Consider the following 60,948-nt stretch of genomic DNA (forward strand, 5'->3'; position numbering starts at 1 on the left):
GCACAAATACAGCTGTTCCGGAGCACCTATATATACACACAAGTGTTCGTACAAGATGAACCTGGGGGTTTTTGCCAGCTTCCTTTCCATTAATGCAGGGACTTTGTGGGTAAGCCCTTTCCAACAGTGACCCTCAGGCAGGGAGATTCTTACCAGCACCTGAAAGGCAGAATGACTAAACAGACATTTTCCTTTTTGCTGTAAGACAGTTTAGAGAAGATCAAACAACACTGCTCCCTGACATATACATTAAACAGGTTTAACAGTTTTGGGGTTTGTTTTTTTTAGATCAGATCCTGATCCTGTAACATGTTAAACACAAACACCGGCCACACTGATGTGTTCCTTCCCTGCAGTCAGCAGAGCTCTGCAGGCATGGATTTCTGCGTGCGTTCGTGTCATTAGTGGATTGTGGATGTAAAATTATAGTTCTGCATACATGACTATCCCTCTTTCACAGGATATATGGCCAGGACAGATCTACAAGTTGCAGGTTAAATTAGCCAGCATATTTGAGAAAGAGTTACAAATTTATTTACGCATTTATTTCACAATTTGGAGAGACTTTTCTAAGAATTTGGAAGTTGAAAAGTGGTATTTAATAGCACTGTGGTTGGCAAGGTTTCATATTTCTGGTATGACCTGGATCTTCCCCATCTTTTCTTAAAGAGCTCAAAAAAGTATTTCCAATGCAGTTTTGTATACGCCAGTGGAGAAAAGCACTTTATGGACAAGTAGCACAACAGAGACAGAAAAGACGCTCACAAATGCAGACAATACAGAAAACGTGAAAATTTTCTGAAAGTTCTTTCCTTTCGCTGGGCGCTAGAACTGAAAAATTACACGTACAATGAAAACTCCAAAGTCCTTTTACAGTTCTCCCAACCCAGTAAAGCTTTTGTAATGGCCCAAACCAAATAATACTGCGCTAACTTAAATGGTCCCAAATGGTTTCATTGCTCTGCATCATGAAGGGTTCGGCCAAAAATCCCCTCCAAAATTGGTTTGTTTAGAAGATCTTGGCAAAATCTAGCAACTTGATAGTTTAGAAAAGGAAAGCTGCACATTTTGGAAGTTACTCACTGCTGAGCTCGTACTACCTTTCTCGCACCCTCCCAGTCGGACGTGCCACCGGGCTCCTGCATCTCAAGCCCTTTGCCCGGGGCAATCGGTGAGCGCAGAGCAGCCACGTGCTGTTATTTTACTCATAGCAGCTGCACTGGCTAAGATATTCTGGTACAGGAGCATGCCACGGTATCAGTAAGGGAGAGGGAAAGGAAAGGTCATAGTGGGGAAAGAAAGGGACAAACACATTAGGAAAATAATACAAGACAGAGACGTAAAGTGCAAGCAGCAGTGAAGATGGGGCAGGGTAAGCGTACAGTACATGAGGGTGCTTTACTGGAGCGTAAGGCAAATTCCTGCACCTTCAATAGGCAGAATTTGAGATGTATTAGCCAAATGAATTCATAAAATCCCCATTTCCCTACTCCTTCACAAGGAAATGGGAAAACTAACCACTACATAAGAGAAACCTTAAAATAAAAGCCAACCATGAGCTCCTGGCTTTGGATACACTTACATAGCAAATAAAGGTATGATTAAGCTTAAGCTATACTCCTACTATAATCTACCTATCAAAGACCCCAACAAACAGACTTCAGTGGGGACTAAAACCACAAGTATTCAGCCACATTCTCAGAATCACATAAAATTCAGGTCAGGATGACCCTATCTAGTCCAGCCTCCTGCTTAAGGGTCTCCATCGCTCCACAGTGAAAACCCTGCTGTCACATTTTCGCTACTGCCAAACGTACATGTGAGCTAAATCAAAGCTCACGAGGGTTCACTGTTGCTTCCCGCAGTCACAGCTCTCACTGCTGTAAGGCACACCCCCTGTGCCACACATACACATGCAGGGGCTGCTTTCATGCTCTGCAGAGTTTTCCCACCTACGCCAAAATGCTGCTTGCAGGGCAAAACCATGCAACCTGGATATCCACTTCCTTCAGTACCTCCACCCTTCCCTGCAGCACCCCAAACGCTGCCCTGAGCACCCAAGATGCCCACATCTTCACTGCTCTGCCTCCTTCACTTTAACAGCCTTCTTAAGGCTGTAGGAAAGAGAAGCCCTTTTCACTATTAACTCCCTGCAAGAACGTGACATGAAAGACAACACTTTACCAAGAGGACTCAAAAACATCGATCAACCAATGCTCCAAGAGATTTTTTTGGAGTTTGTGAACTTCTCAAGAGCAAACACATACCTTACCCAGACACTGCAACTAACAGAGCCACTTATGGACCCTGGAAAGAGAGGAGCCTGATACTATTTCCACCCCCATTTTCACTAACATACAGACGCTTTATGTGAACTAGAAAGGTCATTAGCAAAAACACCTCTCACTCAGTTTACAAGAAGGGAGAGTTTATGTACCCCCTGAAATCCCCGGCTGCACGTCTCTGGATCAATGACTAGCATTACTACAGTCTCTGCTGTGGAAAAGCTAAACCCCAGCCAAAAGCTCAGGGCCCATCTCCAACATATTTGCAGAGGCCCTGTAAGGAAAATCCTTCCCGGAGGCCCCGGAATGACACTGCGGTGAAGCTCTTGCGCCAGCTCCCCATCACTCGTCCTCCTGCACCTCCGTGCCCACAGAAAAGAAGAAAACAGCAACTCTTTTGCAGTGTCACTGCTACAAAGGTGGATCACCTCTGGAGGGAATAAGTATCAGAAATGCAAGGAAGTTCACAAAAAAGGGAGGGAAAAATAAGAATCAACAACGCTTTGCTAACAGCAACACCCTACGACCGCATTCCCACTCCCGCATACTCTGTGGCTGAAGTTGGCTGATACCTTCATGCTTGGGGGCAATGTCTATATCCAGCCAGGTGTCCAAGCAAGACATACAGAGTGGGGCGTGCTTGCTCCACACCTAACATAATAAACCCTCCCAAACCCAAGGGCTGGTTCATCAAAGAGACACATGCATGTATACACAAACGCACAGATTAATACCCCCATTTTGGCATTTCCAGAGGCAAAGCTGCCCATTGGATCAGATCCAAACCCCAGCCCATGAGCTGGCGATACCTACTGTAACTTATGTCTAGGAATTAGGAATATCTTTGGTTCTCTCTCCCCCACATCTAATCTTTTTGATGTCTCTTTCTCAAAGACATATTAAGAATATTAACATCTTCTGTTAACTGATAAGCCTTGCGTTGATGTACAAGGCATTCCCAGTCTTGGGACTGCAAATATGAAAACAACTCTGCTCGCTTTCATACACTCATCACAACAACCATGCCATGGGCAGAGTTGCCGAAGCACACGCTGCCTAAAACCTGCAACACATGTGTAGGGAGAGAGGAGAAACAGATTATGAAAAACAGCAAGCGAACCTTAGCAGGAGAGGTGGTCTTTTAATAAACAAAAACCACAGAACAGCAACAAAAACAATCAAGCAAATGAAGTGTCACACTGAGAAATAGTGAGTCACGCTCCAGCACAAAGGCACATTTCTTTGCTTTCGCATGACAACATTGTAAGTGTATCTTTTTCCTTTTTGCCAGCCAGCGGCATAAAACCACTCGCAGACAGACCTAAGATCTTTAAAATGTAAACATCTACAACAAAAATATACACTTCTGAAATATGAACACTTCAAAAAGTTCCGGTTACACTCAAGAGTAAATCCAAGGCTTTAAACAGAATAATAACTTGTGTAACTGTTTAAATAGCAACTCGCTAACCTAGTCTACCGCATAAGAGGGACATTAACAGATTTTAAGAGTTTTCATCTTTTTAAGTAGTACAAATAGTGAATACGATGAAAATTATTTCCCTATTCAGGTTCTCCATCTATTCTCACTTATATCTTAACCTTAATTCCTACTAATACCCAACTCCACCTAACATATACCTGTCACACTGGGAATGCTCCCCAGGAACCACTGTTTACCAAATGCACAGCACCATCAAATGCTCCCTATAAGTTTCATAGAAAGGACAGAAAAGCCATCCTGCAGAAGAATAATTTCAGGATAATGTGACATACATAATTTGCGGCAACAGTCTGGCTTAGTGCTCCTTGCCTATGTGCCCACATGTAAAACGCACAATTACGTTTCTCCATTTCACACGGCTTGCATAAACTGGTTGATCAAACTTTATCAAGTCCTTTAAAAGTTAAAAGCACTGGAGTTTCTGTATTCTGCTTAGAAAACACAACATGGGTATTCTGCACTGCCGAGTAAAGCAAGCAGCAATTGCTTGGCATTGCACGAGGATTTCAAATGCCAGACACTGCAAGGACACCATCGTGTAAAATTCTTCAAACTACCTAGCTGCCACGCTGTTTGCGGTCTCCTTGTCCTTACAGATGAGCTGACTGCATCATTTAGACTCAAGAGGGCAAAAATCAAGCAGAAAAAATTACTAACTTTACCAGCAAAGAACTTAATTCGTTACTCGGTACGGGTAATAAAGCCTAGTCTCCAAGTTACTGATACCTTTACCCCAAATTCTTGATTTAGAACAATGTTTGAGGGTTTCCATATCAAAACAATGAATGCATGTTCACACATGCTTTATAGGACTTTTCCCAAAGGAATTTTCTCAACAAGGGTAACCCCTCGTGTATTTCAACCGCTTTCACTTCACTTAATATTCCCTTACTATGACCTAGTTTTCACTTGCAGCAAAATAATCATACACAAAAACAGGGACAACCTGAGAGATGCCCAAAAACATCACTTCAGAAGACTGAGAAGGTAAAATGTATCATTGTTGAAAGGTATTTTTAGTGCTTCTTCTTCAGGTACAACTCACACAACTGTTTAGTAGTACACAGTATTTTAGGGCTGTAACTGATGTCAGAGCAGTAACAGTCTCAATGAGATGAAAGGAAAAGGCTGCCAGAGCAGTGGTGAGAATTTGCCAACCCATAGGCTTAAATAAGCCTTAGTGTCACAGTTGGAAAGGAAAAGCTGGATTTTAGAGATGCCAAGAAGAATCAGCAAATTGGATTTCAAGAGTCTCTGCAGCACAGTGGTAAAAGAGGAGCTAAGCTGTGTCAGGCACCCAGGGTGCCAGGGAGATGGTACAGCAGGCAGGGGTAGGAGGAAATAAGCTGATAAGGAGAAATTCCTATGAATTAAGTTGCCCTTTAGAGTTGATTGTTCTTTATCTGGCCAAAAGGTTAAGAGAGAGTGACTATGCTTGTTTTTCATTTCCCCCATATCAATACCAATGAAACTGCATTAATCATTGAGTCTTTAATAAATATTTTTGCCAAAAGTCAACAAAACAACAATCAAAATCCATACACATGCACACCCAGTATTTCACTGGTGCCTGTCCACCTCATTTACTGCAAGGACAATGCAAAGACAACATTAAACCCAGAGATTTACTTCATCCTCCATCTATTTTATCTCCTTCCATCAAGCTGGTAACCACCCTATGCTGATATTTAAATAATGCATCCACAGGGAAACTGCACAAGCCGCACTGAAGGATGAGAGCTGTCAATCACTGCTGACCCAGAATAGTAGTGGACCAGCCTTCACAAAAAGGCTCTAATTTGCTTTTGAATGCAGCCTCACTCGAGTACAAAGAGTTCTTTGTATGAAACCAAATCCCCTAATACCAAAAAATAAAGTGCACGGTGCATTTTTAGAGTTTCCTTCAAATATTTGGGTAATGCTCTTCACTTTTACAGCCCCCTACGATTGCTCCAAGGAGGCAAACAGAATATACCGCAGGACCCAGCCTGTAGCGGGGAACCAAGAACGTGGGTCTGCAGGACCACAGAGAGAGGGATCAGGCTGTGGTCACTTCCACAGCTTCCAGCTCTCCGAGTAAAAACCCACCGCTTATTCTGAATACCTTCAAACCATACTAAGAACAGACAAGAGCATTTTCCTGACAAAAAAAGAGAGACCTTAAAATCTGCAGCTTGAAAGAAGCTACTTGGCTCTCTCCTGCTTCAGCCAGACCGTTACTAGTACTCACTACGCTGGTTTAAATCTACTGGCTGGTTTAAATCTCCACACTGCTCCAGACTTCCCTGTAAGAACATGCTCCCAAAGTATTCCATGGCCACAAGCACCAGCAATCGCACTGCCTCACCTTCTGTCACATCAGATCAGCAGGCAGGCCAGACACCTCTCACTCCTAACATAATATCACATAGACAATGCTCATCCATGTTACGAGAGCTTGCCCACTGAAATTCAGCCTCATCGTGAGACCCCTTGCTCTGCCCTTCAATAGCAAATAGTAACACCTTACAATCACTGTTATTATCTCAAACACAGGTAGTTAAATGCTCTGGAAGACATCACTTCTTGAGGCAGTACAGCAAGCAGAAGGTTGGGACTGAAATTAATTAAAACTGGCAACATGGGACAGCTCTGTAGATCTCTTCAGCTTTGAGGAATTCCTGCATTTCTAAGGACACAAGCATTGTAGGTCTTTTTCCTCAACTTTCCTGAACAAACTATATTACTGTCAGTAAAACATCTGTAGTGACTCTGTAAACATCTGTAAAACCACAAAATGAATCCTTCATATTTACATATTCAGAGGCACGGCCAGACACATGTTTAGCTATTCATCCCAATTGCTCCATTACAGTTGGAGAAGCCCAGTGAACTGAATCCATATATTATTTCCCAGAAATGCTCAGCCTAACAAGCCTATGCAGCAGGATACCCTAGGTGACTTCCAAGGAGATGACAGCCTCTCCCCTACATCCGCTATATGGCCCTCAATGGCTGCTTATCCACGCTAAAAAACGCTCTCATTTTTGTATCCAGCTCTGTTGCCACAAATAACAGAACCTAGTGGAGTATTGCACAAAACCACTCTACAGGTGTGGGTCTACATCCAGAAATCTCAGTCTCACTATGGGTCTTCCCACAGTTGTGGGACTGTATCAACACTCAGTGTAATACGGTCCTAAAATTACTACTCTAACCTGAAATGTAATATAGGTGACAACCGCGTGGACTCTATCTGTTCATCCTCTTCAAGTCATCCATCAAGGAAGACGTTTTAACAGACGAGATGGTTCAGGACATGGTACCACAAGACAGGCAGTGACAATCGAACCGCTTGCTGCCACTGGAAAGGGGCAGTTCCTCTCCCTCCATCCCACCCTCCCAGCTGCACACTCCTATCAGCTCTGGCACTTTTCTTGACGTCTCAGTGAGCTGCTTCAATGCATTAAATCACTCAGAAACTAATGCAGTGGAAGAGAGAGCGAGCAAATGCTTTTCTGCCAGTTCAGCAAATCCATCTGTCCCTTTGCTGAACTTGACGGTAGAGGTGGTGCCAACTACAGCACAGCCGAGACCAGGGGAAGGAAGAGGAGAGACCATCCCTTGTAGCAGCAAAGACTTGTTGGATCAGCTGAAGCGTCTGACCATAGGATCCCTTGGACAGTCACCACTGACAACGTTAACAGGTGATGTTAAAACACAACACTGGGGAGGGAAGGCAAAAAGGGGACGTGGATAGAAATGAAACACTTGAGTATTTGGTTCCCCAGTACCTAGAAACACCAAGAAAGGATACAGTTTGCTAAAAAAATGGTGCCAGTCACAAGAGGTGCTACAGACATTTCCCCAGAAGAGGTGTACCAAGCACAGATGGAGATGCTGCGATGCCTATAACACTTCAGTATGTTAAGGACATCCTGTATCAGCAAAAATAACTATAGACCTACACCACCAGAGAATAGCAACAGAATGTCTAATGAAACACATCGTCACAGTAAAAGTTTGCAGATGGATGTCAGGCACCGTGGGTCAGCCTGAGAGTAGAAAGGAAAGAGCCAAGAAACAGACTGCAAATATTTTCAAGCTGTATCACAGCTGGTATCTATCCTTGCTTTTACAAAACACAACACCATGCAGCATTTCATAGCCGCGAGTACCAGGATTTTGAGACTTGCACATTCCAGCTGGAATCCAAATGATTGCTGTTTTATGAGATCTGCTCAAGTCTCATCAGAAGGTAAAAGGCAAGCTAACAAGCTCCACCATACAAGAACATAAATTCACCACATTGCCACTGCAAATGGCAATGGAGTCTAGTTCCTACTTTGCCCTTTCCTAGTACCGTTAATCTCTTTCTCCTTTGAATCACTCAAGCAATGTGGTTTTCAAGCTCTAAAAGTCAAACATGAGTGATAAGTTCATACAGAATCACTCAACCAGAAGCGTACCATGACAGTTTGTGTAAGATGACCTCCACCCAACTTTGTAGACATCATCTCATTTATGCTCTCGGACGATCATATCAGGATCCAGTCAAAATCTGGCCCTACCCTGAACAAACAAACAAAAAACCCGTAAAATAATAATCCTGAAATGCCACCAGCACTCCAGAGAATCACCCTTCAAATATTTTTATTGAGAAGTCAGGAGGCAGCAAGACAGGAACTAAAGTTTACCCATATGTTGTTCACAAAACACACTACTAAAAATGACAAACAATAACGAGTTGCTTTACTTTGAAATGCACCGTCTTAAACAGATACTAATAAAGGTAAAGGCTATTAATTCACCATCAGAATTAAAATGCAATCTCGTTACTGACTTTTAGACTTGAAGAGTCATGCCATAAACATTTCAAATATCACTGGCTATAGACAGGCAATTCACAGATTTCATGCGAGTATGTACTTTTCTCAGTCACAGTAACTTGAGCATTCTCAAGATCACCTTTATTTCCGAACTGGATTGTGTTAAGGTTATATGGTCCATTTTGTTTTTACTAAATAACTGCACTAAACATGCTGCCACCAACAGTCAAAAGGCGTCTTTGTTTATAGGATTATTAAGCAGTTTAGTACAATCGATCACCTCTCAAGTATTTTGAAACAGCAGATGGCCAGGGATCCCAGGGCAACGCTCCCGAGAGTGCTAAAAATCGTAATAACCAAAATACAAGTTTCAGTCTTCTGTTGTTCACATCAGAAGTTATGGACAGATTCATGGATTTAGTTCAAACTGCTTGAACAAATGAGGAAACATCAGAAAACTATTTTTCTGGGGAATAAAAAGGAAGAAAAAGGTAAAAAAAAAAAACTAAGCTCGAAGAAAACTTTCAAAGAAATTCTTGTTACATGTTTCACTTCAGTGTGTTAACAACTCCTTAACTATATAGAAACCACTGAATAATTACTTTTTAAAACTGCTTACTATATATTTAATCCAAGGGAGTTGGGAAAAGCTTACAGAAACAAAACATCACTGAAAAGATTATGATTTAAAATTCAGGTTGAGACATTGATTAATTAAAGGGCACGTAAGCAGAATTCTGCCCAGAAAAATGCAGTAGAACAGGTCCCCGTTCTTTTAGAAAATACGATAGCTGTACGTCTTACGTGGAAACTGAACACGAGAAGAGGGTGTTTTTCTGGGGTTTATCCTCAAGCATCTTTTGAACCCTGTGACTGTTAATTCTACTGCAAAAACCAGTGCTACATCTCTTCTGGCCCATTCAACTGCCTGCACGCTTGGCACTTCTCTTGCTTTCATTACAGAATGCAGAACTTGAACCTGCTTTTATTACAGCAGATGAATCTGAACACCTTTTAAAATCTTCAGTAATATGCACCTAACAGTTTAAAAAAAAAAACACCACCCAAACCCAAATCCACAGGTTTTAACTAACTACAATTTAGTCTCTTCATCTAGTATGTCAAAAGAAATCATATTTTAAAAACATTACTAACATAGTTTACCTTCTGTAAAATGTTTTTAAATATATTTCCACCACAGGACAAACTTTTTCTTAGAACCACCTGCACAAATTTCAAGCATTTATTACCCAAATAAATACCATTAGCAGCCACCTGATCTCCTTTTCTGGATGAGCAATTCAGGAATATGCACCTCCATTTTATCACGATGATAAACATGCCGGAGCCTTCATTCTGACTTCACTAAATGCCATTCATGCGTCACTGCAGTTTTTACCAAAAGTTTTAATACACCCACATAAGCAGGTCATAAAGACAGCTTTTGCAAGAATCTGTATTTATGTGACTATCTCCATAGTTTCACGGTATATTGTCAAAGTACTATATGTTATCTGTATTTGTCTTATTCGTTCAGCTATGGGTGTGCAATGGCTAAGCAGGAGTTGGACTACTTTTTTCTATAAACAAGAATATGTAAGTAGGTATAAGCACTCCTGATTTCTAAAGCCTGTGAGAAGATTTAAGGACTAAATCCTGCCCTCTAGTGTACCTGGGGATGGTGGTGCCCTGGGAACCTTCCACGCTCTTCCTACAGCCCTTTCCAAACTGGGCAGAAAACAGCTGGGAGAAACAGGACAGTTCATTGCCCACTGGAGACATCTCATATTTGCCTTGCTCCATCTTCAGAGTGTACCCACTACTTGGTCACACACCTTCAGGGTGGGTAAAACCCACTAAAATCTGGGTAAGAGGATGAGCAGACACTATGACAGATGAGAGAGCATCCTCCCTTGAACAGCACAATCCCTCAGCATGCCCAGACAACACAGGTGGTCTGTCCCCCATTTCCTTAATTTACTCTGCAGAACCATGCAGAAAACAATATGACTGTATTTCTATGACAAACTATGTGGAAGATGCAAAGGAAGCATATTCTCAGCTTTTTTGCTGGGGGGCTCTCTGCCATCTCATTCCCTAGAAGAGCTACATCTGAGAGCAAGGAGGAATTTCTGTGTTATGTCGCAAAGCGTTAGTATTTGGCAAACCAATTAAAGTCTGTGTAACAGATCAAAAGTAATGCAAAAAGAGTCCATTTTCAGAAGGACTTGGGTAAAAGCAATATATTTTGATGTTTAGAGCCAGGTTTAAGAAAAAAAAAAAGTCAACTCTCACCTAGTGCAGAGATTTGGCACAGGATGCCCTGTCAACAGTTCCGGCCACGTCTTTGAGACACCAAAGTGGGAGAGGAGATCTTCCGAGTCCCAAATAACTTATGCACCTATGAAAAACTAAACACGGGGTCCCAAACCTTCTTACTAAAATACTTCTTGTCATTCACTCACATTTTTCTTTGAGGATCACAGTTAGTTTTCTTCCATTTGCACAATTTCTATCCTCTTAACTAAGATGGTATGCACTACAAGTCTGCATATTTCAAAACATTTACAGCATAACCATTTAAGTGTTGTGTATGATACAAGTAAAAATCATAGCATTAACAACTACTTATGAAGGAACTTTCTTAAGAAAAAATTTTCCTGGACCAGTATTACCCTATTTTACATTTTCTTCAGATATTTATGGAAGAGTAGCCAGGTACTGAGCAGGAAGGAGGTATTTCAGACACCTGCAGGGCTGATAAAAGCTGCTGAATCCTTTCTGAGTGACAGGCTGGAGCCTTGTCACCTCATTAACAAGTGGACAAGAACGGCTCGGGATTCCTTGGACACCTTGGTTTATGCTCACCATGAAATAAAGCTGCTTGAGAAATTATGGAAATATATAAGTGCCAACCATTCCTCAAGCGAGGGAAACTGTGAAGGGAACCAGCTGTGCTATTAAGACATTTTCTAAAATGTATGGATAAGTGTTCCCTTTCCATTCCGCTTGCTTTTCCCCTTCACCGGCACTGTAGCCTCTTTGAGGCAAACACCTCCGGAGGGTTTCTAAAAGCCTTTCCAAAAAGACTGTGTTCTTTGTACGTTTTCCAGGGCAAAAATCAGTTGTTGTTGATCAACAACAAAAAAAGACATGTTTTTTGTTTTGCTTTAAACAACAAAACTCTAAGAAAGTGCCTTCTGTTTCTTGTTTGTCTGAAACGTACCTCTTCAAGGGAAAAAGACTCAGCAGAAGTCCCCAGGGTGCGTCCAAAGGGGCACTTCACTGAAGTCACTGTACAACGCACATCAGATGTGGCAATATCAACCTCGTAAGACGTATTGTCCTGTTTTTCAGCTGTGTGAATCATGCGATTCCAATCCTCCGGCACACAGGACATCAACTTCCATTCCCAATTTCACTAACGACACAATTATGAATAAACCAAGGTGAATGGGGCAAGCGTACAACAGCCAAAATTCTCGGTGCCATGACATAAAACAGACTGTAAATTTTGAACAAGCTGTCCTTAGTACTAGAGGCAGAAGCGGGGGAGCAAAAAAGGACATGGCTAATGGAAATTTGTTTACAGTATGAGATTTTGGTCTGAAACATAAAGAGATAGTCATTCGCTTTCTAAAATAAGAACTTCCTTTAAAAGTAAAAACGAGGATGTGCTAATCAAATACTATTTTGTATAATTAATTCATAAGAATAGCAGCTCCCACAAGAATCTCTCCTAATTGTCCTTTAATAAGATTTCTAAACCAAATTCTCTGCAGCCATTATATTTCTTTTCTCAAAACCATCTTACAAAACCTTTCACTTAACTAAGAAAAACACTGTAAGTTACTTGAGGTGTATATTTTCTTTGTTAATTTTTTTTTTTTTTTGGTAAAGTCTTCTCACGTTGTCCAAGATTTATTGCCATCTGCCATGCCAACGTGACCTGCCAGGCATACCACAAGATTTCACAGGGACTTCCACAGAGCAGCATTCACCAGGTCAGAGTTCAGCATCGCGCAGATTCATATCTAATGACGTACTTACAGCAAAGATGCTAGGGATGTGAACCACGTAATGCCGTAGCAACACGCCTCGCTGACGCTTCAAGCACTGATTTCTCCATTTCTTGGAACTAGAGTTCTTCCAGGAGGGAAAAACAAAAAAAAAAAAAAAAAAGAAAACCCAAAACCAAAAACACACACACAAAAAACCCCCCCGAACAAACAAAGAGCTGTCTGATTATGAGAAAAGGAGAGCGTGACAGCAGGGGACAAGGGAGCGGCTCAGGCACAGTGGCACTCCTGTGCCTAGGTGCACTGGCTGGAAGCAAATACCACCAGCCCTCCAGCTGTATCACACTTACAAACCATTATTTTTGAACAAAGGGATTTTCTGCAGATGGTCAGAGTGCCAAGCTGACGGGAACCTGAGCAGCTCCCCGGCAGCTGACTTTCTGCAGCACAGGGCAGAGGCCACGCCACTCATTTATAACTCAGGTTTTCCTTTACCTGTTGATGCCGTTCACTCAAGAAGAAAAAGGGTAGGAAAAGAGAGGGGCTTCAGAGAAGCAAGTGCCAAAGGACAGGGGAAAGAATACTAGTGATCAGAGAGTACTGAAGAGGCAGAGAAGAAAAAGTACAGAGACAAAATGGAGAGCCAGAAAGAAATGACAGCAAAAATAAAGCTAAAGAGAAAAACCGAGAAACCTGAAGGGCAAGAGTAAGGCAGTACCACCAACACCAGAGAGATTTTCAAACATAATTCACTACTAAGAAAGCAGTTTAAAAATTTCTAGCATTGATAAGGCTTAACAGGAAAGGAAAACACACATTAGACAGGCTCAAGAACATAAAATTAATACTAATTTTCCTGGCAGAATAATAAAAAAAAGGAGGGTGGGAGGATATGATTACAGGGGAGGTCTATGATGAAAAAGACGACAACAATGAATACCACCACCACTCAGGGCAGCTTGGCCCAGCCAGGTGAGCACAGAACAGCACACACCACTGCTGGCATTTCTCACCGCAAACAGCAGAGCACTGGATGAGGCAAGAACCTGAGCGGGGACAATATCTGGAAACGCAGCTTCAGCCTTCTACATCCCCAATTCAGCATCACCTCCCTTTGCAGCAAATTTCCAGCATATTTTCATAGCTACTTCTAGGGATCAGATGACATGTTTGGTGAACTAATGAGATTTATTTCCTGTAAATATTCCCACATTTCCCAAATACAGAAGGCTAAAGCAAGCTAAACATATTACTGCACGCTTTCCAGCACAGATTTGATCCTGAGCAGTGACTGACTGGTATGTGTGAAAACCAAACCACTTATCTGTATGGCAAATTAATGCTTTGCTTTAGGCACCAACATATGAAAAGTCCACGTGCAGTAATTTACTTCACTGTATTGGCAACAGATGTATTTTGTTACTACATGCACAACATTGACTATGCTTCCCTTTAAACCAGTACCTGAGAAAGTGAGAAATGCAAATGCATAGAACCAAGTCTGAAAGCTTCCTATAGCTTTTCCTAAGAATACTAGTTGGCCTAATAAAGGATACTATTTTCCAAAAATATACTATTCCAATATATATTCAGCCCATCATACGTACAATATTTCTACCCAAGAGTCTCAAAATAAAATAGCCTCAGCCTGAAACCCAACTTGGCAATGCTGTTATTGGGAACAGCCTGTTACAGTATTTCTTCGTAATTGTTGGAAAAGCTTTTTTGCAAGTGGTAAATGTCTAAAATGAAAGGAATTTTAAAAAACTTTGGTCTGTCTCCTCCCTTCCTCCTCATCTAACTTTAGTCCCACCTGTGCATTTACCACTCAAGCACAGGTGCAAAACAGATGAAGAATCACAGTAAGACATTTCACCTGCTCTTTATGCAGAGTGCCTGCAGGCAGGACACTGCCTGGTCGAAGCACACACATTGTACAGTAAGAAGTTTTCTCAAACCAAGAATCGCGTTGAGACTATGTATCTGACAGACAGCTATTTTTAGCTGTTTTCAAGGAAATACCTCACAGGCATTTCAAAAACTTGCCACTACATCTGAGAAAACTCCATGCTGAATACTTTCAAGATATTCTGAGGTCTGCAAAAAGGCATTTTGTTCTTGGGACAAAGAACAGCCTAGGTGCCTAACAGCACCCTGCCCCACGGTCCCTGCGAGACCACCTGTCGGAGAGCGGGTGCCTGGCACCGCACATGGTGTGGCCAGCTCGGGTCACCGACCCTCAGACCGCACTAGCCACTCATCCCATGGGCTGTGCACCGGATCAGGTAGCAGGGGACAAACTGCTTCTACTGGATTCCACGGGTTTTGTTTTATCTGCATTTTATCTGTCCTTATTTAAGCTTTTTTAAAAATAAAAAAAAAAATCACAGCATGCAATGTTTTAAGCCAAAAAGGTGCTTTGACAGTACTTTGTTATAAACCCTGCTTCCTTGAATAGATTTACACTTCTTGTTCCTAAGAGTACTTGCATGCTAAGAGTACTTATGAGAACTTAACGGACCGGGGAAAAAAAAAAAACCCAACCTTCTTTCTGCCTTTATGCAACTAACGCATTTACCGCTGCCGTGTAAAGCAGCCAAGTGCCGTTACCCCCATTTAAGAGTCAGACAAACAAATTCAGACTCCTTCAAGCACGTAAGCCAACTCTGCGTTTGACAACCTTTGTACCGCAGCAGGTTGAATGAGGAGACGCCAACCAGAGTTCGCACCGGGACATCCCACCGGTGCCGATGCGGTACTGGGCTGTGAACCGTGTGTCTGTACCCGGCTATTTATGCCTACTTCCACACGCTTTCTAAGCAAAGCTCGCTGCCGATGCTTCAGCGGGGCGGGCCGGCGGCCGAGGCGCCGGCCTCGCTAGGGAGCCCCGCTGCCCCGGGCGGAGGGGCCGCCCGCCCCCGTCCCGCTCCCGTCCCCCTCCCGTCCCCGTCCCGCCGGGACACTCACTGTGCGGGTCGCTCTTCTCCCGGACGCCGTCCACCCTGCCGTCGGGGTTGATGCGCAGGAAGAAGCCGCCGTTCTTGCAGTAGAGCCGCTTGGGGTCCTTGAAGTGCCCGGGGGGAAAAGCTCCGCTGCCCCCGTCGTCGGGCAGCGCCGGCAGCGTGGTGATGCTCCCCGCCGCCGCCATGCGCCGGGCCCCGGCGGCGCCCCGCCGCCCCGGGCCCCCGCCGCCCCCCGCCGCCAGCGCCGGGCGGCCTCGTCCCCTGCCGCGGCTGTCCAGCCTCGCCGAGCCGAGCCCTGCCCGGCCGAGGGTCCCCGTCCCGGTCGGCGGGAGCTGCGCAAGGGCGCTGCCGGCCGCAGGGAGGGAGGAGGGCGGGTGCGGAGAGCCGAGCACGCCGGGGACGGGCTCCCCGCCGGCACCGGGCTGCCCCCGCCGCCGCCCCGCCCCCGACCGCCCCCGCTCCGCGCCGGGGGCCGCTCCCTCGGGCGGGGGACACACCACACGGACCGGCAGCAGCAGGTCCCGGGCTGTCCCGGGAGCGGAGCGGGGCCGGGGGAGCCCAGCATCGGCTCCCGGCGCCGGTCACTACGGGAAACGTGCCGGATTCAAGGTCGGACATCTTCTCCTCTGGCTTTATGAATAAAAATAACCCGAGAGTTATTTTAAACCGGGAGAAGTTATCTGGCCTTTGTATGGCGTTAAATGTGTTTAAATCACAACATAATGAAACGTGTTGACCTGTTAAAATCCACGTGGCAACTATTTCACTTCTGTGCGTGTACTGGAGAAAACCAGTCCTGTTCCCATTTGACAGCAGCAAAGGCATCAACCAGTATCTACAAAAGGCAACAAGTGAAAATTCTGGCACCGGCCTTCTAACGCTACTAGTATTTCTAAAATACATACTTTATAAAGCGTATTGACCCATCAAATATATTTTCTTCTTGAGACTGACAACAAAACAGGGTAACGAGGTTTGTTTCCAAATCCATGCTTTGGGCCCCAAATCTCCTGTTCATGTCTGTACCTTGGGAGGCTCTCTGACTTCCCCGGACAATCCCAACCAGGACAACAAACACTGGTCTTTTCATTTCACAAAGCCAACATAACAGCCACCCACACGACGAAATAAACGCCAAAAGCAAGACAGACTGTCCAGCATCTGTAATACTCTTTTTCCTAGCACGTACGTAAAGGAATTTTGTTGCTGGTCAACTTCCCTTCCCAACTTTCACCCCTCACAAGCCATAAATTGTAATTCTTTACCAGAATCAGTGACAATTACACTGCTTCCCACACCTTCACTCCAGAGGCTTAACGATGATGAATGGCGCAGGCAGAGGACAGCGCAGCCCAGGGCAGGGGCAGGTTCAGCCCCGTGTCAGCCAGCCATCCCTCCGCAGCACCGCGGGCACGGACGAGTGTCACGCGCTTGCCATCATCCTCCACGCGTGGGGATTTCAGCCCTGTCACTCATGAGCATCCTCCCCTCTCCTTATGTTCTCCAGCTTCTTGCTGTTCATCCACTTAATGACTCTTTCTGCTATTTCTCCTGGACATCCCACTGTTACCGCCGTACCTGAGAGTTTTGGGCAGTCACAGCCATCAGCGAAGGCACTCCTCATTTCCTCTTGCTCTTCTTCTGCTACAGACACTGCGTTCACGGCATTTTGTGTCCTTGCACTATAGAGTCTTCCAAGTCCTCACATCTTTCTTTGAGGGTAGATGAGGGGATGATGAAGGTCAGTGCTGAAAGATGAAGGGAAGGGGTGAAAATGTCATTCTTAAACCTGTAAGGTGTTTGTTTGGTTGGTTTTTTAAGAAAAAAACACCAAAAAAACCCCACAAAACCCAAAAAGCTTCTCTAAAGACTAAACACCCATAGTTTCACTCAACTGCTTCTGTAACTGTCTTCCCCTGCACACACAGCAGGCCGTACACAGCTCTCAGATATCAAACCCTGCGCACGGCCCTGGGAAATCACATTTCAGCATCGCATAGGTCAGCACTCCATCTTCTGGGAAGAGGGACACGGCCGGCAGGGCAGGAGCAAGCCCCTGTACCCCAGAGCACCCCACACAAGCGCATGGTGGCCAGCTGGATGCCCTGTCACAGAGCTGTCACCTGCAGCTTAAACACCAAGTTTCACAGGAAGAGGCCCTGATATTTCTGAGCTTCTCCTGAGCCCTGGCCCCCATGACAGGGCCCAACCCAGTGGTGGCAGGGTGGGTAAGGTAATCAGCTCAAATTCCTTACTAAATGATCCTTCTAAAAACTTGTGCAGCTCTAAGTGGCTACCAGTAAAATTATGGGGCTTGAGAGCTCTTTAGAAGCTTGTCATTAGGGCTTATATCTGTGAGGCTTAGAAATAAAAGACAGAGCTAAAATGGAAGGTCATATTCCCTAAGCTATCTGCGCTTACTTCAAGATCTGCCAATTTTCTTTATTTTTTTAAAATATATTTTCCTTTCTCTTCTTCAACCAGAAAACAGTCCAGTTTTTATTTTCTCCATTCTACTTTCTTCTGCTCTCCAACCTCTTAATACGGTCATTAATATTCCTCTAAAGCAATTTTGGCAGTAGCATTTTCCTTTCTTATGAATGGACCTTGACCTTGACCACATTAATCCCCACCGCCACCCTTCCTCAACTCAGATCTTGTGCACAATGACACCCATACAGCTACTTCCCCTCCACCCAAACCATTAATTGTCCCTGCTTCCAACCCCCTTCATAAGCTACATAAAACATGCTCCATGTTAAAACGCCTTAAACACTGCCTTCCTTCTGCTTCAAAAATAAATCTTAGAGACCAATTCTCTAACCTGTTCCATTTATCTAAATTACCTATTTTTTGTGTTTGTCTTGTATTGTAACCAGCTAGATTTTTTAATTGCTTACCTCTTAGAGATAAAAACCCATTTTGTCCAGTGCTGCTCTCATACTTAAGGTCATACTGAACACAAGGCACTTCATAAACAAGTCAGATATCCCATTCCAGCAGTAGAAAACTGTGGTCCATCTGTATATCCAAATATTGCCTTTATTCAATATATAATACTTGAATTTCTAGAGATCCTCAAGTAGCATCATACTCGGAACACCTAAAAAAAATGAGGAACAACCCACAAACAAACATAAATTATATTGTTAGTCTGGTTACAGAAAAACGTTGGAAAATGCAACAGTAATTTTTGAGATAATTCAAATTAGGAGTAACAAACTCCATCAGTTTTTAATTTTTAATCCAAAGTGCAAGAATCTAGTCTACAACTTTCTCAGACTTTACAGCAGTTACTGCTACAAATCCTGCCATAGAACAACCCCAGAAAATTTCAATCCCCTTTCATGGAAGCTGCTTTTAGAGGGGTTTCAGCCATGCATCCTTGACAGTTTGCTAGGACAAAACAGAGTGTCTGGTCACACAGGTATCACGAAGGTGGTGTTTGAAAGGTGTACTAAATTAATGTGCAAAAGACTCGATTTATTAAAAAATCAGAATAAATAAAGCCCTCACTTTTGAAAAGCGATTAAAACTACAGGAAAGCAAAGACACACAGGAACACCTCGGCTCATCCATCTTCCCACCGTTAAGATGTATCAGCAGGTGGTTTGCATCAACACAGCAGCAGCAAATGTTTCCAACCATTAGAAACGTAACATCAGCCCCAGGCCTCCAGTCATCACAGCACCTCTTGATTCTCTGGGTTTCTTGGCTTCCCAATCCCTCTCCTTGGTGCATATCCAAGTACGGATTAGCCAAAAAGAGATGGACAAGCTGTGCCTCTTTTGAAGTTTTTCCTGTGTTGTCTAGCACTCAGCTAACAGTGGAAAAAACATCCCTCACTTCACCAGCATGTACTGATGCTGAATGCCGCCCACCAAATTCTCAGACATTCACTTGTCAAAGGCAACATCCTCTGCAGAGTTCGACATTCGTGGCCAAATCTTCTGTACATCTCTTTGACTTCAGCGTTATGCTAGTACGTGGTCTGGCCCTTGGTTTGTAGGAACACGGGAGCTGCCAGACAGCCCGTAACACCCCGCCGGGGAGTGCCAGGTCTCAGTTGGAGTGGGGAACAGCCTCCGTGTCGTCTGGCATCGTGCACTGCCTCTGCTTGGTAAGCCTCAGGCTCTGTAAATCGTCAATATATATCAATGTTATACCACACACCCTCTCCTGAATCTTAAGAATGGAGTGAATATATACATGCACACACATATATTATAAACATATACCCTATATACAGCCAACATCTAGCTAGACTTCTCTGACGGTGCGTTGCAGTTGTTTTAATTCAGTCTTGGTAAATCCTTAGCATCAAGGAGGGCTGTTTCTTCCTACAGATAACCCTGTGGGAAAAGGGGCTTGCAAAGTGAGAGGAAGGCTATTTGTAGTTCTGGTGTTTTGTGAAGAACAGAGTTCTACTGGGATCTCTCTCTCTCACTTTTTTCTTCTGACTTTCTGGATGTTAAAATTCTCTGCTCCAGATGGCTCCCCCAGCTTAGAAAAATAAATCACAAAATAGGCATGATGTAGATGGCCCTTGAATAAATCCACCTCACTGCTCCCTCCAAGTACAAGATAACCTTAATGTGAGAGAGCAGTTCTTGCGCAGGCAGTCCAGGCAGACATCTGGATAGATAAAATATAGTAAGTGTCTTAATGTTTTAGTGAATTATTTATGCTTGAGATAACACGCTTCTGGGAAAAAATTACCACTTAAATTTAAATATATTTCTTTCCTTTAAAGTCTGTGCATGTGTTTAAGAATTCAGTAGCAATTCCTTCTCCAGAATTCGTAGTTCTTTCACCATCAACAACTGATACTTATATTCTGGATCAATATTCATATACTCACGCAGGAGTTGAAATGCATGCTTCAGCTGCTGCGTGTGACAGAAGCATGCAGCCTCAAACTTGTCTATAACAGACTTAATTTTTCTTTTAAATACTAATTATTATAGAAAGCAGTCTCATTTTTTGCTCACCTACTTTTGCACGTGCAGTTTATGAGAAAAAGTTTTTGTATTTTAAGTATATATGCATATTATTAAGTGCCTGGGAAAGTCTTCTTGCACAGCCACGTTTTTAAAAAAACTGTAATAGAAGTTCAGCTTTTCATTTACCTTTCTGATGACTTTCTGACACTTCATCAATATATTTAAAAACAAAAACAAAAAAACCAAACAAACCAAAAGCTTATTTCTTTCCTCTTCATCTTTTTTTATGGTACATATAGTAGAAAGAAATCACATCAACAATAGAAAAAAAATCTCCTCCTTATTGTAAACCTCTTAACAGTCTCCATTCCAGTTCAGAAGAGTACTTTATTCCTGTAAAGCACCAGTGGATATTTGTTTCTGTCTTTCTCAAGTAAAATTTTCTGAATATATGCTTAATCTGAATATGACTACAGATGGCCAAAACTTTGTTTTGGTTTGTCTTTACAAATGGTTGATGTTGGAAACATAACAGCCCAGGATGGCTAAAGATAAGAGAACTAACAATCCAGTGAGGCTTAAATTGGAAGTAAATCAAATTTGTTATGGTCCAAAATGATTGCACTTGGAAAAAGAACTGAACTGTCTACAAGCAGTGACAGCTGTTGCAGATATAAGAGATACAGTAGTGACCTCAACTTATGAGAAACAAGAAATAGTGTTCTAAGTACAAATACTTATGCAGGTTAGAGTTCAGAATTAGCAAAATCACCACTCGCCCTCTCTCCATTGTATACACAAACATATATACACAGTCTCTCTCTGTATCCACATTATACAGAGTAATAGATGTAAATTAGCAAAATTACTCCAGACTAAGAAAATAAATGTCAATACAAAGACTGATAATATTAATGAAAAAAGGCAATTTTAAATAATACTCTTAAATCAAATATCATGAACTTAAAGAATTTGAGTTAATACTGGATTTCAAAGAAATGCAAATTTATTAAGGTAAGAGATTCCTTAGTGGGAATAATCACAAACCCACATCTCTTTGTTGCAGCATTGCATTATAACCATAAGATCACGATTTATGTATTTATCTCTCCTGATCCCACGCTGGAAAGGTCAGCAGTCCAGCTGTCCTTCCTACCTGCAGGACAGCAGTGGCTGAGCTGCTGCAGCATGGGCTCTGCATCAAGGCAGTTAAAGACCTTATGTTAAGACAGAATTCCTGTCAGTCATCCCAAAGTAACTTAATCCCCTGCTTATGACTCAAGACACATTTAGTTTCATTATATCACTTCAGGGCAAAGCAGTTGCTCTTGTACTGGAAATGGTTGGACACGGGTTAAGAGATTATAGGGAGACCTTTTTCCCTATACTGGGGGGAGGAAATCAGTGCTTGTGAGGCAGATACAAAAATGCTGCTGTTGTCATTTAAGAAACCCATTAACTCATTTGAACAGAACACATACAAACATTTAAGAAGTGGATCTTCACATAAACATAGAACAGTTGAGGTTGGAAGGCACCTCTGGAGATCACCTGGGCCACACTCCCTGCTCCAGTAGGACCATCTAGAGCTGGTTGCAACAAGTCTACTTGCAAGAATCCTAACAATTTTTACTCTAAGCATTTTCACATCAACTACAAACCACTCCAGGTCAAAAACGGTCTCTCTCACTATGTCATGCTGCCTAGTGAGTGATCAGGAAACAGCAGAAGATCTGTTCCAGATTCTTCTTTATCCTCTTAAATTAGGTTCTCATAAGGGTCATAAGATCCATAATTTCCATATGGGCTAATTCTGGAGAACAGTAAATTATTGACAGGACTGCAGTTGGAAATTAAAATATAGGTGGAGGTGAGGAAAATACTCTTTCCGTTCACTGGTATGTTATAGTACAAGGCCAAACTAACTCCATGGAGGAATATAGCAAAGACAGACTATTCCCAAGGAACAGAAGTTACCACATCATGCAGCTTTCATCATTTCACATTTACAGGCAAGGAGAGATGAGATCAGCGAGATGTTACAAAGGAGGAAAAAAAACCCCAAAAAACAGTTATTTTACTATATCGTGGATTTAGTTTCTACCACTTGCTCAACCGAAATCTTGCTCTGCATTATTTCTGTAGAATATATTAGCTGGCAGGTAGATAATAGGAAGAATGAAAAACCAAAACCCTCTCTCTCTTGGTAACAATCTGTACTGATAGTATTCCAGAAGGAATGTCACAACAACTCTCCCGTTTGTTTTCTCTTTGTTTCAGGACTGTTTCCATGGATCCCCAAACCTAGGCCCCACTGAAGGGCTCCCTAGAGCATAACGCCACGTAGCAGCAGATCACAGACCATGCATCACATGTGGGACACAAACAGAATTCCAGTAGCACAGTCAACACATTAAACCTCTTGCAAATACAGTTTACTGTTCAGGACTTCAACACACTAGTATTCGAGGAAAGAGAGACAGGCCCTGGAACACTATTAGAAGTGCAGATAACTTATTGCAGTCCCTTGTGCTATATTAGCTTTTAGTTCTAGGGAGGGAGAACTATTATAGAAAGCAGTCTCATTTCTTGCTCACCTACTTTTGTATGTGCAGCTTATGAGAAAAAGTTTCTGTATTTTAAGTATATATGCATATTATTAAGTGCCTGAGAAAGTCTTCTTCCACAGCCACTTTTTTAAAAAATCCCAAATGAGTTTGAGGCAGCATTTAGCGTTGGGGTGGATATAGTTATTATTGCTCCACCACACCCCAATGCATCCATCCATGCAACAATTACCTTAGGTGAAATGTTTTCTGCAATTCTGCCCTTTCTCAGCTATGAAATCATTCCAATGTGTCTTCAAGTTTACCATTACTGCACATGAATCTACACCTCCCTACAATATCTGGAGTTAAAAGTACTGTAAGCGCAACTTAAGCCAACTGGCTCTTGTGAAATCTTGTTTGTTTCTTGGAGAGACGCTTAGCACATTTCTTCGTGGTAGTTTAAAAAACTAATCTGCCGTCCTCATGCCAAAATAGAATTTGTCATCTGCCAAGAAATGACTTTCCCAACACTGTCCAGGCCATTATCTCAAACCCCGACCTGTAATAATTAACTTCCAAGCATCTGGGAGGTTAAATTGCTCAGTGATCTGTCTTTTTCTATGCAAAGGCAATACTCATTCATGAGAGTCACTAATTAGTTTACATTCATTTTTCCCCTCAGGAAAAATTACAGAATGAATGCTGGGATAAACCACTTTGTTACACCCTCAGATTTATAAAATGCAGTCTTTCACCAAGTACTCAAAGAAAAAGTTGTGAGAATATGCCCATCTTTGAAAGCAACCTGAAGAGCAAAAAGGGCTCGTATGTTGCTATATAGTCCTCATCCCAGAGACAGTAAATCGATGCGCAAATGGGTTTTGCCACTAATGAAATATCTATGTAAAGATATCACTGCTTACAGACATGACAGCAGATAATCCAGAAAGTGGTAGAAGGACCTGCTCATACTTTACGGGTTGCATGTTAATTTTTTCTGTAGAAGCTGTATTGCCTGGCCAAAGAACCACCGGCGAATGCTAAAGAGGAATTTTGCTCTAACATTAACGTGGCCAGCTACTGACCTCTGCCTTGTTCAATTGCCAGCCGTGAATTCCAGCCATTTCATACTTCAAACGGAGTTTGGGAAAACTTCTCTACAGACCCCTATACTGTTACAAAGACATGCAAGGAAAGCTAGCTGTACCTTAAAGAGAACGTTGAAGGTGCAAACTCCAAGCAACTGAGACTTAAGGGTGAAAAGCAAGTTACAAGTGCTGTTACCAGTCTGAATGCTCTGAAGCCTTAGCGGTCTGTTAATGTTGTTAATCTGCCCTAATCTAAACCTCAGAAATTCTCTACTGATACCCCAAGGGGGTTATAAGATGATAATGGAGAGAAAGTTGGACCCACTGACTGGCCTTGCCACAGGCCACAATTACTCTGTGACATTAAAAATAAAAGGCTGTCCCCTTCGACATTGAGCAGCAGTAGGGGTCAATGTATGCATCTTATCAGTGGGTTTCACAGTCGTCTGACAGCAGACGAAGGGAAAGGCTGTGTAATCCTCCCCAGACCCAAGAATGAAAACCAGGAGGACACTGAAATAGGCACAGACTCATCTTCCTTTCTCTCGTCTGCCCCACCCTCCACCCCCAGCTTGTCTCGTCTCCTCATCCCTTATCCCCACCCTGTTCCTTTCCCTCCCCTTGCTGTCAGGCACAGGTTTCTAGCCTGTTTCTAAATCTTTCTTCAGCTCCTCGTGCCAAGCTCTGTTCTCTGGACTGCTTTTCCTTTGTATCTCACTGTGGCTCCTAGCCATGTGCTCTATAGCTGGGTTTCCTTTCCCCACTTCTTAATCCCTACCACCTTTCTTGAAGCTGAAAGCCCATGTTCTCTTTCCCCAGCCAACCCTTGTAACCCCATAGCTTAGTTTTCCATAGACTCTTTCATTTTCCTTTCCTCTAGCACTTTCCCTCCTCACGGTAGTTCCCATTTCCCTTCTCCTGGCAAGGCAGTAGCCTCCAGTCCCATCAGATTGCCCATCACCACTACACCGGCACACCTGCCTACGTATGACAGGTAATGCTGGACAATCTCCAGCCAGCTCTGCTGGGAGCCTTGCTCCTCAGGCCACCCTCCAGCCCAGGGGACCCAACACTGCCCCACAATGTCACATCGCTTCACGCCCCGATGTCCCCAGAACGTGAAGGAGAGGGCAGAGGAAAAAGGAGGCTGTTTAGGCCTGCTTGGTACCTGCCTTTCAACTATTCTCCAGCCCTTTGGTGTAAAGTTTTAATCAAGGCTATTCTGGAGCATCTGGACGAGTTTAATGGTTGTAACAAAACCAGTCACAAGGCTTCCTCTAAAATTCTGTGGGACTAGATGAAATTTTAAGTCATCAGTTTCAAGCTCGTGTGAATTCCTTTCCCACAAAAAGGCTGAAAAACTGAAACAATTTTTTAAACTCATACAACTCTTACCACAAAACTCTTATTACAAAACTCTTCATTCTTCTTTAAAGATGATACTATTGCATAGATGACCTCAGCAAGTGCAACCAATCACAAACTCATACATCTTCTAGGAGTGCTTCACTGCAGGGGAAAATAGCAAAAATATATGTGGCTAACTTTATTGCCGTAAATATTAAGGGCTTTCAGTCTGACTAATTGCACACCTTGAGTCATTCACTGAAGTCAACAAGTAACTTGTAAAAACAACAAAAAACTCCATAAGCAAATAATGATAAAATCCTTTCCCTCAAAGACAAGCATGTCAAATTCATTGCAATTAATGATATTAATGAATTAAATGAAATCAAGGTGGCCAGCTAGCATTTCTAGCGCATGTATTTGCGTGCATATATTATACACACAAGGATGCATATAACCGAGTGCTCAGAAGTCTCTTTTGTAAAATTCACTGGGCGTCCTGGCCAAGATGAATGCTGGATTTTAGCTGTTATTTCCATTCATAATTGAATAGCAATTTTTCAGACAGAATAATCTCAGAGTTTTCATATTAAAATGACAGCAGTTTATGAATCAATCTATGGGCTTTGTCATTTAATGATTCATTTATTTTAAAAAGACCAGATTAATATCGATGATTCCTTTCATTGGGTTACACACCACATTTTATGTCAGTTGCTCCTAATACGATGTTGGGCTTTTATTAATTTCTTCTCCATTGTTGCATCTCCCACTGTTGTTGTTGGAATACAAACAAATAAGGAAACTCACCTCAGAGGTATTAGCCTTTTCTTATGACATCAGTGTGTAGGCTGTCCATAGCCGAGGCATCGGTTAGTCACTCGCACCATCTGTGTGGGCCCGGAGAAAGCAAGATGTAATCTGTCATATGGTGAGCTTTGTACAAAACAGCAACAATCCGCATTCAGCTGCGCAGATGAAATGGATCCCTTGAGGAGCTTCAGTCTGCCAGAGCGTGCGCTTGTGGGTGTCAGCTGCTGGGGGTCAGCTCTTCATAAATGCAACGAGGGAAAACTTTCTGTTTGTCCAGACAAGAATCGGGAGGGTGGTGGCAGTTTCACAGACTAGAGTTTGCTAGCCAAACTGCGGTGGTATTAAGTAGCACTTTGAAATTCCAGAGCCAACATCCTTTCTCATTTTTACTGACGTAAGAAAATTTGCTCTGGGATGATTTGAATACAAGAAAGGAGAAAACGATGAAATCATTCCTTTTAGGTTTTTAGTCCCCACAGGAGTAAACCCATTGTCTTCCCAGGCCTCTTTGAAGCTACCACGATGTTGTTCCTCAAAGCAGGGAAGGCAGGGGTCTACCACGCAAAGGAAAAGGCTAAATGTATACTTTGCAGGTCTATAAAAGTCTCCCTGTACAGCAGTGTGCAAAGGAAGAACCAGACGTGCACAGGATATATCCCCAGGCTACCTCACCTATTTGGCTGGAATTTATGAACATGTTACCTTTTACTCACACCCCTCAAATAGCACCTCTCCACTGACTTCTTTGGCAGTCATCTCTATATTTTATTTTTGGTGCATAAAGATGACAATTACATGAAGGTAAAGCAGCATTTTTACCTACGGCACTTGCATGTTCCCAAGAAAAGTGTACTAGAGCCTTTACTGCCCTACATCAAATTACTTCAGCTTGTGCTGAACAGAATTCCTGTAATACTTTTTTTCCCTAGATAGGTGTCTTGTCACAAGCCCTACCATTACAGATACTGTAAGATGACACCAATGCCATGCCAACTACTTTGGTTTTATAAAGGATATCTGTGGAGACTACTTTCAAGGACAATTACTGACTCCAACCTCCTTCTTGTAGTGGTACCAAGTAGCCTGAAAGGCATTATCAGTTGCTGAACAATGGTTGTCCTTTCTTCCTTATATACTGTTTGCTACTTTTTTGGGCTTTAAGTAAAATCTCTGATACTTATATTCAGAGCAAGAATACGATCTCATGCACAAATTTATTATTGAGCATAGTTATTTTTAGGGAACACTGAGTTTTTTCCTAGTGGCTAGTTTCACCACAGAGGCACAGATGAGCATAAATACTTTCCCCAGCTGTGGCTGTGGAATGGAGAACAGAACCAAGCAGCAGAGAACTGTGATCTTTAGCAAACAAAAGACTCTGAAACTCCAAGGGAGGAGGAATGCAGTCTGTCTTCTCATCCCAACAGTCATCAGAAGGGGGAAAGCCAGCTTTCTACTGTAAAGCTTTTTCTGTAAGCACTAGAGCCAACCCTTTTCATGTTCTGCTGCATCTAATAGTCTGTGCTCTTCTTGTATGGTTTCTAGGAGAACTCTCCATGCTCCATAAGGGCAGACAGATGAGACAGTTACAAGTATCATAACAAAGCTCTCAGGAGCTAGGGGTAGGAGAGCAGGAAGAAGTGGAAAATGCAATATAAGGAATGAGTTACTGCCAATGCATGTTTTCTCCAGAGCCTATAACAAATATAAAGTTAGGTTACCCATCTTACAAAATCTGCGATTTTATTAAACAATTAGTTCAACTATTATTTTGAACTAAGTTGATTCCATGTTTAATGCAGCCCAGCCAGTGTCACATGACTGGCAGACACACAATTAGTGAGTGGTTTCATGAGTTAATTGGACCTATTTGGGAGCTCTATTTAAATTTTTTTTCAAGCTCAGGGGATGACTGCAATTAAATTCACTTAATTGGAGTTGTTAGCTTGATGACAAGCCTCTTTAAATCAAACTTTTACTGTAATTTTTCCTTACACTCTTCCCTTCAATATCCTGAGCATAACTCTTAAGAAATTAATATTTTAGGGTATCTCCACTTTGACTGCCATTTTTAAAGAGATGATTCCCAGACATCTCCCATGCTCTCCAAGTTAAGCACCAATAAAGCATCTCAGCACTCTAAAACTAGAGTCAATTCAGGCCTCAATCCAAATCCCTTAAAAAATCTACTGGGCTCTTTCAACTGATCGTGATAGACGTTGGTTTTAAGATGTTTGAGTACCTATCAGTTCTCACTAGAAGACCTGGCCCTATACATCACATACATGAAACCGCTTGGTTCTAGGACCTGTAGTAAGGACAACTGAGTAAAAATGTGACAGAAATGCTGATGAAGTGATTTGCATTAAAAAAAAACAAAACAAAACAAAATATAATTTGTAGCTTTAGCCAGTTATTTTTTATGGAATTGTGCTTAACAGATGGAAGTAATTTTTCTGAAAAGAGTATGAAAGAGAGGCCCCTGAAATTTTATGAAGGGGTGAACAAATGCATTTTGGCTGCCAGATGCCCAAGACACACCACCAAATTCCTAGTGGTCTAGGAAAAAAGCTGCAATGTGAGTTTTACTGTGTCACGTGTTAGGAGGTGACAGAGGTGAATAGTTTTGGTTGTTAAAATTAGTAAAGCAGGCTACTACCTTTGTTCTTCCATTCACAAACAAAATAGATAAGCACTGAATAGTCTCTTAACTGTTTGTATTTCAGTCTCTTTGCTACAACTTTGTGTACTGTCTTCAAAAAACAGATTAGCATATATTATGATGTTTGGATTACTATCACGTGGGATGATTGAAAACACAGTTACATTACCTCTCAGGCGCAAAGCTTTTTTCCAGGATAGTTACCCGGAAGAAAGGCAAGCCATGCTGTAAGCAATCGGCAACAATTCAGATGTGGCACAACTGAGTATAAACAAAAGGAGTTGCATTTGCTTACCTCACCTCTGAATTTGATCTATTGATCTTAGCATATGAAAAGCAGTGGTACTGGGAGTAATTTAGCTGTAATTCCTACTCTGTTGTAGTTAACTGTCTGTCACTGACTTCAACCTGCAGAAGATCAAGTTCAGTATGGTTAAGAATTTCCCGGCTTTTAAAAGCATTATCTTCAATACATTGCAAAGCAGAGGCAGGACATAAAGGTCTGATCCCAACTGCCTTTAAAAAAAAAAACAAATATCAATAAGACCTTTGCTATGAAACTTCAGTGGAATCAGGATTAAGGTTTTAGGCCACAAGAGAAAAATCACGTGTGATAAATAACACTGTACGGTTTCAGACTGGTTTAAGAAAACTCTACCGTCGTGTGCTTCCAACAAGTTGTGGTCAGTCTGTCAAAAGTTGTTGAAAAAAAAATCCTTACAAATATGTAGGAATATAAAAGAGCATTCAGAATGAGAACAACTCAGAAAAGGGTTACACATAGCAAACAATGTTCACGTTGAAATGCATAAGACATGCTTCCTCTCACTGAAACACATGCTTTATGATTTTCAAATCAATCTAATCTCACTTGAAGTGACACCATTGTCACCGGCCATAAAGTACAATCTCACAACATTACTTTTTAAGGCAAATAATTTGTCTGAAAGAAGAAAAGAATAACTGTTCTTAGACATAGTACCTGTTGCTAGCCTTTTCCCAGGATGCAGCTGCCATTTGCATGGCACTTGTACCACTCTATAGCTTAAGGTAAAGATATAGCCCTAACAACTCTCTTTTCTCTCTTTCCCTCTTTTTTTTTTTTCTTTTTTTTTTTTTAAATTCCCAAGTGTTAGAGAAAGAAGAGATTTTTGACTCCAGGGACAACAGCCACAGCCCATGGAAAGCAGAAGCAAGCAAAAGTCTTTTTGGTACACCCAATTCCCTCCCCAAGACAGACAGACATCATTTTTTCAGATGAGACACAACCCGGCACTCCACAAAACAAAAACAAAAATTTTTTTAAAGTGTATGACACAATGGAGGAAAGAGTTTAGTGCTGAGGGTAAATTCCAAATCACTCGGCATGTTTTCCTGGATTCTCTCTTACGTAACCCCCAAAATTCAGTCTCAGAACAGCCTGCAGGGAACAGAGGGGAGTGGGTCAGGAGCTCATTGACAATACCAACCACATGTGCACATACACGCACAGCCACCACACACACACACGGCAACATGAATTAGCTAGTCCACTGCAAATGTCAGCCAATTTATGTAATATCCTTTTATTCGGCATTTCAGGTTGAAAAATCTCAATAAACAGTCTCTGAAGAATTAGAAGTGGGGCAAGTTAGTTGGATTCATAGTCTTTCCCCAGTCACCGCTGTTGTTGGCTGCTTGATAGTCTATACATTAATTCGATTAAATCACCAGTGAACAAGCAGGCATTTATTTCCTAAGAATCACCAATGCAACTGGTGTTAACAAGTTCTAATTATTATTAACTGCAGCTGTCATTTTAAGTTGACTAAGCACAACAACTCTGGGCTGCTGCTGTTCATGTTATCCCACGAGGTGCACAGAAGACTTACTTCCAGAATCCAATTTGTCCAGAGAATAGTTTTTCAGATGGTGAAGAGCCAGAGTACAGACTGGATGACAGCAGTGCTAAGATTTGCTGATTTAACACACCTAGGAAACAAAGGAAGAGCTGAGAAGCTGGGGGAGAGTATGGAGATGAATAGAGTGGATATAAATAATACCAATGATTTCCCCATCCAGCCTTTCTAGTGAAGAAATCCATTGGTGGTATACTTACACCCCCTGAAACAGGATCAAGAATCTCACCCGTTCAGCACTTCAGAATTACATCTTGGGCAGATCATGAAATACGACCTTTGATGCTACATTACGTTACTCTTCTATTATTTTTTTTAAATTACTTTCATATCAGAGTTATGATTTCCTGTTCTCTCTAGGACACTGAGCAGTAATAAGCTGCAATGAATACTGCAGTCTTTTTTACAAATTGGAAGGAAAGAGGAAGAAAGCAGATTTTCTATTCAGCACAAAACAGAAGAAATTTCAAGTAATTGGTTTGCAATCAGAAACAAAAGCTGTTCTGCTCAAAATAAAGCTTACAATGCACATCAGGCAGAATTCTGAAATTCTATCATATCCCTTCACAGGAACTGAAAAATCTAAGAAAAATTTAGGGTTAAAGTTCCAAAACCAAACACAGAAATTCACAATGAAATAAGTGGTCTCTATGTCCATAACGATGTCATAAGGGAAAAACAAAACATCTAATCAGTAAGCACAAAAGCTTGAATCTTTACATTTGTTACAGTACTTGTGTTTATTATGAACACCTTTATTGACTTTGAATGCCCATAAAAAACTCACCTGATGAGCCTTCCCTTAAAAGCCATTGGTTTATGCTCCTCTTCAAAGTATAAAATTAAGTTTTTCCTACTCAAAACATCTTAATAAGTGATTATACATTTAGGATTATTTATATGAAGGAGTAGACTTTTTTGTTTTTAAAATGATGAAGGTTCAAAAAATTGTGTTATGTTTGGTGTACTATTTTATTATGTACTTGACTGGTCAAATAATTTTCTTGCAGCTATTTTGAACCTCCATGACAAAATAATCTGTTTATTCAGTCTCATGACTGATCTGATCTACATGAAGAAATTTTATTCTGGAGAGTTTTGTTTTATTGTAGTCATCTTCAATTCTAATTAATACTTCTGGTTTTGATGGAGAAGACAGATCTATTCAACATATGAATCTAAGCTCTAAAACTGAGGGTAACATAATTCTGTCAAAGATAAGGGAATGCATAGAAAATTAAAAAATAAATCTGGTTTACATGAAAGGAAAATGTTCAGCAACAGTCTTAAACATTGTGTCAGCATCCATTTCATTTATTTACAAGATTTAAGTTCTTTTTCTGACTTTTCTTTTTCAGTAACTAAAGTTTCCATTTGTCTTGCTCCTCCTGGAAATACAGCATAAACAATAACATAAGTTGTTATTACAAATACTTAGATGACTTTGCTGAAAGAGTATTTACCTCAAGCATGTCCCAAGAGTCATCAGATCCAGTTTGGCTTAAAGGTTTTGTCTAAGATTAAATGCAAAATGGCCCTTTAGGTCAAAGTAAGACAGAGGATATGTTAGTAAAAAACCTACATGAAATACAAAAGTATTGGAGATTGCATTCTACTTTAAGCTTAAAAAGATTATGTCTCAACATATCATTGTCAATGACCCTTTATTTAAATGAATCCAGTTGATATGAACTGAATAGACCATTTTCCAGAACAGGAGGCACATTTATATGTCTTAAACGTGGACTATCATTACATGCCATTACATGGTATCTCCAAAAAAAACCAAACCAGCAAGCTCCAGACTTGCTCTAAATCCTCCTGAATTCAGTCTCTTTTGACTGAAATACAAATTTTAGCGATGTCTGATGAGGTGCCTCCTCCAAGAAACCCCACTTGTAGAGAGCGTGCAGACACCACAGACCTTGCAGTATGCAGGAAGATAGATGGTAATCTCTAAAACTGAGATTAATATAATCCTCTACCACAAAGAAATAAGCAGAAGTGATGGATTTTTATTTTATTTTCAACTTGGAATTTGTTTTACTTAGAGATGTTTAATTTATAATTACATCGTGCTGCCTGAATGCTTAGTTGTGTTATGGCTCCCTGCCCAGAGATCCTCACGGATACAGCTTTTAACAATTTCTTTGTGTTTCACAAATGGTTTGTATTTGCTTTTTTTTTTTTTAATATTAATTGCAAGATTTTAAAATGAAAAGAAAAATCAGTAACAACAGTGGAACAGTTTTAGGCTCAAGCAGTCACTTGTCTCCAGAATTTCTTGTGAAACTGAGTTGCTTCAGAGTAATGCAAAGTCAGCAACACACGTACCATATCAATCTCTAAGTAAATGTGAAATATTAGCTGTATGTAATGCCTTCAGAATTATGTCTGATGTAATGGTAAGAGATTATCTGTTGTAATTGCAACAACTACAAAACCTCTCATAAGGAATTGCCATTTATTGCTGGTCTCGTAGTGCAGCAGATCTTTGCTGCCTTAAACACATCTGTAAGGCAATAAGCAGACATTCATTATTACAATGAAGTCATAAACCTTTAGAGATCTTACCTCGAAGCAAGGCATGGGGTGTGGGCTTATTTGGTTAATGAAAAATAGGTAATGCTGGAACGCTAGAAAAACAGGAATGGGGATTTTTCTCCCTGAAAGGGAAGGGTGACAATACATCCTTCCCCAGAGTAGTTCGTTCTGAGGCTGCACAGCCTATAGGCAGTCCCCTATAGGGTACACTGGAGTCCTCATAGACAATGCAATAGTTTGCAGAAGGGCAGATGGTTCCCACAGGTATCCCAAATATCAACCGTAGCCAACCTCTGGTGATCAACTTACTAAAAAAACAAATGAAACCAACAGCAACAAAAAATGAACTCGTGATATTCCACAGCCTGGTTTATGTATTACTCCAGATAAGGTCAGGGAGATAGCCCCATCCAGTGCGGGTACTGTCCTCCAGACAAGGCTACACAGTGACCCTCCCTTACCTTAACTTCATTTTCAGTGACATTGCTTTTACAGGACTGGAAAGTCCTGATTGATTGCAGAAAATCAGAAGTAGCCCTGGTTCTTCTCAGAAGCAAACACTGGGATCTTGAGACCAAATATTTCGTATTTGAGGATGTTGTGGGGTTTGGCTTTAAGTCCCTCACTTTCCTGCCAATTTCAAATGTGATTCAAAACTGAGTTCATTTTCTGATCTGTTGCAGTCATTCTCACAGGACTTTGTTAGAAGCAGACTGTAGAGGGGATTGTAAGAAAATAAGTTGGAAGAATTTCTGGAGCTGGCACATCCAGAAGGATTTAAGAGGCTAGATCAGATGACAAGGCCATCATCTTTCTATTAATTCCTTCCTTTCATGCACATTTTGGAGGCCTAGGAAGAATTCTCTCATGCCTAGGTTTTTAATACAAAAAGCTACTCATGTAGAGACAACTGTAGAAGATATGCTGTTTGACTGTCTTGTCATTAATGAACATGAAATTATCAGCTAATAAAAGATGGTGACACAGTAAAGCAACCCAAGAATAAATCCTAGACCTCTTGTGACTCCTTCCCAGGAAGTTAAATTTCAGTGGGACATTTGCTATTGTTCTCAACGGACTGCAAAGAGAAACTCAGGCTACGGTCAGCCGTGATTTCCAGGCCAATAACAAGGAGGAAGTAAATGCTACAAAGAATCCTTCTTAGCCTGCTGGCCACAGCACAGCTACAAAATTAGCCTCTGCTTGTAACATTCAAACAGATGGGTGTCACCCAGGTGGAACAGATGACACATTGAACAACAGACAGTCTCTCACTCTGTCATATTTGACCCCAGAAGAATGACAAAGCTCATATTTAAGGAAGAAATCACTATGCTCTGCTATGCATATTATGTAAGTCATCTCGTGTGCATTTAGAGACACAGGTACAGAACAGAGTGTGTGATGTAAGAGTTTTATCTACAGTAACTTAACCTACAGGCATTATGGAAAGATAACTCTGTAGCTGAGCTTCCTACACAAAATAAAACCTCTTTAATCTGTCTGTAAAGCAGATATTTTGTTGAATAAACAAGAGCAGGGAAGAGTATAATTAGTTCCATTTCAAAACAGAACACAATGGAGAAATAAAGGGCAGTGAAAGAAGAGAAACAGGCTAATGGTAAAGTTACCTCAGTAGATTTACCGCGCTTCTGTCTTTATGAAGAGGCATCAGCAGAGCAAGGTACATGGGCTTAAAAAAAATGAGTTTACAACTGCTACATGCATGGGGGAGGGTAGTCCCATGTTACTGTAGGCCCCGCAGAGAAAGAAATAGAGCCTGATAGTTAATCACACTATTTATCTGATTATTATTAATGCCACAGTACAGAATATTTCACTGAATGAGGCCCCTTACAGGGCCAGATCCTGGCCCGCAAGGCTGCTCTGGGGAACGGAGCCATCCCAGTGGGCTGACAACCAGCCTCCTGGGGACAACAACCCACCCACCGGCTGAGACTGAGAGAAACTCAGCACAACGCTGACTGTACCAGGAGAAGATTTGCTGTATAGCACATACAGATCCTGAAGGATAAGTGACATTTTAAACAAAGCTGGATCAGTTCGGTTAGAAACGGATTTAAACCAGGTGAAATTCCCGAGATGCTGAGCCAGGTAACTTCTAGTGTACTTTCTCCTCAGGAAATGTGGGGGTTTTTTTCAGATAAATATTTAAAGTAAATAGGTAGGTTTTCATCTATTTAGGATTCCTGCTGAAAGCAATGAGTTTGTAAACAAGGGAAGAAAAACAGGGTATGAACCTATTCTAAAGAAAGCATAATTAAGAGCACTTTATTTTTACAGCCCACAGTAAAAACCCTTAATAGCTAGAAACATTTGCTGTTTTTCAAAGCTTGAATATTTCAGAAAGACTGTTTTCCATCCAATATCACAAGAGGGAAATAACCAAGACCAAAATAATGTCTCAGAGATTTTATTTTATGTATGATTCAACTAGGCTAAAGGAAATACTACCTTCTTTGACTAGAAGCATGGAAGAGTTCAAGGATACAATATTTGTTTTTAAAGAAAAACCTAATACACATGTTTGGAAAGGAAGAGGACAAGACTTAAGCTCCTGGCAGTATTTGCAGACATCCACAGACATTTTGAATAGAGGTATTCTTCTGGGGGCTTTCACCTTGTCTGAAGGTTTTGTACTTGTTCCAGGTCTTGCACTGTTTATTACATTTTAAAAAGTCAAGTTATTCTTTCCTACTGCACTGCAAACTAGAACATTACTTTTGCTAATTTTGGGGACTCAAGAGCAAACAGAGCAGGGGAAGAGCCAGACACAGATGAAAGCATAATTCTAAAAAAGCAATTGAAGTTTCCACTTAAAAAAAAAAGAAAAACACCAAAAAAACCCCAACAAAAAACCACCAACAACAAAACCAAACAGAAGAGGTAAGGATTTTCCTCAAGCCTGCAGCAATAGACTGTTAATTTTCTGCTTGCAATATTAAAACCATTGCTGTAAAAAATGCCTGACCCCAGCACCGCATCAAATCAGCAACACAGGAAACATGACAAGGGGCAACTTCTTATGCTTTTGTCAGACCAAGACAAATAAACAGATAGAGATCCAACACTGGAGATTAATATTAAAGCCATAAATAAAGAAATCACATGTAAAGTAAACGGTAGCAGATTATAAGGAATTCTTTAAAAGAGATATTAAAAAGAGGTAGTGAAACTCAAAACCCCATACACATACTGCAGTCTCATTTCATTTACAGAGTATTTAAAGACGACATTCATTCTGTCCTGCCAGCATGCCAGTTTGTATGTAGAGGAACTGTTCTGCTCTATTGACTTTGCACTGTATGTTGTATGACTACTAGCAGCTCTACTTGGCACACTATAACTGCTGTGGTTTAATCTTCACCCTATATTCCAAAAAAGAGCTACTGTGTTCATTGTCAAAGTTTACTACTACTCTCCAAGAACTACCCTGTCCTAGATATTATCCTTACAGAGTCCAGACTTATGGGAATTCTGTATGGTCAAGCAATGGAGGAGGCTTTTAGACAAATTCCATCAGCTTTCTCAGATTTTCAAGTCAAGGAAATGTCTTTTAAGGTGAAGAATCACAGAATCGTAGGGTTGGAAGGGACCTCTGGAGATCATCTAGTCCAACGCCCCTGCCAGAGCCAAATCTTAAATGACATCAAATATTCATTCATTACTACAATAATTCTGACTCCTGTTTATTTTCCAAGGCCTCGTTTTGTTACACACTATATGAACAGAGTAAAGAGTTTCTTCTCTACAGAGTCTGCGGTTTTAGAGACAAGAAACAGACTGACAGAGCTGCATGTGACTGTCTCCAAAGCTGACCATTCTCCCTAAGTGGCATTCCCTGCAGGAGACATCCTTTAACTACTAGGGATGCTGGGCTCTGAACCCTCATCAAATTCTTCAGTGGAAAGGATGGCTCAACCTACTGCATCTCTGAAGCAAGTTTTTTTCAGGTCATCATTAAATACCCAATTGCTATTGCTGTTAGAGCTTATTAGAGGTTCATCCAAGAAAGAGCAGCTTTTAATGAAGGTTATACTCCTCATCGGCATTAGCAGTCCTCAATTGTACATTTCTTTCCACTAAGAAATGATCAGAAAGACACCCTTTTCCAGTATTCAGAAGAGTGAGGAAGGACAATCATATTTTTGCAATAATCCATTTCTTAGGGACCAAGCCTTTTAACTCCCCAAAGCAATGGAAACTTCACTGATGTTTTTAATGAAAAAGGGATTGGTTCCTGTATTAATTCACAACCAAAGCATCATTTCCCCTTCCCCTCCAGTCTCCTGAGAATAACATATCAGCAAAATAACATCTTGTCGTACATGCACATCAGCAAGAGCATCTGTAAATTCTCATTCAAGAACTGAATTTGTGGTAGTGGCTCATAGCAGCACATAAACCAGAAAGAAAACAGCTTGATTAGCCTTTCAAAAGAAAATCCAATTCATAACAAATCCTATTTTAACTTGCTAGCTGAGAGATGGACGTGAGCATTTGAGGGAGGGCAGGGAATGGATCATCTTATTTGTATAATGCCTCTTCACATCATGGTCACGTGTTAAATTCCAAGTATCATGTTGTAGGGCAGTCTAAAGTTCTACTTTACAGAACAGGTAAGCAAATGCAGTTAATTAAAGCAGCACCTCTTCGCACAGACAGAAGTCACATACTTATAAATTAGTCTGTATTTTGGAAGATGTTTTCTTCAGCAGTTTAATAATAAGTCTGTTTAATAATCAGACTTGAACAAATAAGAGGCACTGGAATAAACAATTTTCAGTCATTTCCTCCATCTTCTCCTGGCCTTTAAACTCCTCTCTTCTTCCACAGTTTCACTGGCCGTATGAATGGCTGTGAGAGGAATCTGGAAGGCTGGAGGTCCTACTCAAGCTCTGTTGGGAAACAGTCCCAAGGATCCATCACTGGAGCTGAGTGCTGTTCCCAAATTAGCCACAGCAACTCCATGTATAGTAATTACCGATCTGACATTTGGCAATTCTGTTGAGCTTATTTACTGCACTGCTCTGAGACATCAAATACGTCAAAAATACAAGCTGGAATAATTGCATAGCCAAGGTCACACATTAAACCATTTTTTAAGTTAATTGCCTGGTACTTCAGATAAACAAAGATTTGGGCTTCTTTTCCAGTAAAGCTCTCTCACTGCCAATTAATCTGAGTTTCCTGGCTTTTGGCAGCCATCAGCATACTGTCACAGCTAAATGGCTCCAGAAAACAAGTAGCCTTGAAAAAGAACAACTTGCATGATATGCTTGGGATGGTTATTTAAACAATGCTTACCTAACTAAGAGATGAAGGGCAGTGAGAAGTGAGGTACTGAACACTGACTGCCCCTTACCTTGAGCAAGGCATACTCAAGGAATGGGAATAATGTTATATTAGGAGGACTTTGCCCGTTAATTAAACTGACCTAATCAACATACCTATACTGCTGCACGTTTACTAGTCTAATTTTCATCACTGTAGGGAATCAAAGACATTATACTGATATGGAATTAAACACATATAATGCCATTCATGACTACTTCCCCTAAATTAGTACATGCATGCTATATGCATATCTTTGAGCTGCAAATGCAGGGAGCTGCTGCAAATGCAGACAGAACTGCAAATGCAGGGAGCAAATTAAATACAGGAGTTAATAACCAAAACAAGACATAATTCCTTTCAATTTACTGGAGGGGTTCTTTTTGTAAAAGGCTGTTCTTTGACAAAATTGGGATTTACCTATAATAGATAATTATTCTGAAAAAGGAGATATTTTGATGGTTGTCTTGGACGTAAACAGGGGGTGAAGAGATTAACTGCCTTGTCTCAGGATAGTATGACTAGACGAGAGGTCAGTGTTGCTAACTGAGAAACTGGGTCTGTCCTGCTCTAGAATGTGTATACATATGTAGATATATAAATAAAATTTATTTTATACAACTCTGGAGATATTTTGGCTCTCCCGTACTAACAAATACGGGGTTTCTGTTTGTTTTTAAGTTTAGTCAGTGAAAGCACTGACTCAGATTACACCTTAGAAATAAATCAGTTCAACTACTGTTATTTTTAGTCCTTTCTCCAAATCTGGTTAAATATTTGGTCTCACAACACAGCGGAGAAAAGTTGTGAATAGCACTAAACCCCACCTACTGATCTGAACTGAAATAAAAGACAGTCAGGGACCAATCTTCCCATTACTTCTAAATAAAAAATGTATGCTATCTTTTATACTCTTGCAATAATTAAAAAATAACCCTATTGTTTGGAGTAGCACTTGGTCCCCAAGGAAGGAATTCCTTTCCAGCTAAACAGATTTTTACTTTTGTGAATCTCTGCCAGGCAGGGAAAACAAATACAAGCCTTCCCCACTTGGTTACCCCCTCTTCCCATGAGCTCTTTCACCATCTGTGCATGATCATGGCGCAGCCTGTCTTTCCACCCCTCTGAAAAGCACGCAAGGATTCCTCCCAAACACGTCTCATCATAGGAACATATGGCTGCTGGGGATGGCACTGCTGAAATTGGGATTGGATTAAATGGGACATGAAGCCACTCTCCAGGGGCCATCAGGGGCCTGCTGTGGAGGGAGAAGTTGGGGAACTATTTTTCCTCTCCACTCAGGGAAGCACCTCTTCCCTGAAATGCCCTTGTCCATCCCTGAACTGTGTGCGACACTGTCATTCCCTCCACTCCCTCTCCCAACCACTGCAGCAGGCATTGAAGCCTGTACAGGTTTTCTGCGTGCTCCCCATTTCAGCGACTGCTCTGTAGACTACTAGAGCCGCTCTGGGGGGTTTCCGTTTGTAAATCCATGCACTAACGAATTCACCAATCACTCTTCTGCGTGGCCCTGCTGAACCATCCATCTGTTATCCCTCTCCACAGCTGCTCAGGATGTTCCCTGTCATGTCCTCTGTAGGGGTTCAGTGCTCTGAGCTCAAAGGCATAAATGTAAGAGAGATGGTGAACGCTGTGTGGTCAACACTTGGCCCACTGAGATCACACCTTAGTCAGTCTGCAGGAAGCTTCACTGTGACTAGTTTACACTGACAATGCCTTTGAACAGCAAAAGCTTGAAACTCTCTTCTAAGAAAAACTGGCTTTTCAGAAGCCACCGAAGTACTCAATACTGCAGGCATGTGACTATTAACTTCATTTTGTTCCTCTGCTAAATCTTGAAATACAAGCTACATGCCTGGAAAAGGAAGGGCTTGCAGGTGAATAGAAGTGCAGTGGCACCTCAGAGATTGTTTCTCTGCTAACACACTCCTGTCTAGTCCCTGCTGGATCTGCAAGTATTGCAAGCATTTGTAAGGACTGGCAGAAGTACTTGCAGAAGGTTCCAGCTCAAGTTATGTTCTCAAGGCTTAGTGTAATGCACATAACACAGTCCAGAATTTGCAAAACATGCACATACGGACAGAAATGCTAACTGCATCTTTCAAAATGGAAACAACTGCAAAAATAACAAAGTTTTCAGGAATATAATGCAAACTGAATCCCAGTACTTGGAGCAAACCATCACTGAAACACAGCTAAAGACACCACTACAGGTGTTTTTCAAAAGTCTAAAGAAATGGATATTGCTAATGGAATAAACAGATAGGAAGCCAAAAAACATGGAGCACCATATTCCTTTCTTCCTTCCACCATTCAGGATCAAAACCAGTCTCTAGTTTGTGCACATACCTGAGCTGTTCTCACTTTCCCTTCAACTGTGCTGAAATCATCCCTGTGGACGTTAGTTCTTAGAGCAATGTTATCTACAAAGAAAAAGCCTTTTAAGACCATAGATCTATTCATAGCTGGTTAACAGGGTTTTGGTCCTGCAGTTTTGCAATAAGTGGTTAATTAATGCAGCAACGCTGGTGGCAAGTGGCAGAATTTAGTCCGTGATTTTTTGATTTTTGCAAATTTATGTCATACAAACTATGCTTTAACTGTATTGGTGTGGAATTGATCGCAAAAGGATTACTGATCTACAGAGAGAGAGGGGAATGAAACTGGAATATGGTCCCTCTGCTTCAAAGTGCTATCAGCAAGTTACACTTCTACATGTGACACTGAGGAAAAAGCTGTAGAAACAGCGGTATGCATGGTCACATTCTCAAAGTTACCCAAAGCTAAAAAGTTTAGCTTAACTCCCAAGGTAAAGAATTAACACAAAGAAGTTGTGCAAGGGACAGAGAAAATGTATCACTGTGCCACGCTTTTGGAACACCCTGTCACACTCTGATCCCTTCAAAAGTAACAAATATCCTGCGAAGCCTGTGGTTTTGATACAAAAAAAGCATTTATAGCTGATCAGTACCAGATCCATGTTTTACTTAGCTGTAGAAAAACAACTGAACAATTTAACACTTCCTGTCAGTTTGCCTTATACAAATTGTAAGGCTTGTAGTAAGTCTCTGTTGTTAAAGGTTCTCCCAAAAGTGCCTGTTGTGCACAGCAGTCCTGGCAACACTGCAGGTTCCAGTAACAGCAAGCACCTTGAAGCAGCACCTCGGTCACATTTGAGTATGGCTCTGTCATATTGCAGGGTGTTACAGAGTTTAAACACACAAACATTTTTTTTAAAAAAACAATAATGAGACATTACATGCACTCCTTACCTGGTGGAGTTGATGCAACTCCTCTAGATGTCCTGCCTGAGTTGGTTATCGGAAGCCAGCCTGCTTTCATAGCAGAAGGCCCCTCCTTGCTGCTGGCCTGCTGCAAGATTCCCAGTTACTTTAACCCACTGCAGAAACCATTAGACAGGGAAACTTCTTAACGTCACTGGGCAAGACGCATGCTGAGAACATTTGTTCTAAAACAGACACTGGCAGCAAAAAATCAAGAAGTTCAAAAGGAAGTAAAGAGGTTAGGCAGCTTCCATACACAGACACCAGAGTAAGCTTGTTTCTTACTCAATTAGATAATACTACTACTACTAACTCCATCCAGAGACATTCTATGGGGGCTTAGGAGTGTTTCAAGAGTATAGAAGATACAGAAAAGATATAGTTTATAGCCGCTAGTGTCATTTTACATTATTAAAAAATATTTTTGTGCAAGTTTGCATCAGTTTCCCAAAGTAACAGCAAAAAGTAATTTCCAGTCTCACTAACTACAGATCCCAGCGTGTGAAAAGGGAACATGCTGGACAGGTGATGTTTCTAAGCTAAAGAGCAAACCATGCTATTCCTTCTGAATGAGGAGCACAGGACAGCAGGCAGATATTTGAGATGTTGAAACCTCTAAAAAAAAAAAATAACAAGTTCTACTCTGCTCCCAATACTTGAATCTTTCCCAGGATAAACTGAAATGGAGATAGGGCAGCCCAGAAGAGCATTCCAAATAGTCTGCTTCCATATCCTCCCACCAAGCCATTCCAAACCATCTTGACTTGATAAACACCAACCCCAGCTATCTGTGATCACAGACCGCCTGGCTCAGGGAGGTTTAGTTTTGCCTTTGCTGGAAGACACCCAGCTCCCCAGTCCCTGCCTCCCCCACTTAGGCAGATAGAGGGCACAGCAGCCCACTCATAGCCGGGCAAGGCAGCAGGCAGCCATGGTGGCTGAGCTCATGGGTGGGATGGCTGGGGTGGCAAGGTAGCACCTGCCAGGCTGCTGCATGCCCCAGGAGCACATTTGGCCTGCTGCGAGCACACATTGCACATCCCTCTTAATATATGTACACACGTGATTTATTCTTACTTCAGTTTTTCCACATGAGAATTTAGAGACAAGGTCCAAAGGGAAGAGAGGAAATCACAGCAGAACTCATCCGAGACACAGCCTGTCCCAGTTCTCCTTCCTTTGCTGTTTCTTTTCTTTACCCGCTGTGCTGTAGGAAGGCAAAGAAACTAATAAATCTTCTGATGATGCTAATGGGTCACTTTACAGTAGGCATAAGCCTTGATTAAAACCCTGTAATCAAGACTGCCTTCTGCCTTTGGGATTTAAGCTAACATCTTTGCACTGGGACAATGTTTTTCCTTAAATACTGAAAAGAAATGCAAGGAAAGCTGACAGACCTCCCAGCCTCTTCAGCAGCCCTGACCTAGAATATCAAAAGGAGGTCAGTGCAAATAAACTGTCTTGATTCTCCCAACTGTCTAGCAAGCTCAGGTTTTCACCTTCAGCCTTTCCTACTCCCTAACTACCTTAGCCTGCCCAGCCTCCACCCTCCCCACAGTCATTTCTTGGCCTGCCTGGGTACCACAGCCTCCTACATTTCCTAGCTTATTTTTTTCAGTGCACCTGGTAGCAGGCAAACTATCAGATGCCTCTTGACAACCACTGATCATCAAGCTATCAGAATTTGCATGCAGGCTGTGCCCTCCAGCTCAGCTTGGGACAAGGGTCTCGTTGCCATGATTAAGACCTCTACTACAATTTCAGAAAATCATGAAGGAGCAGAGAGGCCCAAGGAGTTAGCCTTATAAAGATAAACATTAAATAAAATGGCATCAGCCCTAAACAGAAGGAAGAGTGAGCCAGGAATGATGATAGTGGTACGCAAGGGAGAAACAAGGCACCTGACTAGGACAGCGTTTCAGCAGGGAGTGAAACGCTGCCTACTCCTTGGGACAATCCCTTCCCTAAAATCTCTGCCATTTCCCAGGCACATCAAATGTAAAAGCTTAGCTCTTCCATCACATCATACTCTACACAAACAGCCTCTGTGTACCCCAGGAGGAGCCTCTGCCCGGAAGGAAGGCCAAACACGTACACTGGATTTCACATTGCAGAAGGAGGATGGCTTGAGGACAGCATGCATGTTAACCTTCTTCACATATCAAAGAAATAATTTTAAGCAATCCAGGATACAATATCTATCTAGTTGATAAAATTTTCCATTCTGTTGGCTTGTGGAAAAGCAAGTGTTAAATAACCAAACAGCTTTTTAGAAAACCTCTGCATCACAATATTTAAATATATCATTATGTGCTTTTTAAAAGCCTGATTGGAAAAATTACATCATTCTGGACTTTCTGAACATTTGGTGTGTCAGCTCTCAGTGCCTAAGAGCCCTATAAATAGATGTTTGGACCACCTCAATACAATTTATGTATGCAGTTTTTCCGTAATCCACTTAACTCTATTATTCAAATAAAGTGCAACAGGATCTTTTCTTGGGAACAGGGATTATGCAATGCTCAGCACAGGAGGTTCAAGAAAAACAGTATAAAGCCAAACATGAGCTGCAAACACTTGCAGAGCAGCAGGATCCGTTTATATTTATATGCTGTGTTTCCATTCCTTTCTCATCTAACAGCCACTAGCTTCTCTTGCCTCTTTTGATCTAACAAACCCTTTCTCTCTCTCATGTCGTAGTACACCAAGAGTGTGGCCAAGCCCTTAAACATCAACTGCCAACAGGTTAATAATGAAAATATAATTGCAGCATGACCAAAACTTTAATATAATTAGATCCCTATGCTGCTAGGAACCACTGTTTCAAATAGAAATTATAAACCCCTATAGTACTCATGAGATTTTGCCAAAATCTACTGAATTCTGGAGTTTGTTAGAAACCCAAATTTAGAGTTTCAAGTCAGAGATGGCTAAATACTATGTGCATAGCTTTCTACACACAAAAAATTTTCCTCTCATATTTCTAAAAGGCAACTGCTATTAATATGCTCCCTTAACCTCCTTAAGAGCCTTCCAGTTACACACGAGTAGAATACAAATATAAAAATAAAAATATGCAATTTAGCAATGAGAACTCTGAATGAAACCTTTGAAAACATACTGTATAATACTATTTTAACACACCCACATATATATCTACGTGTACCTAAACTGTATTTGAGGATGAATTCCATTATCTGTGTCTTTCTTTTCCTTATATAGTGAATATATCAATTATTCACTTAGTGTGAATCACTTCGGTAAATGGCTCTATGAAAGATCCAAGTATATAATTTGATACAGTATATATTCATGTAGAAGAAAGCTCCAGGATAAAATGCGTTTAGATGGATTCTCTTCAAGTTACGGCTTCTGGTCAGTTCAACACTCAAAAGTTGTTTCTAAGGATCTCAATTTAATTCATGCTTAAGGTTAATTTAGAACCTCAGTAACCTACCCCACCTCTCCAGGAAACTCCCAGCTATGGAGACCCACAAGCTGTAAGCAAGTCTCAAAAAGGGCTATTTTTAATCAGAATGCAGTGTAGGTTACGGAGTTATATGTTATGGGGATGAAGCAAAAAAATTTGGAGAACGTGAGGGAGGTAGAAAATATCAGATATTGTCAAGTATCTATTGACAATTATAATGGGATATAATGCCAAAGTGTTATTTTAAGAACTGTCTTTCCTCTTCATGGACTCAAGCCCTCTGGAATTAGGCACCGTGAAATGCAGAGGTAGAGGGAAGGGCCTTCCCAGGAGGAAGGAGCAACGCCAACAGGACACAGAGGCAGAGAACTGTGTTAAGGCTGAGTACAAGTCAGCTGGGGGATTGCCAGTGGTCACGGGGGGTTGAGGCAGCTGATGCTCTTCTCCGACATGTCTTCTGCAGTGGGGAGATATCGCAAGGACAATAAGTCCGGAAGAAAAAACACCCACTTAAAATAGTAAAAAGGTAGCAGCAAAGTAACAGTAAAATCACCACTCATTTTCTGTCTGCCTTTCCACTGAATCACAACTTAGAAAACACTCTTTAGCCCACCGCAATTCTTAGCTTTCACCACAGAAGGACTGTCTGCCACCAGCACCAGGAATCACAACGAATTTGTGCTTAAACCAAGTACTGCCAGCCATTAGCATTTTAATGAGATAGTTCTTAAAAGCAAGAATCCACTTTAGTATCACCATTTCCATTCTTTTTCCATTCTGTTTTCACTGGACTGGTGAGACATTTCACTTTAAGTGCGATTCAAAATGCCAAGCGCAGAAAAAATATCTCCATAGTTACACACCTCTTTCTTGCAACAAAGTGGCAGTTCTCCATGGCTCTGCTTTGAAATTTTAAATGGTGAAACACAATAAAAATACCTTGCTTCGATCATCACGAGGGATTTGTTTTTAGTTTTTAGCCAACAGCTAAAACATAGAACATTTTCCTCTCTACAAGGATAACTGAAAGAGCCCAAAGGAAATAATGTAAAAATCCAACTTGTAATGTAAAAGAAAACTTTGTGTAGAGATACATCCATTTAGTAATACCAAAAGGGAGGATTCAGCCTAAATTCATGTAAAAATGAGAAACATTCCAAAGAGTATATATTTGAAAATAGGAGATATATGGTCCATATAAATATGCAAAAGTAGAATGTACCAATACAATCTCTTAGCATAAAATGTAACACTCAAATTATTGCAAGTTTAACCCTTACATTTGCAACATACAAAAATTAAGAGAAGATATTAATTAAAAATTTTGGGTTTTATATATATTCTTTCATCTAACACAAATATGCCAATGTTATGTAAGAAATCTCCACCCTTCTTTAGAAGGCATTAAAAGACATCAGACAAGATTAATTTACAGAACACAAGTCCAAATACCTTATACACAGAGAGAACATGTTCAAAACATAAGCACATCCATGGTATCAAACTTTCTTCCAACTAGACTCGGCATGTACCCACCTGCCCAGTGCTCCTCATTACAATGAATAAAAGAACTGAACATCTGCTCTGCTAAATAAGATTAGTCAGTTTGACCGGCTTAATCTATCCATACAGACAATGTCTTTAGTTAGAAATGCATAGCTGGAGTTAGAGGTAAGCCCACAAGTGATTTTTGTTTGTTATTTAACTCCCATTTCTAGAAATAGGAAGTTATATCTACCTTGTGACTGTCTCACATTCTGATTTCCGCTGTTACACTCTACAGTCATAATCACATCTCAATGTTTGCTTTATAAACTATGAAGAAATGTAGGCTGCACCTGGACGTCTTCCACTCACTGACTCGTGGGCATATAAATAAAGCCTGCAAGTCCTATAAAAACATAAATTCACTTGACACATGTGAGTTCAATAGCTGATTCCTTTTGGGACCTGTGATAATTTCGGCATCTGTTTGAAGCACTAGCAGCACTAAGTCTAGAGCTCTCCGCCATGCCTCTGTCTTGGCTGTAACATTATCATAAACCTTTAAACCCTCTCCATCGTCAGCAAAGGGACCAGAACCACCCCTGAGCAGGTCACCTCTTCTAAACTCTTTCAATATATATGCTGAGGGAGAGCCACACTCAGCTGCTTTTTTGAGGTGATGATCAACTGAGGTACACGCTTCCAGCTCTGATGCAGCTTTTGCAGTGTTACACATAACCACTGAAAGATACTGCTTCCAACCGCTTGCTAACGCTTGGAGCACAACTGATGTATACTCTGTCGCAGATGCTGCCAGACAAGGATTGTGAAACTCTCTCACAGCATTTTTATTTGATGGCTGTAAAGGCTGTTTTGCAAGCATCTGAATATGACTAAGGCATAAGAGCTCTGCTGCACCACCACCGAGAAAAACCTTCTCGTCTTGTAAAGCATGATGGAGTCGATACGCTAAAGTCCAGAACTGGTCTTCAATGAGCTGCATCTTTGAAGCTACAGTAGTGGTAAGCACGGCTGTGAGCAGGGGAATTCCTTGTACTTTTATCCTGACTGGCACAAGCTCACCCAGATCCATTGCACGCCCATCGCAGGCCTTCCACAGCCCCACCTGGGCTCCGCTCCCCACACAAGAAGCGTTCAGCTGGGTGAGGTACGTCACTGGCTGGGCGCTGGTGACCTCCCCAAAGGCACACAGCACATCCTGAGTCACAGAACCAATTACCAATATACTGTTTGCTATGCATCTTTCCATTAAGTTTTCACACACATTTCCTTTGACCAAAACCAAGTTTACTTCAAAGCTAATCAGAATATCTAACATACTGCTCAGCCACAAGTCTGCTTTGCCTTCTGGTAGGCTAGGATGCTCCAATATGGTCCTTACATTACACGGTCTATTGAAACCTAAGTGACGATATTGTTCAGTTAGGTCACCATCCATTAACAGAATCCGAAGGGGTTTGTCTTCAAAGTATTTGATAACTGTGGTTTGTTCTGGTGACACTAGTGTGACAAAGCCTGGGGAGACACAAGAATAGCTTTCAGGCAGGCCCAGTAAACAGCATGTCACAATTCCTGCAATATTAAACTGAGAAGAGCCACTGCATTCTGCTCTCTCTCGTTGATATGCAACAATGCTCTGCAGCAGTTTCACGCTAGTCTGATTTCCATGGCTCAGAGCCATTGCCAGGTGTCCTAAACCGTAACATTCACAGGGATCTGCTGATGGTCCTGAAAGGTATCCCTGAAAACTACCTTGCTGACTTGAAAAATGGCTTTTTCTTAAAGTGCTGAAGTATCTGCTATGGGTTAACTTTTGTTTATTACAGTTGGATGCAATAACACCACTTCCAGAAATCCAAGATGTACTTTTGTCACCCACTGGTTTGACAAGAGAAGCTATTGAACCCAAGCTGGCCAAAGATGAAAGCAGGCGCTTGTTAAAATTAGAATCATCTTCTTGATGGGAACAAGGATTTATTGGAATTACTTCTTCTGGTGCAGAAATATCTTTCTGAACGTATAGGAAAATGTGGGGATCTAGAAGACTGTCACATCCAATTTGGCAAGTTTTACTTTTAAAAGCATTTGGCCTAACACTGCTAGAACACAGCTCTTTATTTACATCATGTATTGATATTTGAAGACACTGGACTCTCTCACAGCAAGAGTTCAACCCCTCAGACATCACAGATACTATTGCTGAAACAGGAACATTCTGCTGGAGGCACTCCAGTACGGCACTGCTCCACGCACCAATGAGAAACAACAGGGTACTCATCCCAGTCCTAAACTCCTTGTTTTGTGCCTGAATGGTTTCATTAAGAAGTTGTCCGGCAGCACTAGTTAAATCCAAACTTTCAATCAGTCTAACAGCAGAACAGATCAGTGTGCTTTGGTTGGTGCTTTCATCCACAATGAATTTACATGATTTCATTGGCCCCAATAATGTTCTTCCAGTTAATGCCAAGGCTGAGAGCTGCTGAAGTCCAATATGTCTTCTTGCATTCACATCCCTGAAAGCCATGGGCAGCAGGCAGCATCTGTGAACAGAACATGAACATATTGCCCCATCCTCACCGCACTCCAGAGCATGTATCACCAAAAATGAAACTGACAATCTAACACTGAACACAGCTCTGCCATGCGCCTCTCTCCACAAAACAGTTCTTCAGTCTGTGCACTTATTATGAGACATTGATGCACACAGTTGCTGAAATGGTGCATTGCTAAAATACCATGGAATTTTTTCTTGCTGGCAGATAGTACAGTGCTGTTAGTTCCAGTGGTTTCTTAAAAAAGAAGCAGTAGAGATTCTATAAAACTACCATTTCTCTCCTGATCTGCAATCTGGAATTTCAGCTATTTGCCTTACTTAGGGCAAAAGTTCATTAGAGCAGAATGGACCATTATGTGCAAAACCAAAGTGCTCTCTACAGATCCATCTTGGTACCAATAGTTACGCCGCTGACTTTAACCTTCAAATCTGGAAAAACATAATCAAATTTATTTTATCCTGATTCTATTTGTTCCACATAGCATGCATCAATATTTCATTAAATGTACATGAAAAGGAATGCCACTTCTTCATACCTCACAAAGCAAACTGCCAAGACTTTCAAGTTTTGATCTACTAGTCAGTTTTAGCATGCCAAAAATAAATCTTCTTCTTTCCCTTGAAATCCCTTCCACACCACACTCCTGGGGCAGACCACATGGATTAAACTGAAGCTTCCTTTTTTTTTTTATTTACTTTTTGAATGAAAAAGTATACACATCAAGAATTAAGAACCCTGAACTCATGTACCTTTTATGCTCAGATTCAAATGATTTATTTAATCTCACTAAAGGTCCCTTTTGCATAGTTAATTCCAAATCCAAAAAACTAATTTTCTGCCCCACTCGGTGAAAGTCCATCTGTATATAAACTCAAATGAAGACAAAATGTGACTTTAAAAAGCAGAATAGGCAGTCAGAAATAACCTTTATATGCTGACAGACCTGAATTTCTAGTCTAGCCCAAACTGACAACAGAATTTCCTTTCAATTATTAGGTACATCTTGAATTACCAAAAGAATCATTAACCAGGAAATTATTTTAGTCTATAGTTATCTGTGATGAACAATTTTAAAAAAAGGACTTTTAGATAAGCAAGTGCTTCTGACTTTAAAACTGCACTAGGAGCGCACATCTGAAAACCTCCATCCAACCTGATTAAGGGTTTTTACAGAAATTTTTCTTGGCAATCTCTTGTGGTAATGGTCTAGCCATGCTATGTACCTATATCAGTACTCCCAGTAGTAATAATAAAAAGCCTCTTTTTTTCTGAACTGGAATCCTTAGCTTAATGTAACAGGTAGTTTGTTTTGAAACAAATGAACAATAAAACAGAAGCGATTAAATAATAATTATTGGATCACAGAATCCAATATGAAACGTGTTTCCCCCACTTGCCTGAAAACTCATTCCATCTGATTTCTCTTAAGGATTTACTAAGACAGTCATTTTGGTTTGGGGTCTTTTTTTTTTTTGCCTTTTTGTTTGTTTTTGTTGGTTTTTTTTGTGTTTGTGGGCGTTTTTTTGTTTGTGGGTTGGGTGGGTGTGTTGGTTTTTTTTTTTTTGGTTGGTTGGCATTTGTTGGGGTTTTTTTGTTTGGTTTGTGGTGGTTTTTTTATTCTTTTGGTTTTTTGGTTTTTTTTCACTGTTTGTGAATTCAAGCGGTTCTCAACTCACGATGGTCACTTCTCAACCTGCTCTTGTTTTGACAGAAGGAACAAATAATTAATTTGTGGTTCTCTTCATAAAACTTAGGAAAGAGCTAAGTTAGCTATGCTGAAAGTAATGCTTTCTCACTACCTGCGTCCTTGGCATATCATTCTGGGCAGAAGGCCATGCTGCTGTTTGGATGGGAGACAACTATGGAAGGACTGGTGGGAAAGGTCTTTCCATTTTTCAGTACAGTGAACTTCTTACTTCCCAGTCACTCTCTTCTTAAAATAGTTTTTATTTCAATGAATATGAAACCAAGGCTGGTTATGTAATTAGAGTTAGTGCAGCAACTTCTATCAAGCCACCACACTTTCACTAAGCCTCAAGACAGACAACCACAAGTTGCTTAAGTAGAATTTTCTCTGAAATTTAAGTTGGAAAATGAACCCCTTACTTTCAGATTAAACTCATACTGTAAAACTGTAGCTTCATTTTGGACACCAGCCTGGACTCCTGCAGACCCATAAACCTGAACCAAATGGACCCAGGGCTTGGCAACAAAACCAGATGAAGGCAGGGCATGCATTTACAGGAAAGAATGTTTTTATTTCATTGCTTGTACAACCTCTGGCCTGTGCGACTTATGATTTTGTGATACTTCCCCCCCTACCCTGTTTTTGTTTTATGTATATTATTTGGGCAAGAACATCACACCATCCTATGGTGTAGGAACCAATATAAAGCAGAGCCAAAAATTCAAATTTTCGTCCCTCCCCATTCCCTGACCTCTTACCTCTTTTTCCACCCAGTCCGAGGTGGAAAAGATAAAGGGTCAAGTGGAATTACATTTCAGAGTCAAACACAAGTGAGGTCAGCAAAGAGAAGGCGGCATCCTGGAGAATGAACGGACAAACTGGTAGTGAAGGACAGCCATGTGTGAGACACCAACTACTGATGGCTTCTGCTGAGCTAACCTGTGTGCTGACCTACTGCTGCCTGCCTCATCACCTCTCTCTGCAAGCGTAATAAAACTCAACCTTATGTTCAGTTTATGTTTACACACACAGGTTTGAGGGATCTCAAGTGAAGAACTCCAGAATACAGAAAGTATACTAAACACTTATTATTCACTGTGCCTTACAGCACCTCAACCATGAAGGCTAAACTAACATATTTTAGATCAGTTTTCCAAATTAATGTATTTCTGTGAATGGCTTGCAAAAAAAAGTCTTGCATGCATGCATTCGTAGACATTCTCTTGTGCCAGCACGGGTGCACAATGAATGAGAAACGATCAGAAAATGCTCTGCTTGCAACTAAACCACCAAGAGTTCAAGTAACTGACTCAACTTACCTGGTCTACCTAAAAGTCAACACTGTCACTACTACTGTTGGAAGAAAGAGCTTCCTAGATCGGCGCAGCCAAACCCAAACGCCCATGGTGAACCAGCCCGGCGTCACTCGCAGCCTGCAGGTGGAGAACAGCCCCGGAGGGCACCCCCCGGCAGGAGCCGAGGCCCGCTCAGCTGCCGCCCTGCTCAGGCCTCGGCCCCCATCCGCTTCCTCTCGGCCGGCGGACCTGGCCTAGGCCCCTAACCGTCCCCGCAGCAGGAGGGTGCTGGTTTCTCACCGATTTCCTCCGCTCCCCACGGCCGGGCTGAGGCGAGGCGGGCCACTAACGGGCGGCCCCGCCGCGCGCCACCAACGGCCGCCGCGCGCGCCGCGTTGCCAGGAGACCGCCGCTTGTTTGCGGAGACTGCGAGCGGAGCGGCCCGTGTCCCCCCGCCCCGCGCCCTCTCGTGACATCACGAGCCCGCCGGCTGCCATTGGCCCGCGCCAAGGGAGGGGGGCGGGTTCCCAGCTACGTCCGGCTCGCCCATTGGACGACCCCGCCGCCGTTGCGTGCGGCGGTGGGAGAACTCGCCTCCCCGAGGCGGGCCGTGAGGAGCGGCGGGGCCGAGCGGGTCGTATCGCGCCGGAGCGGCGTCGGCCAGATGGTGAGCGTCCTTCCCCTCGCCGCGGGCTCCCCTTCCCCTTGCCGCCTCCGGCAAGCTGCCGGCTGAGCCCCCTCTGCGCCATCCCGCTCGGCTTTCCCGGGGGCCCGGAGCCCTCCGGCCATCCTCGGCCTCCGGCGGGCAGGCAGCCTTCGGGCTCGGAGGGCTGCGGGGAGGTGGCGTGGGGCCCGCGCCGGCTGCCAAGGCCGGCTGTGTCGGTCGGCTTCCTCACACAACGCGGAAGTCAACACCCCGTCAAAAAGGGCAAGGAGAACCCCCCTACCCCCCAAAAAACCCCCAAACTTAGCACTATGAAAAACACCAAGAATCGCAAAATATGCTACCTGCTTTCCTGGTGTGGGGTAAGCCAGAGGGAATATGCTTACTGATCTCCTCCACTTTGTTCGGTCCCCTGTAGCATGTGGCACCTGTAAATGGCATCGGGCAGGCGAGAAGATGCAAAGTAAAACGGATTTGCACAACTGGGTTTTGAAATAAATGGGACAGGAAGCAATGCACATGCTACTCCTCAGAATCATCAATATTTTCTCTATCAAAAGCTAGGTTTGATAGCTTTTATCACCAGGCGCTTCCAAAAGCAACAGAATATTTCTAATACATATATATATAAAAAAATATATTCATATATATATAATATATACATGATATATTCATATATATAACCCAGTTAAAGTTTGGGGTGGGAGGGACTGTGCCTCCTTCCATGAATCTGTGCAGATTCAAGACTAAAGGACTAAAATCTGGCTGCTGCTGGTTTAAAAGAAAACCTGTACTTGAGGAAAACATCTTTCCTGCTCAACAGGCAGGTGGTGGTGGGGAAACACTCTGTACTACACCAGCTTACACCAGAAGCAGGAAAGGTCTCAGAAGCATCCCGGATAATAGTGCTCAGCACAAGCAGATGAGTTCTGCTTATGGGACAGATTTTGTGTTGATCTCTCTGCTACCACCGCCTGTTGTTACCTAGGCACCACAGGGAGTTGGTGGACAGGCTAGAGCCACACAGCTCCCTTTAAACTTTGCTCCGGACAACTTTATGCTCTCAGACATCCCATTTCAACGCTGACTTTGAGGAGTGGCCAAATTTGAGTCCCACTTACAGTCAAGACTGTGTACAACCAGCCTTTTTAACTGCGAGGATGATTTACTCACATTTTCCCAGTGAAACCACTCCTGACATGTCAAGGCAACCAGCAGGAGATGCAGAGGGTCTTGGTCACCTCAGTGGAGTGTTCATTTTCAGACTGCCCGCCTGTTTTTCTAGCATTACTCCTTTAATTGATGATCTTTCTGTTTAAAATAGAAAACATGGAGCCCAAATTGTTATTCCCCAGTAACACAGTCTTCAGTTGCTTTTCTTTCTAGAATAACCCAAGAAAATGAGCATAGAGACCCACTGTCTACCACTTGCAGCAAAGAATGTGTCTCGCTTCTGCTACAGCTTTACTGTTGGTATTTATAATTTAGTTATGTTTCAGATTTTCCCCCAGAGTAGGCTATCTGTTATGTTTTCTCTCCTTCACTTTCTGAAGGCATCCAACTATAGAAAACCTGGTGTAAGTACAGCCCAGCGAAAGAAAAGTGGCTTGAAACCTGAACTTACAGAAGAGCAAAAGCAGGAGATCAGAGAAGCTTTTGATTTGTTTGATACTGATGGATCTGGAAGCATCGACATAAAAGAACTGAAGGTTTTCAAACTTTTTTTTTTTTTCTTGGGTGGAAATATCTTTGGTCTCAAAGTTGTAGCCGCTTTTTCTGTTTGTCCAGCTCTATTTTAAAACAGTTTTGGAGTACAAACAAGAATTAGGCTGTCATGACCGAATTTGGGGTGTACTACATGGCTAACCTGAGAAAGCTCCGTATGTAATACTTCAGAGCAGGCAGGCTTCCCTAATACGTGGATAGTAGGTCAGATAGATTTGAATATCTGAGCATTAGAGGAACTAAACAATTCCCGTGTTTAGGTACACACAGTACACATTTCAGTTTTCACGACTGACTGAGATCATTGGTTCTCAGAAGCGGACTTTTCTTGTTCTGGGATAAGCGTCAGTGTATCAGATTTTTTTCTTCCTCTCAGAACTTAACACACAGATTCTGCATACATTCAGGAAAGATACAATCATCTTTTCATATACATAATCCCAAAATTATCTGGTTTTTAATTTAAAAAAAAGAACAAAACAGATCTGAGTTGCATTTCAGTAGCAGTTCAGGTGGTGTGTGCGTGCACAGGCACACACGCAATAGTACAAGGGTGAAAATTATTCTCAGTTCACTCCCTATGTTTTTATGTGTCTGACCTTTTTTTAACCATGAACCTTTTATCCCAATTATCTCCTTGACCTTGATTTCTCACAGACACACACTCTGCCTCAATTTCTGTGTATGTAACCTAGAAGCATGAGTTACCTAAGCCTGTGGCTTATCTCAGGATTTATTTGGAAGTACTTAGGCTTGGTTAAGGAGAGCGTGTTCTCTGAACACAGAAGATACATGTTAAAATACAGTTCTTAAAACAGACTGAAATGTTTTAGCATCAACCATTTAATTCCATGTTTTTCTTTTTCAAAATAAATTCAAAATAATGGATATTTTACAATAGAAAATGTTCCCCTCTGAAAGACAAAATGGAACATTTTCAGTTGCCTCATTGCAAGAAACTGGTCAGAAAACACACTCCAGTTAAATGTTAAGTTTCTGGTGAGTTGGCACTTTACAGTAGAAAAGTGTTTAGTGAGAAAATTTCAGCCTAATATTAACTATTGATTTCCACTAGAGCATATAGGAAGAACGAACGTTCACAGTTCAAATCTTCCTCTAGTTACGTGTTCTTAAAACTTCAGTCTCTGAATTAAATATGCTGCAATCACCTGGCACACCAGGACTGTGAAATTACTAATAAACACCGAAGTAGCAAAATCATTGTTCTAAGCTGGTGAAATGCCAGAGCCCAGTTTTAAACAATGTTAATATTAAGCATTTGTACAAGAATCTACACAACTGTTTTTGCAGTAATACTTTGCCTCTGCTCTGTAAGGCTCAGAAGGTTTGCTTTGCTTTTCCTCAACTAGCACAGCAGTCAGTCTTTGATTTGCTGAGGCTGACACGCTTACGGAGTACTCCTAGTTCCTACCCCCTCGCCAGAAGTGCCAAGAGCTCTGCATATGGATTTCTTCTATGTCTGTGCACCAGATTGCATAGATTAACTGCATGTAACTCTACACCTATCCAAATTAATGGGCATTCTGCCCTTAATTTCAAATGTTGCGAGATCACATCCCTGGTCTCCAAACCTCCCTTGAAGTCCCATTTTGATAATCCGGTCCCTTTAGGAACTATGTAAATTGGAATCTTTACTTAATTCAGACACAAAAAGTTTGTCTTAGTTTCAGAAATATATCCATGTTCCACATGGATCTAAAGAGAAAATATGTCTAACCCTTAAGAATATCAAGCCTACACTATTACTATTTGGAAAGATGAAACAAGCAGTTGAGATATATCAAGATGGTTTTCATTGCAGTGAGTTATTATTACAGTGTTGGACAAGGAAATTAAACAAGCTTTAGTGCAGCTGCTGTCAGTATAATGCTGGTGTCCTCCTAACAGAATTGCTTTTTGGCACAGGTTGCGATGCGTGCTTTAGGTTTTGAGCCAAAGAAGGAAGAAATTAAGAAAATGATAGCAGATATTGACAAAGAAGGAAGCGGCACCATTGACTTTGAAGACTTTTTGGCTATGATGACGCAAAAAATGGTAGGGTTTCTTAATATAAATTCTTGTGACAGCATAAAAAAAATACCGCAAAGGATTATCTCTGTGGCAGGTGTTTTCTAATTAATACATGCTTTACTCCTGTTTTAGAGTGAAAAGGATTCAAAAGAAGAAATCTTGAAAGCTTTCAGATTATTTGATGACGATGGGACAGGAAAAATTTCATTCAAAAACTTGAAAAGGGTTGCCAAGGAGCTGGGAGAAAATTTAACAGATGAAGAACTTCAGGTAAATTCTGATTTGCCAGAGCTTTTCTAACAGGCACAGACCGATCCTGTAGCTCCTAAAGACGGGGTGGAAATTTATGCCTATACAAAAAGGGCTAAGAGGTCAGAAATACAAAGAGCAATCAAATACATAGTTAATGTTTTGACATCAAGTGCTTCTGATTATTTGTTTTAATGAATGGAAGATCTTGTGTTTAGGGTCCAGTGCCTGATCAAATGTACAATATGTTTTGCAGGAAATGATTGATGAAGCTGATCGAGATGGAGATGGAGAAGTGAGTGAGCAAGAATTTTTGAGAATCATGAAGAAAACTAGCTTATATTAATATTTGTTGCCTTGCTGTACAGCTGCTCCAAAAGATAATCTGGAAAGACTTAAAAACTGGGCTTGTGTCTCCTGCATATTTTCTGCCATATAAAGAAAGTCTGGAAAGGACAGATTTTTGGTTCATTCTTCTTTTTCAGCAAAGATAATTAGGGGGGAGGTGGGGGGTGGCTTCAGAACTGTCACAATGGTATTGCAGAAGTAAAAAGGAAGGATGAACTGAACCTGCAAGGCAGGGTCCCTTCCCCTCCCCCTCAATAATTTCACTGATTGCCATTTTGGATAAAGAACACTGTGTTTCAACAATTTTAACAAAAAGATACTTCACTTGAGATGTGAAGATTCCCACTGCTGCTGGGAAAGGCCACTTTTGACCTTCCTAAGGCTACAGAATGAAGGTACAAGCACAGAATTTTTATTCCTTTTAAGGCTTTTAGGTTATCTTTTGGTATTTGTCTCCTTTTGTTTATTCACATGGAAGACTGTAAAACCAATTGCATATCTGTCTTCATTTCTGTATGAAACACTGTTTTCCCATAGCAAAGTTGGTTTTGGACCTAATGGGAAGCAAATGTAGATAACTAGATTTGTTTTTTCATTTGGAGTTCTGTGCCATCAGTAGATGTTCTGTTTATCTGGTCATCTGAAACCTAGTTTACTTGAATGTGACCTGCTTGGATTATCAAAGTTTATTGTATAACCAGTCAACATCTTGTGCCATTGTTCTTACTCCCAAGACGTTACAGAGCTGCTGTCATGCCAGGATTTTAGGTACCTAAAAAGTTCAGTTCTGTGGTGGACTAGAGTAAATTTTGGTTTCGTCTGTTTACAGTCAAGTTGCAGGGACGACTCACATTTAGATCCATGCAATCTAAATTAATTTCTGACATCACAGGTTTGGTTTTGTTGTTTGTTTTTTTTTGTTTGTTTGTTTTATGGAGTACCTTCATTTTTGTCAGCATTTCTTGCATATACTGTCAGTCTAGGATTTACTGGAGAGCCGTATTTCCTTCTGTATTACGGTGACAGAGCAGTGACACACAATATGACATCTGATTATGTGGTTCTGCAGGAGGTTTTATCCTTGGGTCCCAACTAGACAATCAGCTTCAAAACTGCAGGGAAATGGTATAATCTCAAATCACGTCTCTCTCTAATGAGGCACCAGGAGGAGTTTGTTACAGCTCACAGTGAAGTGGCAAGCAGGTAGCAAAATGCCGGAAGGGGAGGGAAAGAACAGTATTTTCCCAGTTTCTGTTAAGATCCCTCTTCAGAAAGCTTCTGCTCCTTGACAGCACTAAGGAGGTTTGTAGAAGAAAGGAAAAGCCAGCTCCTGGATTAGCTCCTTATTACAGCTGCTCCAGCTCTCCAGAGCTGTAAGGGCCCAGCAGGGGGAGAATTAGTTTCAGGAGCAAAAAGGAGAAGTGTTCATTTATCTGTCTTCTCAGTCTGCAGATGTGGACCTGGCGCGTTCTGCCTCAGTCCTCCCAGTTTCTGCCCCCCCCTCCCCGAACAACTCTAAACTGCCCCTCTCTAACCTGTGCAGAAGTAGGCTTAAACCTGTGGGAGAAGAGGGATTGTGTAGGACCCTGGAACACTCAAGAGACCTGTGAAGTCTCCTATTAACGTATTCAGTGGCAGTAGATGTAACCTGTAGTACTGTAAGCGTTTTAAAAGTCTATTAACTTTGTATAAGTGTGAAATAAAACTGTTTTGCAAGTTAAGGACTTTGCGTGCTTTATAACTGGGTGTGCTTACTATGAAAACTAAATTTTTAAAGATAGTTTTAAAGCATTAAATGGTTCACCAAGTACATTTTCACTTTCATTTATCTTTTCTTTCTAAGAGAGAAATTCTTAGGTGCATCAGTCTATCACATAATTCCTCTGCCTCTCCCACTATGCTGATTAAAAGTTTCTAGTACTAACCACTTATATTCAGAAAGGGAAATCTGAAGTTCTAGTTGATGATGGGGAATCCCAAGAGCCTATTAAGAGTGACTGTACTTTTTAAAATGCTGCCACAGGAAGAGATTGATGACTCTTGTTTACCTATGATGCATGTCACTTCTCTCTTCCTGTTCTAATCCCATTACCTGACTTCTGTAGGTAGGAAAAAGACACACAATCATACCTACCATACACACTGCAATGATGAGACGTTTTTTCTGGCTTGCCCATTAATCTCTTAAGTCTGGAATGTCGAGCAGTGGCTGAATTATCACAAAACTCACAAGCGTTAACGTAATAGAACAAGTGTCCCGCGTCACTTTAGTTTGTGTGATGGTGAGGGATATCTCATCTCCTCTTCAGCCACATGCAGCGGGTGTGACGACTAACACAGCAGTATCAACAGCAGCCCACAGCAGTGCTCTGCTTCCGTGTGAATTATTTTCGGTGCCTTTGCGAATCCTTCCTGTCCCTTCTCAAATTTTATCTTTTATATTTCTATACACGGTGGAGGAAAAGGAGCCTGACTGAAGCCAATGCTAGAACTTGGAGTTAGGTTTGGGTGAGGAACGGGTGCCCATTCAGGCATTTCATCCTTACACTGTGCTGGAGAATGCAACTCAGATGACTGAACTGGGAAGGTACCCAGCAGGCATTTTTCCTGGGCTCTGTTCTAGTGCCTATTTGAGTATCTTACCCTAAATGGAGGGGTTTCACTAGAGGAGACGGATCACTTGCACCCCTCTCCTCCTCTTGCCATTCACTCTATTCTCAAAAGTAAGAGCTGGGGCACTTCCAGGAGACTTGGATTCAACTCCTTTGCACTGAAGCGCCAAAAAAGAGGCAAAGCAGTGATCTGGGTTCCCTTGCCTGAAAGGACCCATCCCTCAAGGCACCTGAACTCTAGAGGTCACCAGCGTGAGCGCGTACTGACTGGTGCAGAGGGGAAGGCTTCAGTCACAACCCTGCCTGGTGTTCCCTACAGACTGATCTGGGCAGCTCCGGGGTGGGGGCGAGACAGATGCCTGTGAACCTCATCCTTTGCATCCCCTTTCTCCTTTGTGCCAACAGGGAGGCTGGGTTCTTACCTGGCATTTGCAAATTCCCCTCGGATGGCTGCAAGATGTGCATCCAGCTGAGATCCTTCCTTCTTGCAACATGAGTGAAGCCGGGTTTTCAGTTTGAGTGTTCGTGCCAGTCAGACACTGTACAAAAAGGAAAGTGGAACTGCAATTTATATTTGGCAAGCATCTCGATATCAAAGCATTGATAAGGGCGATAGCTCCTTGGGAGATAATATTGCAAATGACTTCCAGTGAAAAATGTTTTAAAATGAAAATGTACCAGGCTTTTAATAAAATTCAAAATAGTTCAAGAGAAAAAATTTACTAACAAGTTATATTCCAAAATATGCCGGTGGCATGGTAAT

The 60,948-nt window shown here is 41.6% G+C and overlaps 3 protein-coding genes across 7 annotated transcripts in view; 1 reads left to right on the top strand and 2 right to left on the bottom strand.

Annotated features, from left to right (window-relative positions):
- Positions 1 to 16,017, bottom strand: part of FGF2 (fibroblast growth factor 2) — a 28,803-nt gene extending 12,786 nt beyond the window's left edge. Inside the window, exon 1 of the mRNA XM_063335307.1 lies at positions 15,584 to 16,017. Within this exon, the coding sequence (XP_063191377.1) occupies positions 15,584 to 15,764 (181 nt within the window). The 5' untranslated portion in view covers positions 15,765 to 16,017. The remainder of the gene's footprint in view (positions 1 to 15,583) is intronic.
- Positions 16,018 to 46,211: 30,194 nt separating this feature from the next.
- On the bottom strand, positions 46,212 to 53,012 carry BBS12 (Bardet-Biedl syndrome 12). Of its 4 annotated transcripts, none has more exons than XM_063337007.1 (3): positions 52,857 to 52,961; positions 52,020 to 52,119; positions 46,212 to 49,559 (listed from the first exon to the last, which is right to left on the bottom strand). In XM_063337007.1, exon 3 carries the CDS (start codon positions 49,541 to 49,543, stop codon positions 47,405 to 47,407), a length of 2,139 nt encoding a protein of 712 aa, XP_063193077.1. In that variant the 5' UTR covers positions 49,544 to 49,559; positions 52,020 to 52,119; positions 52,857 to 52,961; the 3' UTR covers positions 46,212 to 47,404. The 4 variants fall into 4 exon arrangements, with proteins under 4 accessions (XP_063193077.1, XP_063193076.1, XP_063193079.1 ...); XM_063337006.1 differs by lacking the exon at positions 52,857 to 52,961 and adding an exon at positions 52,581 to 52,713; XM_063337009.1 differs by lacking the exon at positions 52,020 to 52,119 and having other exon boundaries at positions 52,857 to 53,012.
- A 117-nt stretch (positions 53,013 to 53,129) lies between these two features.
- LOC134516495 (uncharacterized) lies at positions 53,130 to 59,294 on the top strand. Of its 2 annotated transcripts, XM_063336727.1 has the most exons (5): positions 53,130 to 53,223; positions 54,774 to 54,929; positions 56,872 to 57,000; positions 57,109 to 57,246; positions 57,482 to 59,294. In XM_063336727.1, the coding sequence occupies exons 1-5, from the start codon at positions 53,221 to 53,223 to the stop codon at positions 57,569 to 57,571; spliced, it is 516 nt and encodes a 171-aa protein (XP_063192797.1). In that variant the 5' UTR covers positions 53,130 to 53,220; the 3' UTR covers positions 57,572 to 59,294. The 2 variants fall into 2 exon arrangements, with proteins under 2 accessions (XP_063192797.1, XP_063192798.1); XM_063336728.1 differs by lacking the exon at positions 54,774 to 54,929 and having other exon boundaries at positions 53,139 to 53,223.
- The last annotated feature ends 1,654 nt before the right edge of the window (positions 59,295 to 60,948 follow it).

Source organism: Chroicocephalus ridibundus, chromosome 5, assembly GCF_963924245.1.
Source record: "Chroicocephalus ridibundus chromosome 5, bChrRid1.1, whole genome shotgun sequence".
Lineage (NCBI taxonomy): Eukaryota > Metazoa > Chordata > Aves > Charadriiformes > Laridae > Chroicocephalus > Chroicocephalus ridibundus.

Coding starts and splice junctions, on each gene's coding strand:
- BBS12 (XM_063337009.1), bottom strand. CDS start 49,543: ATGGCTTTCAGGGATGTGAATGCAAGAAGACATATTGGACTTCAGCAG.
- LOC134516495 (XM_063336727.1), top strand. Junction 54,930..56,871: donor TCGACATAAAAGAACTGAAG/GTTTTCAAACTT, acceptor TTTTTGGCACAG/GTTGCGATGCGTGCTTTAGG. Junction 57,247..57,481: donor TAACAGATGAAGAACTTCAG/GTAAATTCTGAT, acceptor TATGTTTTGCAG/GAAATGATTGATGAAGCTGA.